The sequence below is a fragment of the Anoplopoma fimbria genome, chromosome 23 (assembly GCF_027596085.1).
Source record: "Anoplopoma fimbria isolate UVic2021 breed Golden Eagle Sablefish chromosome 23, Afim_UVic_2022, whole genome shotgun sequence".
NCBI classification, from domain to species: domain Eukaryota; kingdom Metazoa; phylum Chordata; class Actinopteri; order Perciformes; family Anoplopomatidae; genus Anoplopoma; species Anoplopoma fimbria.
Genome location: NC_072471.1, coordinates 11,555,547 through 11,626,120, shown reverse-complemented (window position 1 = coordinate 11,626,120; position 70,574 = coordinate 11,555,547). Strand labels below are relative to the sequence as shown.

General features: G+C 39.4%; 7 protein-coding genes across 9 annotated transcripts; 3 read left to right on the top strand and 4 right to left on the bottom strand.

The window, feature by feature from the left end:
- The first annotated feature begins 17,527 nt into the window (after positions 1-17,527).
- On the top strand, positions 17,528-23,189 carry akr1b1.2 (aldo-keto reductase family 1, member B1 (aldose reductase), tandem duplicate 2). Its single transcript, XM_054625021.1, has 10 exons — positions 17,528-17,679; positions 18,617-18,784; positions 18,947-19,063; positions 19,195-19,272; positions 19,691-19,813; positions 20,743-20,849; positions 21,338-21,419; positions 21,605-21,688; positions 21,792-21,874; positions 21,976-23,189. Exons 1-10 carry the CDS (start codon positions 17,533-17,535, stop codon positions 22,016-22,018), a joined length of 1,032 nt encoding a protein of 343 aa, XP_054480996.1. The 5' UTR covers positions 17,528-17,532; the 3' UTR covers positions 22,019-23,189.
- Positions 23,190-23,668: 479 nt separating this feature from the next.
- On the bottom strand, positions 23,669-27,956 carry LOC129112793 (aldo-keto reductase family 1 member B1-like). Its single transcript, XM_054625022.1, has 10 exons — positions 27,772-27,956; positions 26,396-26,563; positions 26,136-26,252; positions 25,774-25,851; positions 25,505-25,627; positions 25,319-25,425; positions 25,151-25,232; positions 24,621-24,704; positions 24,451-24,530; positions 23,669-24,307 (listed from the first exon to the last, which is right to left on the bottom strand). The coding sequence occupies exons 1-10, from the start codon at positions 27,835-27,837 to the stop codon at positions 24,265-24,267; spliced, it is 948 nt and encodes a 315-aa protein (XP_054480997.1). The 5' UTR covers positions 27,838-27,956; the 3' UTR covers positions 23,669-24,264.
- Positions 27,957-31,058: 3,102 nt separating this feature from the next.
- Positions 31,059-33,736, bottom strand: LOC129112574 (dnaJ homolog subfamily B member 9-like). The gene is made up of 4 exons (XM_054624729.1): positions 33,635-33,736; positions 33,263-33,505; positions 32,486-32,595; positions 31,059-32,438 (listed from the first exon to the last, which is right to left on the bottom strand). Exons 2-4 carry the CDS (start codon positions 33,477-33,479, stop codon positions 32,082-32,084), a joined length of 684 nt encoding a protein of 227 aa, XP_054480704.1. The 5' UTR covers positions 33,480-33,505; positions 33,635-33,736; the 3' UTR covers positions 31,059-32,081.
- Positions 33,737-34,085: 349 nt separating this feature from the next.
- LOC129112591 (THAP domain-containing protein 5-like) lies at positions 34,086-38,654 on the top strand. 3 transcript variants are annotated; one of them, XM_054624753.1, is made up of 5 exons: positions 34,086-34,104; positions 34,233-34,328; positions 34,415-34,513; positions 35,103-35,289; positions 35,590-38,654. In XM_054624753.1, exons 2-5 carry the CDS (start codon positions 34,306-34,308, stop codon positions 36,346-36,348), a joined length of 1,068 nt encoding a protein of 355 aa, XP_054480728.1. In that variant the 5' UTR covers positions 34,086-34,104; positions 34,233-34,305; the 3' UTR covers positions 36,349-38,654. The 3 variants fall into 3 exon arrangements, with proteins under 3 accessions (XP_054480728.1, XP_054480729.1, XP_054480727.1); XM_054624754.1 differs by lacking the exon at positions 34,086-34,104 and having other exon boundaries at positions 34,147-34,328; positions 34,426-34,513; XM_054624752.1 differs by lacking the exon at positions 34,086-34,104 and having other exon boundaries at positions 34,147-34,328.
- Positions 38,655-38,890: 236 nt separating this feature from the next.
- Positions 38,891-40,279, bottom strand: avpr2l (arginine vasopressin receptor 2, like). Its single transcript, XM_054625077.1, has 2 exons — positions 39,457-40,279; positions 38,891-39,098 (listed from the first exon to the last, which is right to left on the bottom strand). The coding sequence occupies exons 1-2, from the start codon at positions 40,277-40,279 to the stop codon at positions 38,986-38,988; spliced, it is 936 nt and encodes a 311-aa protein (XP_054481052.1). The 3' UTR covers positions 38,891-38,985.
- Positions 40,280-43,027: 2,748 nt separating this feature from the next.
- pnpla8 (patatin-like phospholipase domain containing 8) lies at positions 43,028-53,469 on the top strand. Its single transcript, XM_054624545.1, has 10 exons — positions 43,028-43,112; positions 44,845-45,989; positions 46,134-46,283; positions 46,408-46,559; positions 46,947-47,041; positions 47,183-47,354; positions 47,499-47,556; positions 47,740-47,934; positions 51,787-51,982; positions 52,194-53,469. The coding sequence occupies exons 2-10, from the start codon at positions 45,006-45,008 to the stop codon at positions 52,466-52,468; spliced, it is 2,277 nt and encodes a 758-aa protein (XP_054480520.1). The 5' UTR covers positions 43,028-43,112; positions 44,845-45,005; the 3' UTR covers positions 52,469-53,469.
- akap14 (A-kinase anchoring protein 14) lies at positions 43,450-43,962 on the bottom strand. Its single transcript, XM_054625076.1, has one exon. It carries the CDS (start codon positions 43,960-43,962, stop codon positions 43,450-43,452), a length of 513 nt encoding a protein of 170 aa, XP_054481051.1.
- Positions 53,470-70,574: the final 17,105 nt, after the last annotated feature.

Here is a 70,574-nt window from a genome sequence, read left to right as displayed (position 1 = left end):
CATCCCGGAGGAGCAGTGGGCTGCAATGAAGCGCCCGGGGAGCAATTTTTGGGGTTAGGTGTCTCGCTTTAGGACACCTCGACATGTTGCCTGTAGAGGGGTTCGAACCACCAACCTTTCTGGTTGTGGGTCAAGCGCTCTACCTCATGTGCCACAGCCGGAGTTGTAGTGTTGCTTGCAATACTGCAGTTTCAGAACACACCAGATTTTAAAATACTACTGGCCAGACCACCACACTGTTTGTGCGATTTGATATAGTAGACTCAGAATAATGTATAACAAGCAGTTTGTGTCATAAAGTACATAGATTCTAATTGTGCTGTGAATTTCCTGAAAAAACAGGCTTCTATATATATTTAAACAAGGGGATTTTGATGACCACATAGACGGGTTTCTGAGCAATACCAGGCTTCTGTGGAAATCATATTATGCTCATAATTTTTTAGAAGAAAAATGTTGTTTCATGTTCCTGGTTTATAATACTTGTTAAATCCTGTATTGCATCAGGATTTTAATCCTGTTTTGCCTTTTTCATGAAATCCTGCACAACTGGAACTCGTGTGGCACGTATTAACCGTCTTTATTACGCTATTATCCAGAATAAGGTGGCTTTAAATCTCTGCTGCTCATTGATGTTTTGGGACACTTGCAGTCAATTTCACACTACCTGTGGAACTGACTTCATATAGTATTGGGTAGCACTATCATTGCTATAGCTGCTGTTTCTCTCTGGTCTGTGTCATTTTAGCTAGCCCGAGCTGACAGGCGAGTTTGGAAAATTGTAAGCCAATTGCTACATACAAATTTATCCATAGACTTAATTTGACTGGTTTCCAACAAGTTGTTGTCATAAATGAACCTAGCATGGCATTTTTGCAACATTTGTTCTTGCCCCATGCTATGCGTACATTAGGAAATAATTGTACACAGGAAATATTTGGTCAAATATGATCTAAATGTACATTTTCAGAAATTGAAGGATAAAGTTTAATGTTCACCATTTGTGTCCTGGGAAGTTCCTGGTATTACTAGTTCCAGACTGTGAAAAACAGCTACATTTTAGCAAATTATCAACAAAGTAGATCGGTTGTTTTTTTTTATAGCATCATGCAGGCATTGCTGTTCTTTTCATTTGGGGAATGAATCTTTCCCCTCTTCACCTTTACCTGCACCTCTCTTCCTCAAATATTGAAGGGGAAATTTGTGCCTTGAGGCCAGTAGCATCTCACAAACACACAAATGCATTTGGTCATGCACACAAACACACACATCACACACCAGAGCAACTTTAGCACATGAAAGGCCTCCTGCTGAAGAGAGAAAACACACTGCAATGATGCTTTGAAGTCTATCAGTCATAAATCTAATGTAGGGATGTTTCCTGTTCCTCCTCCTCTGATAGTCTGATTCATATCTCCCTTCCAGGAATTCCCTCCCTTATGCCTAAGAGACAACTATAACCGATATGGGAGTCATTTGGCTGCTTTCACAATAGCCCAGACCTATCCTAAACATCCAAAATTCAGTCTCACTTTTGCATCAAAGCAGGAAAATAGATCTGATTTCTTTATGTCTCAAATGAGGTCTGCAATCTTGTGCAATATAAAAGAAATGTGCATATATGCAGGAGCACATGAATACACACAGTACGCATGCACCAAATGGACTACAGTAATTGCAGTAGCCAGTTATGGCCCAGTGATCTTTCAGCACATTGTGTGGGTTTTTCAGTTGCCTAGACAATGGTCCTACAATCCCCAGAGATTGAATTCCAAAGAAATGCCGCATAAAACACAGAGTTCATTCAAATGTTTCGCAATATGTGTGAACAACAGCAATATAGTCACATTCAGGCTCGTATGAATCAACCACAGATTGTTATACACAAGTGTATTGACTCTAGAGGCAATATTTGGGGAGACTTGTGTCAATGACAAAGGTAGCCTTTCTACAGTGATCTTCCCTGTAACAGACTTGTTTCATGAACCTTTTAAATCAAAGGCCTCTAAACGGCTGTGATGATTAGAGAACAATGTGTAATTGATGTTGTTTGCATATAGTAGGCAAGAGAAGGCTCGCCTGTGGAGTCCCGCTGTGTTTATTACCTAGTTGGGTTTCATTTTTATGACAGCTGATGCATTTGATGGAGCTCTGTAATTATACATGACATTTGTTTAACCTGACGGTTTAGTAATTATACACCTGTGGTGATATATGGGCTATTAAGGGACATGTGTGAATAAGAAAAACTCTAATTGATGGTGGATCTTTTAAACCCAACTGTTTGCATTGTGATCACAGTTATTTTTTGGACTTCATATGAATGCAGTGCATTGAAATGTAAAGAGATTGGGAGGAACAAAGGGAGAGTAATGCACATAAAGAAAACAAATCCACGGGTGATAAATAGCAGCTATTTAGAGATCAGTCTAAGTATAGAGAATGACAAGATAAGGGTACATACTGGTCTTTATAACAGTGGAAGTTGATCATTACTGTACTTTTTAAAGTCTTGGACACATTAATATTAATATGAAATTATATGTGAATAAAATGCAAATGTCCTATATATTTTATATTCATTTATATATTTGAATATGTACAGTATATAAGTGAGGGTATGAAATGCATGTTCTGCACACTAAGATAATTAATTAATTAAATACATTCATCCTTCAAACATAAATCAGCCAAATATATCACTGTAATTTTGTTTTTTTTAGCCATGCTAGCCACATGGCTCTTTGGATATCAGTGTTAGTCTGTCGGTCCAGACTTTGTTATATACAGGCTATGGACCAGACTGAAATATTTCAACAACTATTTGATGGATTAAAATTCAATGTTCACGTCTCCCTTAGGTTTTCATGACTTTTCATCTTGTGCTATCATTATGTCCAAATTTTAATTTTGGTGTTTACTTTGGTCTGGTTGGTTTAGGACAAAATACCTGGAAAACTGATGAAAGTCTCATCATTACAACACTAGCTGTGCTTTCTGTTTAGTGGAAATTAGCAAATATTAGCAAGTTAACATGCTAAAATGTTAAATAAAGTAAACATTACATATTAACATTGTCATTGTGAGCATGTGAGCATGATGACTTAGTATTTAGCTCAGAGCACTTCTGCACAGCATCACCAAGCTGCTAGCATGGCTGTAGACTCTTTGTCATGTTGATACATAACTGAGTCAGAAGGTTTGATTCTCATTCATACAGTGTAATCTTAACATTCTGTTGTGGCTACCTACCTTCCATGTTTTTTGCGATTGGCACCAAGCAGGGATTTGCGCTTTTGTGAAGGATCGACCATAGGGATGCTGAGAGCGGGAATGATGAACAGTGCCGCTGGGCCGAGGGGGGCAGAACTGAGGCCAGCTATGGGGATGTGGTCCAGGATCGTAAAAACCCTGTCCGTCATCTCTCTGACTGATCACCCACTGGTTGTCGGGGCCTGAGCACGACTGGAACATTTCTGACAGTCCGGAACAGTCCGGAACTGGGCAACAAAAACAAAATAAATATCAATTAGTCAATAAATTAACCAATAATGGAATGACAAAGTTATCCTCGGAAATGCAGTGGTGGATGTGGTTACTTGTGTGTCCTTTTTGAAAGCTGGACCGTCTCTTATAAGTCTTTAAAGCAACACCAACCACAACCATCAACCACATTCGCACATATTAGTCACAGGGTTGGAAGGCGGTCATGTCCACACTATGTACTTATGTTCTCTGTAGCCATAGCAGAATCCTTTACTTGCCTTCAACTGATATATTCATCATCAGTGGATTCCTAAAGAAATACATTGACTATGTTGACTTTCTTTCAATATCTTCAAGATTTTTGTTACTTTCAGCCAGAGGGCCGCGATATCTGCTTTCAGATTTGAACACTGTATTTCTGATAGTTGTATTTCCTTTCAGCTATTTAAGTGTCCTGGAAGTTATCCAATTTAATTTCTCTCAAATATATTCAGTCCAGTGACAATAGTATTTCTGCTGCGTTCATTCGTGAAATGAATACATGACTACTCATTGGATTTAAGTATATCATATTTTACTATTTCAGTCATTGAGTGAAGGAATGGACAACATTGACTGTTTGTGTGGCTGAAGTAACAACATGCAGCCTGCCCAAGATCAAAACAACTTGGAGACTGTGACTGACAGAATCAGCTGATATGGAATCAAAGGCCAAATTGATTGGAAAAATATTACTGCCAACTAATTTCATGTAAACTGTTAATAATATCATCCATTCAGCTAAAATAGTATTTTTTTTTTCTCTCAAAACAGAATATATTCATCAAATTAGTAATAGTTCCAGTTTTCTTGTGACATTAATGTACTTTTTCTTCATATTTGGCAATACAATAATTTGCAAAAGAGGCTCAAGTCCGAGATGGAAAATAAGAATGGAAAATAGATACAGATGTAACATTTTTATTGCACGTATCACATGCAGTGCTTTGCTGGGTGCTTTTAATTAAATCTAGAAATTCATCTTTCAGTACTTTTTTTCTAGCCTACAAAAGATGCATGAAACTGTCTTGCTTTGAGCATCACTGGTGCCAGGATACAAATTAAAATATACCACTTAATCTCTTTTTTCTTTTTGAAATAAAGGTGATGGGCCATAGCTCGATCACACTGGAGAAACTTGCCCAGATGTGGTTAAGATGAGAAGAATACTCAAATAGCTGATGGTCCCAGTGGGAGCCAAGGGCCCAAGTGTGAAAGAAAGTAAGTACTTCATATCTAAATTACAATATCTGAGTGCAAATTAGCTGTCAGTGCCACCAGAGTACTAATAGAGAATACATGCAAAATAGGGGACTCATACATTTGCTACAATGCAGAACTTATTGAACACAAAGAGAATGTGTGTGGTTATAATCTCAGAGTCTAGATTCTCTTCTCCCTCCTTATGTGGGAGGTTAATTGGCAAGGCATACGGCCTGGCTGTCCAAGCGCAGTGCGAACTATGTTTAATTGCCTTTATTCTGTCGCCAACATTGCAGAATACCTTGCTGCAGAACTTGCCAGGTTGTTCTAGGCACTGTGTAAAAAAGTGTAGATGACGTGGGGCATGAGACAATAGTTTTTCTAAATGTAGAGAAAGGGTTTTGTCCATCTAGCTGCATTCCTTCAAGAATGGTCATTTGGAACAAGTGGATGGTTTGTGTGGGTTTGGCCTGGGTCTATGTCTGTGGTTTGTGTGCTCCTCTGTCAGCCCATGAGCAAGGCATCTTTCTTAAATAACAATAAACTGGCTTAACACATGAAAAGTGTTGTATGGGTATGGGAATGCCAATCAACTGGGCTTTTGTCACACAGTTATTCCCGCTCCAATGCTTACCCATAAAGTCTGGTTTTAGGTCAAACAGCTCAGGGTCAGAGATGTTCCCTTAAGGGGTTATATTTAAATGTCATACATTTGAATTTGCCAGCCCATTAGGAACTGAAACATTGCCTTTAAATTATTATTTCATTTAATGCATTAATGCAGTATTTCATCTTCTGACATCAGGGGCTCAAAGTAGAATGTATTGCTGAATACATTTTAGGTGTAATTTCAATGCCAGTTACCCAAATTAAAATCAAGTTTTCTAATTTTTCAGAGACATATAGCATCTTGGCATAAGGGACTTAGATAGCAATGAGACCACTTTGTTGACATATGGCTTAATGTTTGACTAAGTCTGTGTTTAAGATCTGTGTGAGCTTTTTTATGAACAGTGAAGGCAAGTTTTTTTAAATTGATGTTTAACCACTTACTCGTCATCATTCATCAACTGCATTGTAACACATTGCAGTTTCCCTTGAGTTAACGCTTACAGCCACAAACGTATTAACCCAAAACCAACAGTCTGGTATGAAAGGTTAAATGCAGAGCTCAAATTGAACCTGTTTTCATTATCTCACGTCATACACAGATTCTGTGTGTGAAAGTGTTAAAAGTGAGGAATGCTAATCTGCTGTTGGCACCATTGGAAGAAGCAGCTGCCTTTCAGTCTTCGCTCAGCAAATAAAAATCCTTTGTGGCTCGATGTGTGTCAAATATTACAAAAGAAATGTATAGAATTTATCAGTGGAATTTGAAATTGTGTCTTGTTGTAGGTAATCTTAATGAATTTATAGTGGAACTCCAAAGTCAATAAATATTTTGAATTTGTCTGGCTATTTGTTGAATAGGGAGGTTTGCAATTTGCATTTCGCAAGTTTATTTAATTTATTGCTTGAATACCAAATGTTATCTCCCACGCCATTCTTTAGAAAAAATATTATTATTGAAAAACTTCCACTTTGTGTGGCATCATTTTCTTAATTTTTAACATATTGTTGCATTCCAATGCAGTCCAATAATAATGTTTGACTGTCGGTCTGTGTTGCACACTTACACAAATCCTCACCCTCCCACGTGGAGACAGGAAGTTTGGAGTATCACTGCTGAGGATTTTCAGAGTGTCTGTGTCACAGATGAGAAAACACACCCACACACACACACACACACACCGCCGTTTGCCTCATTAAAACCTTTCCCATAGATGTACCACTTTGTGCAGCTCTCCACTCATCATCACCTCCAATCCGCTCAACCCTGGCATCGCTTTGAGCTCCGTTATTTATTTTCATCAGGCCTCTCTCTCTCACCCTTCTTTCTCTCTGACTCTCTCGCTCTCCCTCTCATCTACAGTGGGCTTTGTTGCTGGGCTGTCATGTATTGAATCACCTATTTATTTGCTTTTTTTCACCGCTAATTCTCCCTTATTGTCCCTCCCGGCGTCCCATTGCGTTGGGAACAAGGCCGCCGCGAGAGTTTTGTTCCCTGTGCTCAGGATATGAGTCAGCGAGCCAAGATAATGATGAAGAGCTCAGACACACAGGAGATCCAGCCTCTATCACTGATCACACCGGCAAAGTCTTCTTAACATACACCCCTCACACAAGGTCATTATTACAGTGTGTATTCAGTTTGTGCGGATAGCTGAGGTCACCATTTAGAGTTGTGTTTTCAACCTGTGTGGTTTAGCTGTTCCTCGAATATTTGTTCTCACTCCAATCACTTAAATGCAGCTTTGATGTGATCTCACTTGTTAATGAAGCCATGCAAAATTTGTATGGGTAGAAAAACTATTTACATTTTTTTATATATCTCTTTAGATGTCACTAGAACGTGTTGTTTTAATTCAAGAAAAATGTAAAATGCTGCACTGGAGTGGCTCATCATCACTGTATATAGGATTACACATATTATAATGCATATTCACAAGCTTCAAACTCTGGCTTACCTCTCAACTGTGGCCTCTGCACAACTATTACTTCATTAAACTTGTTATTTTGAGTTCATGAATGGAGGAATAAACAGAAATAAAACTCATAACTAACATTGCCTCTAGTTAACCTTTCTGGTAATTATATTATAGCAGCTAATCTTATAAATTAGATGATCTTTGAGGCCTAAACTGAATTTTGATTAGGACGACCGACTGCTTCTGAGTCACTGGAAATAGGACAGCAGGCATGACTGGAAAGAATTCCTATCCAAACCCTACCAACTAGAGGGGAGTCAAAAAATATTTAGTATACCTGCATATATTATTAATATTGACCTGCATGATATATTCCTTTACGAAAAAAAACAAATGTTGTGGATTCTTAACATATTTAACACAAACAAATAACAGAAATACATATTTTTACATTTTAAATTCCTTAAACTTTGTTATTTATATCTAATGTAGATGCTCACAAGGCAAACTTCCATGTTAATTATTAGCATTTTTTAGGCTGTAGCTTGCTAGATATATTGAGTATCCCGTCTGGATGCAAGTTTTTATATGACATTTACAATATTTTATACATTATGGGTTCTAACACAAAGGTTATTTTCCTCACCCTATGCGGTGAGTAAGCTTGCTGCAAAACATATAATTTAAATTGCAAGATACAAGTCTGTATGACCAATACATTCACCCCTCTGCTGTCACATAACTGAGCAGGCTACTTAAAATACTAGCATGGCCAATCATACGGGAGCTGTAATATGCTTCTATAAAATTAAATTATGCTAAAAACTGTGGACACAGGCAGCACGTGCATGTGCATTGTCAAATATAATTCTATTCTATTGTGTACGTCTATGTGTCTACTTCATAAGTCAATCAGATCCATTTTGTGACTTCAAAGAGTGGTTTCAGGAAGAGGCTGTAGACCGTGGATGAACATTCACTTTTGCTTCTCGTCGGTCAAGGGTGTGCACCACCGCTGAGAGGAGGTTGCTATGGTCTCACTTTGAAGTCAGCCCTCAGAGCGGACAATATTTACGTTCTTCCAGAACGTTAGTCCCTCCAGCCCACCTCTTTTTCTTTCACACTTCTCTCCATCACACTGTTCAAATGCTAAATAGAGTTTACCTTAAAATATTGATATAATTAATAATATTATCATAATGTAAATTATTAAAATCATTATTAGCATTATTATTGTTGTGATAATTACCATAGGTATTATTATAATTATGAAAATAATAATAAAAATGTATTGTTGTCGTTTCTTTTACTATCAATATTGTCATCATTATTATTATTATTAATGATAATAATAATAATTATAATAATAATAATAATGATAATAACAATAATAATAATAGTAATACTAATAATAGTAATAATAGTAATAATAGTTTAGTTAATGGTTTTATTAATTTTATTTTGGGATATTGTTTAGGGTTTAAATAGACCAGGTAATTAGTTTTATACAAGCTTAGATAAGGTTGTATAAAACTAAGCTTATACAATCATGGAAAAATGCACTAATGCACTTCTTAAGAAATGTGAACAAAATCCATGTTGTCATTTCCACATTGACCACAAGATGGTGTTGTATGCATCTGTTCAACTTCTCAAAGAACATTGTTCAGACTAGTATTTCCCTCTTGAAACTGCAACTTAAGTCCCCTGCAAACTAAAATAAAAAAAACATTTGAGGAGGTGTGTCTGTGTCATAAATTGTCTGTTTCCATGTGACATTACTGGCAAGTCATGACTCAGACTAGAGTGGCCTCTACTATTGCAAAACTCAAGTAGTACCTTGTGCATAAACCTAAATATCAAAGTAACACTGCACACTTCCATTATGATGCACACTTCGCAAAGTTTGCACCCCATCCTCTGAACATACACCAGCTATGTGGCACTGCACACATCTATATCTGCTATTGCACACTACACAACTGCACAGCACTGACACAAATTCTTTCACCTGGGCTTATCTTTGATTAAAAGAAAAAAAAAAAAAACCTGTTTGAAGTTTTAATAAACCTTTGAAGTCCTTTGTCCCAAAATTAATCAGATCCAATACTTAAATCTTTTTATGCTTCCTGAGGATTATGTGCGACAGACATTTTATTCAAGATTCTTTCAGAAAAGTTACTACTTAGTCATCTTGGATATGCTTTACCATATAGCTCATTCCCGCCACACGTTTTTTCCCCTCCCCAGCCTAGCCCACGCAACCTCTCAAAGCAACATTCCCATGATGCAAGACTAGACTAGAGAAGTTCATTGTTTTTCCTTTATAAATTGTAAACAATATCAGGTGACTAGAAATGAGGAAGTGACCCATGAGGAACTTTAAAGATTTTCCTGCTTTGTCATTCTGATGTCTCAAAAGCTGAGCTAGAAAAAAAACAGGCCCACACAAGGACAAGATGCCAAAGTGCCACCAAGAAAAAACAGATGCATCAAGACAAGGCAATTTGTATTGAATATTTTTTTACAATGGTGGAGAGTACATAACGACATCTACTTATGTTCTGTACTAAAGTACAATTTTGGATAACTATTGTTTACTTTAGTTTATGTATTTTCTGCTTCTTTATGCTTCTACCGCACAACGTTTAAGAGGTAAATATTATATGTTTTACTCCATTACACTTATATATTACTTGTAAAGCTAATTTGCACATTCCGACTTATAATACAAAATACAATCAATAAATATATGATGGTGTATTATAATGGCTAAAGATAGGACATTGTTGATTCGAGGCGGGGAGACTTACAAGCTACCCAACAGCGTATATAGTAAAAAATAAGCCAAAGTGCAACATTTAAGTGATGCACACATGAATGCATCAATAATTATAAATTTAGTGATGTAGTATATATGATGCATTATACATTACTTTAAGTTCATTTTAATGCCAATACTTTTGTACTTTTACTCAAGTAAAATTTTGAATGAAGGCTTTTACTTGTGACGGAGTATTTCTACACTGTGGTATTGCTTGTTTTATTTTAGTAAAGAATCTGAATACTTCATCCACCACATTTTTTTTCATCTAAAATAATTTGACAACAGTGCATAAATTAGTATAATTAAATAGCATTGATTTCTAAAACTACTTGAAAAAAATGAATGTTGACAAAGAATAATAATGTAGCTACAAAAAAATAATATTGATTTTGGATGTCTGGGATTATATATAGTATCTAAATGAGAGATCCACTTTTATTTTTGGTATGAATATAAGTAGTTGGCGGGTTATGATAGTAAACATTAAATTTCACCTGAAAAGGTTTGTGTTAATATAGAATTTATATTGCCAAATATTTAAAGATGAGCATGCCAGTAATCTAGGAACTGCTTTGACTCATTCTCACAACCCTGGTTGTTGTTAAAGTTAAATTTTTTATGTATTTTTAAAAATCTGCCTTCTTATCTTCACAAATTATATACATTCTTGATTTGTTATTATATCTACATAATAATGAACAGGAAATATATGAATTTAAGAGTCAAAGATGTGTTCCTGATAAAAAATAACATTCCAACCTGCCACTATCAGGCTTCCTGTTACACTGTGGAGAAGTGAAGGTGATGGGTTTCTCTCCCCCTCACTATAAACAAATATCAGCAATGGCAGCTACATATGAAGTCTCATTACAGTCACCTCAAATTGCAGGACAATATTATTTGCATTGGCAATGAATGGAATCTCAAATTAATTACCTTTTGACTTGAAGGCTATGGAAGACAGGTCCCCTTGGTATATTCTATGTCTGCTTATCTACCTCCAACTTCAAATTACCAAAATGAACTTGCTTGTTGGTCTACCCCCTATTGATGTTTAATCATTCCTGGAAGCACGGACTAGTGAAAGGGCCCCCACTTTAAACCAAATTTTGTTTCCTCTTTACTGCCACCCAGAAGTTGGGTGCAAAGGGAAGTCCTTATACTGCCCGAAATCCTAGACTAGATAATAATCACAGATTCTGTCAAGTCATCGTGTTACATAATCCTGGTCGCTCATAAATTAATCAAATAGAGTTAATCACCTAAAAACCTAAAAATACAAAAAGTCTTACAATGCTGTCTGTTGTATATAACTTTGTTCTGATGTTTGTCTGGAAATTCTGAACCCAAATCATGGTACTTACCTGGTAAATTACAGCAGATACTTCAGCTGATAATGCAGCAAGCACACTCTGATATTGTTGTCAAGGTCGATACAAAAAAATAAAGGCTTGACTTTCAAGTGTAGACTGAATGCTGTTAATTTCATATTCTTGAGACAGTTTGTCCATATCTGATCAGCGCTGCTCGACTTGAAAGAACAAAACACACAAGTGTTTTGGTCCGCTTTATGGAACGGTGTCATTTCGTTCCAGAGGAAAAGGGCCTCGATATTGCTTTCACGGTCACACTGTAATCTGCATAATGACAATGATGAACAGCCCATCAGGGACGATTTGAGAGAAAAAGCCTCCAAATTCCCCTTCAGATGCATGTTGATTGTGTTTATTCATGGCAGTTAGGTTGATGAGGGAGCAATATGGAGGAGGTTGGATGGACACTTGTTACGCGTTACCGTTAAAATAGCAGACATCTCTTGACGGAGAACAAACAGCAAAGGCAGACTGAAATCAAGGCGTCTGTGAAAGCTCTCGGGAATGCAAATTCAAAAGCACTTCATTACTTGCTTTTTCCCTGCAATCTTGTGTCTGAGAGACTGAACTAAGTGGTTAATCAAGCCAAAAACCAAACTGTGTCTGAGGGGCCAGAGAGGAGACACCTCTGCTCAAAGACAAGGCTGAGGCTGTGTATGGAAGTGTGAACTACACAATATGTGCGTGGTTTGGATCCATACCAGATTAGAAAGATCTAGATAGCTAAAAGATAACTTCCCATGTACAATTTATTATTATGAAATACTCCTTTGTTAGTCTACTTTGAAATCATTTTTGGGGTTAATCGCAGTATGGTTTCACTAGAGCAGGAAGCTTAAGATACAAAGTCGCATTGCTCCAAATGGAAACATAACAAACCCCGATGTTACTATAAGCAGGGAGAAATAAAAAATTAACTAGAGCCAGGTTTTTATACACCAATGAAAACATAGTTATAAATAATTATTCCATTTCTGCAAATAGATCTCGAAATGTTACACAAATGGTCCTTTAAAAGTTTTTCTTGATGGTGGTGCTATGAAAAGTAAAAGAATAGCCAGAGTTAATACAACTCATCCAATTACAACAGATATATAAACATGAACCGCATGGTGGCGCTCGAGTAACAGTTAGGGGATCATCAAAGTCATTAGGATTCATCCTTTGAAAATCATGAATGTCTGCACAAACTTTCATGGCAATCCATCAAACAGTCTGGACCAAAGTGTCGGACGGACAACCCACCACTAGCATGTATACAAATATACCATGACTTTAGATAATATTAGAGGCGTCTGCCAGAAGTTTTGTTGTATCTTTCATAACTTAGCACTGACATTATCAAAATAAGCATAATTGACAATTTTCAAATGATCTCTCTTCCCTGTATGGTAATGATACTAGCAGTAGGACCTCAGGAGCAGTGTGACAGCTGAAATGAAACAGAAGAGATTATGTCTGTATTTTCTGCTTTTATCATTTCCACATCATCCTCATCAGAATAAGAAATGCACCCAATATCTTAATTCCTCTGTGGTTATATGAGGACACGGTTATGTGGTTATAGGAGGTTCTGTCTGTCACATGCAATTGGAGACAACAGACAAGCCATGGCCAGATACTTCTACCAGCTACGAGAAGCATTTAAAGAATATAAGGCTTGATTCTATGTAGCTGTTCTTTAAATGCAAGGAGTAGCTTGATGTAGTGCAAATAAAACAACAACAACAGAAATACGGAACTGTAAGACAGGAATGCGAAGTGTTAAAAGCATCAAGGGAATCTAGGGAATTAGCAAAAACTCCAAATATGCTGATGGCTAACGAGAGTATAGAGGCTCTTTCACACATAAATTCTGTAACATTAACAGAATAAATCGTCTGAACTATTCATGTAGAGGCAGCAGCTTCTCTTGTTCACATAACCAGGCCTTAACACGATTTGAATGCTATGTGACCGTTCACGCACCAACTTCTGTGACATTAGAGTCCTCTGCTGTCTGAAATTGCATGTGATTTACTTCAGAGAGTGCTAGTGTTGTCCATGCTTGTAGTGGTAACGCTTGACTTCACAAAATATGCCACATTTTTCCAGATCATATTTTGTAAGATACTTTGGTAATTATTCTGGTATTTTTTTAGCTATACAGATAATTAATTAGGTCCTGCAACTAACCATTATTTTTATGCTTGATTAATCAATAAATTTTTTTGGTGTATAAAATGTAAAAATAAATGTGCAGACCATCTTCTCAGAACCCAAGGTGACGCCTTCAAATTGCTCGTTTTGTTCGACCAACAGACCAAATCCCCAAATTATTATATTTACTGAAACCCAAATATTCGCATATTTTTAGTCATATTTTGGTTGAGCGATTTAAAAAATTGTTGCTGATACTTTTTCTGACATCGACCAATTAATCAACTACTTGTTTCGGGCATCAATGTTATACTATCTACCTAATATAGATATAAGTGGAATTATCTTCTTCTTTTTTTTTTAAAGAATGATTTCGCATGATGTCATCAGGGCTCAAATCAGCCTCAGTAATCTCAAGTTTATCCCCCAAAAAAGTAATGCGCTTGACACATTACCATGATTTACTTATGACATAGTGATTTCTCTACCTGATCTTGTTATTGTTCGATGGAGAGAATGTGCGGAATGCGAGTGTGTGAGTGGACTCAGCAGGAGCTGACACTCGCCATTAGATTTATGAGTGAAGATTATGACCCAGGGCACTCTGGCAGAAACCGAGAGAAAGAAAGACAGCAAAGCCAATGCCAGTGAGAGAGACAAGAGGTGGAGGGAATGGAGCAAAGGCCATGAAATGAAATTATGTGTTTGATCTCCCCAGGACAGGTCAGGTCTTACTGGTGGAGTGTCTAATCTGGTGAAGAGCCTATAGGAATGGACACCTGCAGCTGCACTGAGGATTCATTATGGCCGCACAAAATGGAAAAGGAGACATTTGCTCATTGTGATCTATATATTTGCTCATCATGCTACCATTCTGCCTCCATTCCATCACCGAATGAATGTTTCCAATCTTTTCTCTTCACATTCTTTGAGGAACACACTCTGAAATCTCACCTAAGTCTACACTCTTTGTCCAAAAGTTTCCTTAAGAGGGCACTTAGTTTTACTCTGGGCCTCTGTTGTATCTTCAAATGCCTGTTTTCCTTTATTCTAATCGATGCACTCAGTACAGTGGAAAGGTATCCGCCCGCAGACACAAAATAAGAGCCTCTGAAATGAAAACTTTCCCCCCTCTTTCAGATACCAATTGTATGTGGCTGTGTCTTTGTATGGTTTACCTGTGGTTCTTTGATCATGACGGCATGCGACAGTGTTTGATTCCTGGGGTACTTTGACAGTTTGCAGGCTGGCATAAGGCCCTCCAGTGTCTGAAGTTAGATCAGAGGAGACGGGCCCTGAAAAGCAGGCGTCCAGCTGGGAGAAGATCAATAGAGACACAAACTTTAGCGAGAGCCATTGTGAGGTACACAGCGGCTGCTGGCTGCCTTAACTTTTCCTTTTGTATGTTTTTTCATGTTGCTCTCTTCTCCCTGTCTTATCTTCTGCTCAGAGTCTTGAATGGCTCAGTTAAAGGTCCATCAGGTTTTATCTGATTCTGACAATAAAGACATCTTGTATTTGTTCCTTTTTTCAGGTGTCTCTTGGGGTTTAAGGCTGGTTTGTGTTTGGGCACTTTCACAATGGTGCACATCTTCTTAACAGTATCAGCATAATGCCATGAAGAAGTGGTAGTCAAAAATAATAAAGAGTAATTAAAAATAATATAATCTCCTACATTACATGCTGGACAATGAATTTACCCAAGGCTTGATCCAAAAGCATTTTTTTCTATGGATTAAGTTAATTCAGAAATTGGATGTGTGTATGATTTTTTTTTTTTAGAGCCTTAAGTGAAATGAACAGTACTGATCAATCATTTCAGTCAATGGAATTACTGGTCATATTAGCTAATGTATGAGATGATGTGATTATTTTACTTAGGAGCCTCAGTTGTCTCATTTAAGGAGATGGGCTCCCAATTGGTAAGTGTGGGAATGGTGCCCTCTAGTGGCTCAATAACAGAATTAACAAAAAACAGTAAAAATATGCTAATGGCAGTGTTATTTTTTTTTAATCTCAGGCCTGGTTACTGGTAGGAAAATTTCAGGGGTCCCCAATAAATAAATGCCACCCTACAAGACTTATAGCAGAGTTTAAAAATGGCTTAATCATGCACGCCGCATGTATGAAATGCATTAAAGCTTATGATTATTATTATTTACTTGTATTATTATTTTATTGTACTGTAATATGTGAGTTACATACATTTGTTATATAGTCCAGGGAAACCCTGGTAAAAGATACCATCCCTAATATGCTTTCGTGCTGCTGTAGAAATGGTTTCGAACATGCTTTGTCAAGGTCTTAAAAAAGTCTTAAAGAGCATTGCATTAGTTACTTATCACTGTCTGGTCCAAAGGATTGCATCGATGGCAGGATCCCAAAAACAGTGGTACATGGAGAGTATCTAATTACATTTAACTTACCCATGCTTTGCGCATCTGTTCCATTCAGATAGTATTTTTTTTTAATATTGTGATTTTGTGTAAAATTTTACACAAAACATATGTTTAACAAATATAATGCAATGCATTATTATTGAATGAACCAGCTATAAATGAAGTTATTAAAACGAGTTACACCTGAACAAAGCTTCAACTGAAGCACAATTAATTGCGGTATTGTAGTACTTAAATAAGAGATCAGTGTTACTTAGTATACTACTGCTGATACCTCAAATCACTAAATACCCCCAGTGTAGATGAATATGTTTAGATTGTGCTGACCACTAAAAACTGATTGACAGGAGAGTGTTGCTCTTTCACGCTGTGGCCTCCTCCCTTGAATGAATTAAAAGGCTGAACAAGACATTTGCATGCAATCAAAATGTTACAATTAACCCCCATGACCTAAAAAACACCAGATGAAATTTCTAAAACGAAAACATGAAAAATTCAGACAGGACAACTGTGGTAGCAACCTGTCAATCACAAGGTACAGTACCAGTCAAAAGTTTGGACACACCTTCTCATTCAACTACTTTGAAGAATCTAAAATATAAAACATATTCTGGTTTGTTGATCATTTGTTTGTTTACCACATAATTCCATATGTGTTCCTTCATAGTTTGGATGTCTTCAATATTAATCTACAATGTAGAAAAAAATTAAAATAAAGAAAAACCATTGAATGAGAAGGTGTGTCCAAACTTTTGACTGGTACTGTATTCACACTCCCCAAATCATACCCTGCTTTATCATCTATCTTACTCTAAATGGGACGATAATTTACCAAATGAACATCATGAACATACTTGAACATCATGTAACTCACATATTAAATACAAGTAAATAATAATAATCATAAGCTTCAATGCATTTCATACCTGCAGCGTGCATGATTAAGCCATTTTTAAACTCTGCTATAAGTCTTGTAGGGTGGTTATTATTTATTGGGGACCCCTGAAATTTCCTACCAGTAACCAGGCCTGAGATAAAAAAAAAAAAATAACACCATCATGCTTACATAAAGTCATTTTCTCTTTTAAATCACTTCTTAAAACACATTTTTCGGAATGGCTTTTATGTGATGTCGTCGTTTTAATGTTTCATTTTCATTTGGTCTTAGTATTTTATCTTATAATCATTTACTATATTTGACCTATTTCACTTGATTTTATTTATTTTGTTGGTTTATTTGATTGTCACTTGTTATTTCATTTTGTTTCTTTGTTTAGTTTTATCCTAACGATTGTTCTTAATGTTTCTTCTATTGCACTGTTTTGCTGGCTTTTCTGTCGAAGCACTTGGTGGTGCTATATAAATAAAGTTATTATTATTATTATTATTATTATTATTATTATTATTATTATTATTATTATTATTATTATTTTAAGTTCTGTCTTCTTTACAATCAGTGGAGTCGCCCCCTGCTGGTAATTAGAAATAATGCAAGTTGAAGTCACTTCCGCATTAGATTCTCCTTCCAGAACCGCCGGATGCGGTCTGGATCTGCAGGATCTGCGCTCCACATTCTGCTCCCTCTCTCTGCACTCACGGTCTGCTCGTCCTCTGGAGAAATGGCAACAACCGTGACACTAAACACCGGTGCAAAAATGCCCATTGTGGGACTGGGCACATGGAAGGTGCGTTTGTTTTTTTTTTTTTATTCATATGCAACGTTTTATTATGTGGTGTTAGTTGAACGAGTGGTCAAAACTACCGCTGACGTTTCTCGAAATAGCAGCCGATATATCAACGTTAGTTCGGCAGTAAGTGCATGCTATTTAACGAGTAACTGGTGTAACAGTAGCAGGTTCATGAAAACACGAGCGTCGTGTGCAAAGCTGCTGGTTGAAGTTACTCTGTGCAGACTGGGAGCTAACGTTAGCCTGATCCATTGCATGAGTTACTTGTGTTCAGTGTAACCGAGATTAGTCACAATTACACTAATGCAAGTGCAGTTATAGACACCAACAATTATGTAACCTAATCCTTGAAGTGCTTTGCTTTTCTGCAAGGGTAGCCCGATGCTTTCTGTGCTTAGATCTCAGCCACATTATTATCTGTAATTATCTGAGATGGCTGCTGTTTTTCTTCCATGCAATATCTAATAATAGTTGCAATCAGCATTGGCCAGAAAAATAGATGGTGTGTAAATGCAGACCCTGTTGTCCTGCAAAGAGAAGATTGATTTACTGTACATAGGTTTCCTACCACCATGTAAGACATGCATTTCAGGTATTATGATTATTCCAAAATAAGAAATTGAGTTGGTCCAAGATGGCTCCTGAATAGGAAAAAGAAGGATCAAACACAGAGGACAACAAAGATCAGTATTATAGTGTAACGTTACAAATCTTTTGGCCCTTTTTTAATCAGATAGATAGATAGATAGATAGATAAGAGACAACGGCGTTTTTGAGCAATTTCTATTCGGGTTATACTGAAGCGAAATAATGCAAAACACAAAACGTTCATATACTGTATACTGACACCATATTAAAAAAAAGTATTGACTTTGATGTTATTTTGGCAGAGTATGTCTGGACCACAGTAAGTAACCATCCCTGTCTTCTACAGTCTCCCCCTGGCAAAGTCACAGAGGCGGTGAAAGCAGCCATCTCAGCAGGTTACCGGCACATTGATGGAGCGTATGTCTACCAGAACGAGGCGGAGGTGGGAGAGGGGGTTCAGGCCATGGTCAAGGACGGCGTAGTCAAGCGAGAGGATCTCTTCATTGTTAGCAAGGTGAGTTGTGGGTTCATAATGCACATATGCATGTCCTTATTATTTCTTCCACAAAAAGGCTATGGAACTGATGTTGCCTGTTTATTTGCTGTATGTAAGCTGTGTGTTTATACTGAACATGCATGCCAACTCATTGACTTCCCAGTCCTTTCCTTTTTCTAGCTGTGGTGCACTTTTCACGAGAAGTCTCTGGTGAAGCAAGCCTGTGAGAAGACGCTTAGTGATCTTAAACTGGACTACCTAGACCTCTATCTAGTGCACTGGCCCATGGGTTTCAAGGTAGGCACAGTCCTGTGAGCAATGTGTGAAAATATGTGCCTATGATTAGGCTGGAATCTGCCTCCATATTACCAATGTCATAGTAACGTGGTGTAAACCTGAGGGCTATTGATCCTTTTGTCATGTTACAGGCTGGTAGTGAGCTTTTTCCTTTGGACGGCGCAGGAGAGACGATCAGTGACAATACTCACTTCCTGGAGACATGGGAGGTGAGTTAAACAGAAAACCACTTTTCTTGTATCAGACTTACCATTTAAACAGGTAAAATTGAAATAACACAGCTATGCGTGTCCCATGTTATGATTTTAAGACCAGAATCATTGAATTTAAAGCTTATATTTGTCAATGTCATAATGTCATCTGTTAATTGTTTAACAGCAACATTATTGAGGAATTCAAAAAAAGGGGAGCTTTGAAATACACTGAAAGTTGCAGGTATGTTAAGATTAGTGCAAGCTTAAAATGTGATGGCTGAAGTCCTCGAGATCAGAGAGGAGCTAGCACGTGAGGCAAGACACATCAGAGCTACGGATTGTTTTCAGAGGCACAAATAGGATTTAGTATGAGCTACAGTTTCTAAACCAAAGCTCAGCCAAGTATGTTTTTTTCTTTGGTCCATTTTCTCAGGGAATGGAAGAGCTGGTGGATGCTGGTTTGGTGAAAGCAATCGGCGTCTCTAACTTCAACAAGGCACAGATTGAAGCCATTCTCAACAAGCCAGGCCTCAAATACAAGCCTGCCAGCAACCAGGTACTCTAAAACATACTAACAAGACAAACACATTCTTTATACAGCCAGCTGCTGTATAAAAATTATTAGGCAGCAAGTTTGAGCCAAGGTTACTGAGCAGTAAGGCTACAACAACTAATCGATCAAAATCTATAGTATAAATAAACAAATTTAGGTATCAATAAGTTGGATCTCTGTTAGGATGCCCGTCACACACTGTGGCAATGTCTCTGGTGCGGTAAGCCAGTCAGCTGTTTTTGAAGCTATATACAGTATATTTAACTACGTGTGTGTGTGTGTGTGTGTGATACATTTTCCTTTTATTCTCAGTGCATTGCTGCATCCCCAATGTGTAGAAATATAGCATTGTACAAGAACATGAGGGATACCTTTTTATTAATTAACAAATGCCCAAAATAACAAACATTCTGTATAGGATTAATAAGTTATAATCGACTGATTAATCGATTATCAAATTCCTGTTAGTTGCAGCCCCTCAGAGCCGCAAGAAAACAGATACATTCAAGATTGCTGTTCTAAAAGAGTAAGGGGCCGTAATGGCATCATCCATCTCCTCGTATCAGGTCTGAGAAATAAATGTCTTGTTAATTCCTAATGGGCCACAGCAGTTTCCCCTCAGGCTGCACCAATTAGCTGAGGTGACCTTATATTTTTGCTGTTTTTTCAGAACCATCCTTCCCCTTCGATGTCCTGCTTTGTCAGCTCTTGTCTGTTTATTCGATTAGAGCACCATTCTCAGAACGAAGGACGCTCTTATATTGAATACGAGCAAATGTATCCCTAAAAAAAACATGTCAAATAAGTACAGTAGGCCATTTGAAGCCAGCCACATGTGTAAGAAAGTCAAAGGCAGTTACATATACAAAGTCGGTTTACTGTTAGTGTCACTCCCATTGTTTCTCCCAATAGTAGTGTGTTTGTCTCACCAGGTGGAGTGTCACCCGTACCTGACTCAGGAGAAGCTGGTCAACTTCTGCCACTCTCAGGGCATCTCCGTGACGGCCTACAGCCCCCTGGGCTCCCCCGACAGACCCTGGTCAGTTGTGTCAAAATAACACGAGACAGGACTTGTAACATTATGCCTAACTATCACCGCATTGCTAGAACATCATGGTCATAGTTACCGGAATGCTGATTCAGTAATGTGTCTTTCATATCCCTTTGGTTGGTTTCAACTTGTGACTGTTGTTCCTCTTTGTTTATGTGGTTTGTATTTGGCACATTTTGTCCTGATTTAGACGTTATTTAATGACCTTGTTTGTTTTTGGTTTTGACAGGTTTTCTTTGTTTTGTTTTTAATTGCAGAGAAAACTTGCAAAGGTCTCTTATTCGTTTGAATTTGCTTTGAAAAATCACATATAAATGTGTTAATGGTTTAACTTTTTTTGATTCTAGTTTAGTTAATATAGAGTAAGCCTTTTTCTGAGGTATCTCCATTATTTTGTTCACCTTTTGATTGTCAGCAAAATAATGCAATGTGTGCAGGTCCTCTTTATAATACCGGATGATGCATTGATATTACAGGGCTAAACCTGAAGACCCCTCACTGCTGGAAGATCCAAACATTAAAGCCATTGCTGAGAAGCACAAGAAGACACCCGCTCAGGTACAACACTGGACTAAACAGAGCTTTATATGAATTTTGTGCTCAAACAAAACTCATGCTTGTTCCTCTTTTCTCTTTAATAAGAATGTCCAAATACCATGCACATGGCCATCATTGTTGTTCTACTTATCGTGATGACCTTTGATCACGCTCACATGTTAATACCCTTTCTCCTTCACTGCCAGGTCCTGATCCGCTTCCACATCCAGAGGAACGTGATCGTGATCCCCAAGTCGATCACTCCTCAGCGCATTCAGGAGAATTTCCAGGTAATTAGCTGAGGAAATTTTTCAGATGTTTTCTAGGATTAGCACTCAATTAAGCCTCACTTAATTGGCTCCTGCATGCTGACTGTTGTTTAAATCTCTGCAGGTGTTTGACTTTGAACTAACTGAGGAGGAAATTAAGACTATAGTTGGATTTAACAGGAACTGGAGAGTCTGTCCCATGCAATGGTGAGGTCATAGATCCTTGTTTTATTTTTATTTTTGTAAAAAGGTGTCGTGAGTTGGGCAACAATTTTTTAATTTCCCTTTCTGTTTTTTTCTCTCCATAGGAGCCTGAAGCACAAGGACTATCCATTCAATGCTGAATACTGAAATGACATTTTTTTCCACAGGTTAACAGTGGGTAGTGGAGTTGGCATCTCCACCCACTGAGCTGCTCTCTTTCCTATTCTTAAGTGCAGTTTGCAAAATAAGTGCGGCCTTGAATCATTTTTTTTATTTTCATGTTACATTTCCCAGGAGAAATATTGACTTCTTTGGTAATCCATTTTGTCTCAAGGAAAACCAGTTTATGCACATGCATAATACTCCTTTAAATCACAATTTGAGATGCTCATCTGACACAAATTATGACCATTGAGTATGAGTTTTGCAATAGTATAATTGAGTATTCATGTCTTTTCTCTACAAAGTCATTTATTGTTCTACCAGCCAGCAGGCACAAGTTTCTTAGCTCGCTTGATTTTCTAGTTTATTTTACTGTCTTGCTGAGTCATGGTGTAGAGTAAATTCTACTTTATTACTTTGCTGTCAGTGGGAAATTTTAAGTAACTGAAGAACATAAATGTGTGCCACATTCAGTACAGATTCACACATTTTAAAGTGTGTAACTTTAAGTTAATTCTGATAACAGAATTATCATGGACTTCAGTTATTGTTTTATTTGTAGTTGTCACGTTTGTAGTAGCACATGTATGAAGAAATGTTTTCTCTGAAAAGGTCAATTCTGTATTTAAGTTGAAACACATTTTTCAAAGCACTCCTCATTTAACTAAACATGTTTTTCCTTCATATCAGGACTTATGCATATTGCATATAAGGTAATTGCAAAATAAAAGCACTGTTGACATCATAAGACAAGTCAAGGCAGTATGTTCTGCTTTTTACAAAGTATTTCCCACATTTACTTGTGAGTCATAGATAGCACTTTAAGATCATGTGTATTATCCCTGTTATGAAACAACTTCACTTCCTCTTCCTGTGGGAGCTGTTCTGTTGAGCACCAAAATAAAGTCCTGTGGGAGAAAATAAAACAAAACAGTGCAACATTCCTATAAAGCAGTGAAGACACCATTGAGGCTAAAAATAGTCTGCGCCTCTTGGTGACATTGGGGTTCAGAAAACCCTAATGGACCTTTCACACAGGACACGCTGGACATAATGGGTTTCAGAGCACAGTGGCACCGTTACCACTTTCTGTGTGAAAGGGCCCACTGGGGAACTGGGGGAGTGAATTGAATGAGCTGCTGTAGCATTCAAAGGTGTCTATATACACATACATAGCCATTATTAAATGTATTGTCATATGCCATGTTCCTTCTTTTTTTTTAAAGGAAAAACTGTAGCTTTGATTATCATACAAGCCAGTGTTTAAAATCGAGGGTATGACAGATTTGATAAGTAACAGATGACGGAAGTTATAACTTTGGTTTCAGGGTTTCCTCAACTGACCCTGTCATATATTAAAGTGATTTCAGGTGAGGTTATCACATGTCAAGGAGAAAGCGTAATCTGCAATTAGTTTGTATTACCCTCCTGTCACGACGGAGGTTAATGCTGCCGACAAAGACAACAGTCTCTGGTGCGAGTCAGCAGAAGGACAAAGTTAGTGTGTTCAGTTCTGGGAGGGCAGGAGTTAACTTGGAGAAAGGTCAAACAGAAAATGTTGATAGTGTATCAAGTCAAATAGTTATCACATACTGTGGTGTAGTTTTGGTTGACACAAACAGGATATAACAGGAAGGGTATTTACATAGCAAATTTAATGCAGAAAAATACTTCACGATTAAAAACATAAAGAAATGCAGCAGAAGTATAGGGGATAGCCGTACAAATGCATCATGAAAAGGGACTAGGGAATAACTAAATCAGAAATTACGAGCTCTGCATTAATACTGGATTTTGAGTTTGCTAACCCCACCCACCCCATTTTTCCTGGTTTATATTTTATTGTCTGGTTGGTACAACGGGCATCATGTTGGGCCATATTCCCGAATATTTCTATAATGCTTATTTATTTTTACCGTAGAGAAAAAGTACAAAATTGGTTCTTGCATATTTATTATTTTCTTGGTTCTAACCTTCTTTGTATTCTTATTTTATTACAACTTCTTCAGTAACTACATTGCATTAATAATGGGCACTTTCAACGTCTACCTTAACAGTTTGCAAAAAGATACTTTTATTCCACACAATCCCCCAAAAATGTAATAGCGACATTATACAAAAAGTGATTCTGTAGAATCTTATCAAGACAATAATTCGTAGCTTGTTTATTTTGAATAGAAAGGCTCAGTAGTTGATAGTTGTAGACGCGGTGCAGCATGTTGTCTGATGAGCTAATATTCTGCATTCAGAGGGAAGTCTTTGTGTGTTGAGGCCCTGTACATAAAAAGAAGAGGAACATGCTTTATTTGAGATAATGGTAATGGGTCCAGTAACCTGGTTCATAGCCCAAAATAATTCAGTGACAGAGACAAACAAATAAAAAGATAACAGGCATAAGCTGATCCGCCTCTACTCACCACAGTAGCGGGAATGCTCTCTTCTCTTCGAAGCTCATCATGGTCTTCATGTCGTTTTCACTCAACTCGAAGTCAAACAGCTGAAAGAGAAACAACAATGAGGTGATTCTTCACAACAAAATAGATTGACAGTGTGTTGTCAATTGTTGTAATTATTTAGATTAGTAAACCTGAAAATTTTCCCTGATCCGATGGGGTGTTACTGACTTGGCCACGACGATCACGTTCCTCTGGATGTGGAACCTGAGGAGAACCTGGTGGGAAATCGGCATTATAAGAATAAATCAGGCATCTTACTAAACATCTTTGCACGGCTACAATTTTGATGGATCACAGCACAACTCACTACTGTTTAATTTCCCACCCACCACATGACAGCTTCCTGGCTGACTTGTGTTATTTAACTTTTGATCAGGAGCGTTATCATTTTTGACAAAGCAGTTATGTCCATTTTGGGGGGTTCCCTCTGCTATCAGTGTCAACCCTCTGACCAAAACACATGCAAATATCACTACAATACCATATAAATTACTTCAGTATATGCATGTGATCATTTTTAAATAGTGTGCCTTAGTTATGAGAATAAAATACAATAATAAAGGTCATTTTGAGTTTTAAGAAACATTACATAATCGAAATGTTTTAAGAAGAAGAAAGGGAAACTTTTTAAGCATTTTTGTTTTCTCCTTTTTTTTTTTACCTGTGCTGGAGTCTTGTTGTACTTGTCAGCAATAGCCTTGATCCTTGGTTCCTCCAGCAGAGAGGGATCATCAGATGAAGCCCTTTTGTAAATAAGAACAGAAAAGAATAAATGACACTCAACACTTTCCTGTGAGCTCTGTTTTTGATAGGTGGCGCTGCCTCTCACCAGGGTCTGTCAGGGGAGCCCAGCGGGCTGTAAGCCGTCACTGAGATGCCTTTTGAGTGGCAGTAGTTGATCAGCTTCTCCTGGGTCAGGAATGGGTGGCACTCGATCTGGATGAAAACCCGAATGCATTAGTTTTTATTGTCTTCCTTCTACATTATGTTGCAGGATGACAGTCCTGCTTCGTACCTGGTGGTTGGCAGGCTTGTACTTGAGGCCTGGCTTGTTGAGAATGGCTTCAATCTGGTCTTTGTTGAAGTTGGAAATGCCGATAGCCTTGACCAATCCAGCATCCACCAGCTCTTCCATTGCCTTTGAGACACATTGCAAACTGGTGTAAGTGAGGTATCTTGCAACCTATTTATGTGTCAATATTTAATTTGATTTATGTTGCCAGCAAGTCAGTTGGACTATCAGTCGGTCAGTCTTTGCTTTACTTAATAAATCACTCAAATTACCTCCCAAGTGTCCAAGAAGTTGCTGCCATCAGTAAGTAGCTGTTTGTTCTCATCAAATGGAAAAATGTCATCCCCTGGCTGCAGTAGCAAAAAGTAAAATGGACAAGTCAAAACATGAAGTTGGATGAAATGTATTTTGTTTTTATTTTTGATAATTCTACTTATCACCTCACTAAAGAACCCTATTAATCTGGAAACATTAAGAAAGGCTGTGACTTTAACTGTTGCCTTATTCTCTGATGGTAGGTTTGCTTAGAGAGGAGAAATAGGCTAACTTTTGGGCTTGACCAGAACCCTTTGATGCTGTAGTTTTACCAACAGACAGGCTGTTGTTTTCTATGACAGGACAGTGGTATCCAAACCTTGGCCCCCATAGGGAAATGCATGAGGTAAAGGTCCACATAGTCCAGTTTCAGGTCACTGAGCGTCTTCTCACAGGCTCCCCTCACCAGAGATGGAACGTGGAAGGTGCACCACAACTATGAAAAAATATATACTGTACTGTAATATACTGTAAAAAAAACCCAGCAATTTTTACATGTGTTCATGTCTTTGGACAAATTAGACTTGACACATTGACAGCATTTAAATGCGTCTATTGACTTTTGCCATAATGCCTTACCTTACTGACAATAAATAGATCCTCCCTCTTAACCACTCCTTCGTCAATCATGGCACGAACTCCAGCCCCAACATCTTCCTCATTCTGGTACACGTAAGCACCATCGATGTGCCTGTAACCAGCTCTTATCGCCACCTTAACAACCTCACTGGCCTTTCCCGGGGCTGTCTACAGAGGAAGGGTGGTACAAAAACAAGGAAATTGCAGATAAGCATCAATATATTGAGTAAAACGTATGTTGGCTTGGATTGTCTTGTGTGTCTGGCTTTGTATCAGTGGATGACGGGAAAATATGAAATAATAAGAAAAGAATGTGAAGAGCAGTTTGTCATTGCTGGTAACAATAATACTACCAGATGTGTTCAGGCAGAGGTCTGTGCAGTACAATGTCAATATTTAAGCTTTGTCAAACCCTCTGTAAATAACTGACTTGGGTTTATCGCATTATTTTGCTGCAATTACACTTCTTCTCTGATGCCCTGGACTCCCTGTTATTTTTTTACTTAGTTTGCAGTAGATGGCAGTCAATTAATAACATGAAAACTAGAGACAATCTAAATTAGGCCATGGGCGCTTACTATGGGGAGTGCAATGACCCATTCCCCAGTTGATCTGACCACACCATGGATGTATAAAGAGAACTGAATACAGCGTTGGAGCAGCGCCCGGTTAATTCCTATTCAAGTTGCTCAGTGGCTCAATCGCCCTAGTTTGTCCTTTAATCCCACCTCCCAGCCCTCGGTCCATTCTTGTTATACAGCTCTTTCACATAAATGGAGTAAACAAAACTTACTCTGGATTTGAGTATTAGTGAATTTTACAACATTGAGGACCTAATGATTTCAACAAGATATTCAAGTGTTGGGAGAGGTTGAGAAGTTGATTTACCTCATAAAATTATCCTCTGAGTTAAAGAAGTCTCTTTTCCAATGTAAGTCCTTCTAGGGGCCCCATTGTATCACTTGCCAGACCTGAAAAGTGTAGTTCCTCCTTTTCGCCACAATGTAACATTTACTTCCAAGCCTGGGCGCTCTTGTTGATGGTTCGGACCACGTCCATATTCAAACTCCACCTTCATTTTAATCTCAAATACACATCTGTCCAATTACCTGACTGAGTCTTGCATTGTTGAGACGCTATCGCTGTTACAGATATCTGTCCACAGGCACCCACAAACAAAGACAGGCCCCCTTGCTCGGACGATGCCCATCTTTAGAATTCAATCTTAATTTTCTTTTAAAACATTTATCTGGTAAATAACACAGAACCCCTGAAAGGTAGTGGGGTACTGTGAGAAAAAGGAGTAAAAAAGCAAAGTACCAAGTCCATCCTGCTCAACACTGCTTCTATAGTAACTATAGAAAGTTCAGCCTTACCCTCCAGGTTCCTAAACCCACAATAGGCATCTTTGCTCCATTGTTGAGTGTAACTGAAGACATCATGTTGAATCTTGTGTTGCAGTTCTTGCAGGATCAATCAACAAGCAGCCTTTTTCGTGCATGCAGGCTTGCACTATTCTGCAACAGAAGAAGTGTCAGCCTCTTGTTGACCAGTCAGTGAGAAAGCGAGAGGGAGAGAGAGATAAAGAAAGGGGGCGGGGGTAAATGAGCAGTAAAAGTGCATCTGGGTTTCATTAGTCTTGGCATGGATCCAGATTATGTAAACCTGCCATTGGCAGACATAGAGGCAACAGAGGGGAGAATGATAGTTTTTTCAATTAAAATAACATGAGTTAAATCCTATTGATGTGCATGACTTGATCTAATTCCTGACTGCTCGGGCTATAATGTGTTTTCTTGACTCTAGAAACAGTCTCAGTAGAGAATTTTATTTGGGAGTCCAGTTTTTATTTGAAGCAAGACAATATTGAGAATGGTCAGTGGTTATTTAAGCCACTAGGATCACCGCCTTTATCTTCTAGGATAACCTGTGCGGACTTACATAGTTTCAGAATTTTACCTGATGCAAATGACAAGATGCTGCAACTTAAACAGCACTGAGGCAAAGAAGCGGAGAATCTAAATTATCTTCCCCCTTAGATTTTGTTAGGGTTGAAACTGACTAGTTTTTCTGTAAATGTCACTTTGGCTTAATGACCTAAAAACATAATTCAGTGCCTGAGTGGAAAATATTCTGTGAAGAACGTGCAGTTTACTACAACTGCACGTATTGCAGTTGTAGTAAACTGAAAGAAATGACATGGTGATTAAAAGCTTCACACATATTGGATTAGGTTGTTATGATTTGGTTTTATGAACAGTTTTTTGGGGGGAAGGCCGGAGAGTTTTGGAGGACTTGATAATTGTCCAAAACTATTGCCAGGGGTGTTTTTCGTAAGCCAGAACAATAAGGAGTCAGTTTTGCCTTTCCCAATACGTCTGAGGCAGTTATTCCGTTGATGCCTGGAATTCTGCCAGTTGGTCAGATGATTTGTGGTTTTGGCTCTCTTCCAAGCTGCATCCCTGAAAATAAGAGCTTTGAAAATGTTTGTGGAGGATCAAGGACAAGAACATTGTTTACTTTAAAACTTTTACAGAGATGTTTTTTGAGTAGATTGTTAAAAGTTAAAAAGGATTAAAAGCTAGGTCAGAGTTGGAAATGATTTCAAGATTGAAATTAGTTTTATTTGCTCAATAAAATGTTTAAAATGACTTCTCTTTACTATGCAAGAATTAGTGCTTTTTATTATTGATTAAATATGCAAATGGACAATGGTCAATGCCGTCATAAGCAATGGCTGCACTAGCAAAGCACTTAAATGTTTTGTTTTTTTAAATAAAATATATTTTTATGGTTGACTTAAAATGATTGGATTTGTTTGATCGCGTAGGACTAGAAATCCACTGATGTAAATTAAGCACTAAGAATAATTTTTGTTATCTGGCAGTTTTTTTTGGAGCCAATCTAAATTCAAATTACCCCAAAAAAGTATCATGGGACGATATTAATTTGGCACTTTCTTCAAGGCCCTTACAATTTGCGCATGTTAGACGTTAGATTCCAAAAACTGTGAAATAATCATTACCCACAGACGGGTGTCCAGAATGATATATACAAAACCCTTTGTTAGCGGGAAAGCAGCAACACGACAAGGCCAGTAAAACGTCCGTAGCTACTTTCCTTCTGCATTACAATCTGACTCAGTGTGGGAGGTGCACAAAATTGGGCAAATGGTGATGGCTATTGGCCCTTTAGTCAGGTGTTTTAAATTGGTTTGTAAATGGACTCAATTGGTGTCAGAGTTGTCATTCTTGCTTGTGACTGTCATGTAAAATGGTATGTGGTATAAAATCATAGCATGCAGAAAGAAGTTTGCCACAGATATCCATATAAAGTTAGCCAGGAAGAATTAGATAGTAGTGGCCACCTTTTTAACATGTTTTTTAAAAGTCTAAAAATTGCATGGTCTTAGTCTTAGTTAAAGTGTCTGGTGTCTTGGTTGCTATTTCTTTATTACATTGAATATGTTAGTCTGACCACATACCAGACTTTGAACAGGTTAATGTGTTTGTTTTTGTTGGATCTTGACCCAGCAATGGTCAAGCATGTCCGGTTTAATGTTTTCTAAGCAAACAGAGTCATAATGTCATTGTGCATTTCTTGCCTGCATGGGGCTCCCATGTGGTTTCTACAATTGGTCAGGACTCCCTTGTAAAGGATTTCTTTCTAGTTTTCCTGGAAATTTAAAAGTTAAATAAAATAATATTAAATATAAACTCTACATTTTGATTTATCTGTTTGGGGTCAGATCTCGTGGACATTCAGCTGATTGCTTAAGGGCAAAAAAAATATTCCACTTTGTCATGTGCTGTTCCTAAAAATTGATTTGTGTGATGAGTCAAACTCAAAAAATGAAAATGCTAAGCATAGTATAATTGATAATAATTGTTATATTTACCCTTTCATATTGATATGGATATGCAAAGGAAGCAATTAAGAGGGCCTCAACTACTACGTCTACTACTATGTTGTAGAAACAAAGCAAGCTTTTTACCAAATATTCATCTTCATTCAAATAAAAAAATAAAATAACAATAAAACACAACTTAAATGTACTTTCATGGGTTTTTACAACATTAGTTATTACTTTCATCCACTCTGTGTGCAACATTTGTACATCCTCTGTATAATATACTATATGTGTAAAATGTGTTATCAGCTCATATATATATATTTTCTCTGATCAGGTTTCAGCTTGAAACATCGAAAGTGGCTCTTTTTTGCTATGGTTCCTACCAATGTGCTTTCTATTCCCTAGTATAACTTGTCTAGAAGTTCATTTTATCACCTTTCTGTAATACACAATGTCTTTGTTTTTGTCAGGTTGCTTTCTTCTCCATCAGCTGCCATTCCCCACACAGGCTGTTGTGGATAGTATTCTCAATCCTGTCTTCCTGTGTGATGACAGTACGCTCCCTGCTGGAGTGCAGCTTGAACAACAGTTGGATGGACAATAGTAAGTTTAGTCTGAAAAGCTTGATCAAATGTAATGCACAGGAACCATAGTAACTAATCATTTTGTGCAAATTTTGCATTAGTGTTTGGCCCAGAGGCAAATGTAACAATATTTATGTTGAGATTAAAGTTAGAAAACATTAAGTCATATTTATAAGACCAATTACTGACTTGAACACCTTTCCTCTCCCAATACAAAACACAGACATTTGCTCTTGAAACTTTTTATTCATTCTCCAAACATTATGCAACCAAACAAATTCAGACACACACACACACACACGCACAAACAAACAAACGCACGCACATACACACAAAGTGCGAACATAAGACAATGATATTAACATAGCACTGTCTATATAACATAGGCAACATGAAAAGCAAAAGATGCTAAATATTGCACATTATAATCAGTTCTTCACTGGTAGATGACCCTAAGCTTCTGGAACCATCAATACAACTGGTTACAAAACAGCTGAGAGAGTACACAAACTTAAGTTCACCAGCAGTTTTCATGGGACTGATGGTAATTTCCTGGCCTGACTGAGTGAAGGTTGATGCAACTCTGTAGGAAGAAACTAAAACGAGGTAACAGTTGATGATGGCCAACTTGCACACATCTCAGGATGGGAAGTTCAATTTTCACAGAAATATTTGATGCACGCTATGAATTCAAATTTGAGACTTAAAACGTTCTTTGCAATCCTTAAGATAATTAATAAAAACAAAGAAAAGTCACACTTTCTGAGTACACTATGCTTGAATGAGCCTGGTTTTACATTAGCAAACAGTTTTATGTTACACAGAGCACAATAATAGTATTGCCTGAATAGCTGTAGAACAAATGCTTCTGTGGTGTTTTAATAACCCTATTTGCCTTATTGCTCTCAAAAGAAAAATTTACATTTTAAATCATCTTTTAACCTTAGGCTATACCTGAGTCTATAGATTGTACCATCATAAGTAAACAAAATGAACCTGGAAAGCTAAATAATGGACTGTGCTATGAGCAATAATGTGAGCGAGTTATTGCTTGGAAGAAGCCCTTTATCAGGTCCGCTTGGATATTTGTTCCTAAGGAAATTACATACAGAATATTTCAAAAGCCACACGACACCATTCTCTATTCCACCAAGTGATAAATTAGCATTCAATTCCAAAAACCACGACTTAAAAACCCAGCAGTGTCCCAAGTGGCTGCGCTCTGTGGAGCACCGCTTTTCCGCCCGTCTCAGGAGCAGTCAGTGAAGGTGGTCACCATGTTGCCCCGACGCTCGGTCACTGTCCTGCAGTGCTGCTTCCCTGAGCCCTGGAATTTGTTGTCAGTCCTGGAGCCTTGCGTGTTAAAGGAGAACATCTTCTCCATGTCAGCAAACATGTTATCAAAGAGTCCTCCACCGAAGGCCCCCTGCTGAAACTGTCTCTTATGTCTGTCCATAGCCTCTTTGTGGGCCTGAAAGTGGCTGTCAACGTGTCTCTTATGGTGGGCTTGATTTTGGGAGTGGGTGTTAAAGTGGTGTTGATGATGTTGTTGACCAAAAGTGTCAAAGTCCTTGAAAATGTCATCAAAGTTGAAGGACTGGTAGTGCTGGTGGAAGTTGTAGTTGCCGCCGCCGCCGCCGCCGCCGCCGCCACCTCCTCCTCCTCCTCCTCCTCCTCCTCCTCCTGGCCTTCTCCTGGTGACGGGCCGTGTCCGAACTGGTCGTACTCTCGCCTCCTCTTATCGTCTGATAACGTCTCGTATGCTGGTAGAGACACAGACACAGTACATCACTCATTGTGTTGGTTGCTATGACACTGCTTCTCAAAAGTTTCCAAACATTTTTTTTTTAAAAGGTTCAATCTTGAGTAATGTAGTGATATGTTTTTCATCCATCTATTGTATAACAAGAGAGAATGTTGTCTTATTGGAGATGACCTCCATGTATAATTTAAAAATACCGTTGACCTTACTAACGCTTGTTATGCACCTGTAGTTGTCATTATATTGAATGGTTGACCTATTTCCCCATTTTCAGGGAAAACATGAAAGTCATTTATTTTGAAGATCCACTGCATCATGAGAAACTTATACGCTATCTAACCTATAGGCCATTTTCAATAGGACTGTTGACATTTTCTCAGCTAACCTACAGTACCAGTCAAAAGTTTGGAGACACCTTCTCATTCAATGGTTTTTCTTTATTTATTTTTTTCTACATTGTAGATTAATATTGAAGACATCCAAACTATGAAGGAACACATATGGAAGTATGTGGTAAACAAACAAACCAGAATATGTTTTATATTTTAGATTCTTCAAAGTAGTTGAATGAGAAGGTGTGTCCAAACTTTTGGCTGGTACTATATACCTATTATATGAATGTATTCTTATGTATTTACACCATGGCCCTGGTATGGTGGCTCACTTACCCTCTGCTATCTCCCTGAACTTAGCCTCGGCGTCTGGGCCCTTGTTCCGGTCAGGATGGTACTTCAGGGCCAGCTTATGGAAAGCCTTTTTGACCATGCGTTCAGTGGCATCCTTGGGCACCCCCAGTATGTCGTAGTAGTCCCTCTTGGCCAGGATGAACTCTGAGATCAGCAAGATGTGCACGGCCAGCAGCAACGCCAACTGTGCAGTGGCCATACTGTTGGTTCACGCAGCTTTGCGGGCTGTAAAGAGAGAGGACGGAAACTTGAAAGCAGCTCCGCCTTCAATACGTTGTTGTTTGTTCTCAGTTGCAGATAAACTACACATAATAATAATAATAATAATAATGCATATTGGAAAAGAGAGATTACCTGGAGACGAGGTTATTAACACACCGCCCGAGGACACTGCTATCAGCCGCCGACAGCTCCAGCTGATGCGAAACGAAAGCTAGCGATTGTTGACCAGCTGCATTCCTGAGCAATAACACCACGACTCGCAACGCTATTGGTCCGTTTCTTTTACGCGATGACTCACAGCTCTGTGATTGGTGGAAATTGTGCGCCCGTGGAGAATGGGGAGTGTCTGCGAAGAATACAAGCAAAGCGAGAGGGTGAACTGCATCCACTTCCGTTTCCGCTTTGCTCTATTATTTTGACATTATAGAGGCAGGTGTGACAGCTAAACTTATTTACAGCCCCGTAATTTATATAATTTAGTTTATATGTTTACTTCTTTGATGTTTTTCTTTTGTATAATATAGGTGATGGACGCTTAAATTGGACACGTTCGTGTTATTAATTCCTCTTTGTAGTTGTCCAACTGTTTGTCATGTTAGATGGTAATTGACTAACTGTATTATCATTTAATTATTATGTTTGCTTTCTTTTTTCTTTTTTTTTGCAGAAAATAGCAGTTGAACGCTTAAATTAGACATATAAATAACTTAAAATGATTTATTCTTTGTAGTTATGCAACCGTTCGTCATCACAGATTGTAGGGGAACTATCTCAATATTACTGGAGCAAACGTCATTTCCGGTATGAACCACGACAACCCGGAAGTGTGAGTTTACGAGCTGGTTTGTGTTTACAAAAAAAATAAAAAACTATCAACAAACGTGTCTTTGTGAAGCGTGTTCATGTGACTAGTTTCACTGCAGGTATGCCACGGTACTGCGCTGTGAGAGTCTGCAGAAACCGCGGGGGGACTGCATCCAGACACGACAACAAGAGGATCAGCTTCTACCCGTGAGTTGTCTGGTTTCTTTTTTATGTACTCCGAGTTTAAGTGTTGTTTGGTTCAGCTGCAATTACTTCTTCATCTGTTATTATTATTATATCTTCAGACAAATACAGTTTTAGTTCTAGAGGCAGTGAGAGGTTGGCAATAATGCAACGGTGCAAGGGGAGATAAGATAATATAAGATGAAATAAAATAATCCTTTATTAGTCCTGCAGCGGGGAAATGTACAGGATTACAGCAGCATAGAGGATAGTGCAAACAAGAGACATTGTAAAAAAAAAAAAAAAAATCAAAAATAAGTATTATAAATGAGCAATAAAAAAAACAGTAAAGAATCCACAGTAACTGAAATATTATATATATACAGACAAACTATTATAACTATTGTATTGCACAGTGTATTTGTATTGCAGAGGTTTTTAGTGTCATAAATATTTTAGTCTCATGTGGTCACTGAGACAGTTAGAGTGAATGTGGAGGAGTGATAACGTTTGAGGTAATGCCACATCCAAGTGGCAACTGATATAGAAACCATGAATAGTTTCTGTTTTCAAACCAGCCCTTTATTTTCTTTTTCCCCTCTCTCGCCCAAAGGTTTCCATTGCAAGACAAATCCAGGCTTCAGAGATGGGTGGACAACATGAACCGGGAGGAGTGGACCCCGAGTCGACATCAGTACCTGTGCAGCGAACATTTTACAGAGGACTGCTTCGATATTCGATGGGGCATCCGCTACCTGAAGAACACAGCCATCCCGACCGTGTTTCCCTCCACTGAGGATGTATGTATTTGTCTCTATTCCCTGTCTCAACACCCGTCAGAATTCAAATAAAGTAAAGGCTTGCTGCACATCACAAACTTGGCTCTGGACCAACTCCCTAGTATTTAAATAACCATTTTCAGACAGACAAAGAGCACAAGTAGAATGCCGACAAGTGGAAGAACACATTTTCACTTTCAGAAAATTCCAAGAAGCTTAAGACTCATGGAGAGTGTTTGGTCAGCAACAAGCCTGAACTTCATTTTGTGTTATTTTGCATTGCCTGTGATTGACTACATTCATTTTTTTTTTTCATTTCAGGGTGGTGAGAAAAAAAGTACAAGCATTAAAAGAAGCCCTAAGGCCAAACAAATGACTTTTGACATTGAGCCGACAGAATTTGACTCTCCTCTCAGCAAGAGGCCGCACATTTTGAGCAGAACATGTAAAAAGGTCCAGCCAGGCACAACAAACAGCGCTGTTGCAAAAGACACAGGGATGATATTTGAACTACCTTTGGTGTCGGACACTGGGATCTCCTGTCATTCAGATCTCTCAGAGATACGGACTGCTCCATGTGAGTTACCGGTTGAAAGTGGAAGGCCAACAGGGTCCTGCATCGCACTCTCGCCATGCAACGAGCCCCATCCAAAGGAGCAGGCGGACTCGATTGGGACTGTGTGGTGCTGTGAGGCACTGGGCCCTTTCTCGGATGGAGAGGAAAACAAGGATGCAGCAGCTCTCCAAGCAGCGCTGGGCCAGACTTATAGCTTTGTCCCTGTGGAAATAGTCAAGGGCGAACCCACCGCCTGCTTTTTGGAGGAGAGGGGACCCTGCGAGGGAGAACACATTTCTGTTTACGAGCACTCGTACTGCAGATCGGACACGGACAAAGATCAGCTTTGGCGTAAGATCTTGAGTTTGCATGCAAAGATCTTAGAACTGGATCGCAGAGAGGAGAGCACCTTTGCCAAAATCCGTGCTCTGGAGACTGAGGTAGCCCTCCTGAAGGGAAATGGTGCCGTATTTAAAGAGAAGCAGAACATTTTGGAAGATTATATATCGTCGATGTTGCTCTGATTTTTCACGCTACGGACTCTGAAATGAGATTGTGACATTGAATCCCTTGCTGGAGTGTGACACATGCTCCTATACATAAAGCACAGCAGTACAAACAGAGTCTTATAAAACTCTAATGAACGCTTTGTTCTGCAACAATGCTCTCATATCCATGTGACAATAAGCCTTTTTTCACAGCAAACATTTGACATGTTACAGCAGGAAAAGCACAGGTGTATTGTTATTAGTCAGACCTGTGTTTTCCCTGCTATGTCAAGTCAAAATGTCTGCCAAGAGAAAATTTAGAAATTACCAGTTTTTGTCCACATGGTGGCACTGTATGACCATCTTCACAGGAAGCTTTTCAAAACCTTCATTGAAGCATTGATTTATAGCAGCTTGTTGCTGTGCATCACTGATACGTGTTTACAGTTGACATGACATGTTTACATGATTGGATCTCATTTGTGATGAACACATTATCCTGCCTTATTAATGACTCACCGTGAATTAGGTTTGAAACCGTTTTAATACCTTGATAAACAACTGGCAAAAAAATATTTCCTCATAAGCTCTGATATATACTTGACTGGAACAGCAACGGCTTGCTGTGTTGAATCACATCAAAAAAACAACATCGTTTAGACATTTAATGACTTCAGTGTTCACTCGCAATCATGTCCACGTAAGCAGAGGCTCATTATATTTCTGTGCGGGCCTTGATTGCCAATACCCCCCCCCATCTCATTCTGTGAGATCTCCTGCCAGTCCGACAATATTCTGCCTCACAGAAGAATCATTGATGGATTTACATTTAAGTAGAATAAAGTGTATCGTACATGTGTTTCTTAAAGCGTGTGCTTCTCAGGGGGCTGTGTTTGTGTCCCCCATGTCCCTGGTGATTGTTTTAAACCCCCAGAATGACATGAACATGAACCAGTTGCAGGATTTATTTCCCACTTTTCAACCCTTGGGCTCTGAATTAGTCATGATAGTATTTTGGCCAAGCAAGGTACCTAATCCTATTTGAAGCAGTTTTCCAGAATAAAATGCGCCATCGGCTGTCTCTGCACTGTAGCAGGCCTGGTTACAGAGTCTGTGGAACAGTGAAGGGTGGATGTGACCATGTTAAGACATTGTATTTTTGAATCATTCTTTTTTTAAATCATTTATAATACAGGCTAAAAAGGCAGTATAACTTCATGATGATGGCATGATGGGGTTTCTGCTTGTGAGGGCAAATGCAGTGATCTGAAATGTGACTGAGAGGCAGTGGAGAGGGTGAAATGGTTTCAAATCAATTTAAAGGTAATTGATTACACGTGTGAGATGATTTGTGAGGTGCAATTTTAAAATGACTCCACGGTTTTGCATCCTATGAACATGATACAAGTCGACATTTCTCTGCATGGCAATGAAATGGAATTGTAAAACTCAACATGAAATGACATGTGATGCACTGTGATGACAATCAATACTTTCACTTAGCTCTATACAATTTGTTTTTTTTTGCCAAGAACGGCGGAGTAATAATACTTTGTTCAGAAATGTGCAATATTAAGAAAGTTACAAAGGCATTCACAGACGGGGTAAAGGTAAAAGATCAATAAAAAAGGATTATGTAATAAATGTTCATTATAAAATGGCATAGCAATCAATACATAGGACTGAACAATAAGAATAAAATGAGCAAAAGTAAAAGATGACATAGCTAGAAGGCCTTATGATAGACTGTAGTCCATTTAAAATTTGTTTTGAAAGACAAAACCTCATTATGGTCCTTTTCCCTTTTAGGAAGGTAAATGACAAATTCCAACAGGTGTTTCACATCTATGGTAAATAAAAAATTAGGATTCCTCGGTTTAGTGCAGGCAAAATTAAATGGGTGCCAATGCTGTAAATAATAAATAAATGATCATTTACACTTTATATTTAGAACTGTATTTTTTTAAGTTTACTTAAGATCAGACAAAAAGGGATAGGTAGTACAAGCAGATAGATGCAAATAAATGTGCAGTTTACATTTTAATAACATAAACATTTACAAAAAATATGGCAAACATGTCGTGGATGATGTATAACCTGGTATTACGTTTCTCTGTATATGTGTAGAAAGAAAATTCAGATTTTATTTCTTGACTGCTTTTTCTAATGCAGGTTTACTTTGAAAATCCTTTTTCCTCTAGCACCGAATAGAATAAGGTTTTGCACTCAGTACGAGGTTTATCTCTCGGGAAAAGATGCCGGCATATTTCAGTATGCATCAAGCAGCATTTCTAAGCTTGTTCCCTGGCAAACTATTCTGCTAAACATATAAAACAGATGCTTTTCTTTCATGCATGATGGGTGTTTTCTTTATTCAATTCAATTCAATTCAGTTTATTTTGTATAGCCCAGAATCACAAATTACAAATTTGCCTCAGAGGGCTTTACAATCTGTACACATGAGACATCCTCTGTCCCGGGACCCTCACATCAGCACAGGAAAAACTCTGAACACTGAAACATTAACTGACAAAATTCTGCAAAATACCAACAGAAATTCAAGCCAATACTCATGTACAGCACTAATCCAGTTAGATCCATGCACAACAACAACAACAACAACAACAACACAGATTTAAAACACAGGATCCATGGATGGATTTTCATCTGGAGTTAGTCACGTCCTGGATTGTATCTCTTTGTTTTTTTAGTGTAATAGAGATATATCCAAGGGTTGGTGCAGCTGTTGAGGCTGGCCAGCAGCATGATGATGGCAAACACTGGACCTGTAAGAGAAAGAGAGATGGAACATTTGAGATATACCTGGTGGATCGTAGTAGTTTGTAGCACTTACTATATTCGGATTAGTCTGTTGCAATTATTGTTTTCGTAGTAATCTGCCTCTGCACTATACTTTTGCTCTGGCTTATGCTTTGAGATGCTTGTTTAAGAAAGGAGATGCACTTATGACTTCTGGTGACTAGTAGTTCTCTTGAATACCTATGTTGAATACACTTCCTGTAAGTCGCTTTGGATAAAAGCGTCTGCTAAATGACTGTAATGTAATGTAAATGTAATGTAATCTACACCATAGTGACATTAAATATGATGTAAGAGGCCTATTTGGTCCTCACTTAGACCAACCTTGACTAGGTGCACTGCCGGGGCTCCATGCAGACCACAACTGGACAACAAAGAATGGGCTCCAACACACTGTGTATGTCATTATAATAACGAATGTCATTTTCACAGTCTTCAGCATGGCGTTGGACACCCCCTTCGTGCCTGCTCGCCCTACCTGCAGCGCCTTTCTCTTCATGTTGAAGTAGATTGTTGTGCATATTCTTATTTGGCAAAAGAGCACAATGACTGAAGGCAGGACAAACACTGACAGAGTGATCCAGGTGATGTAGATCCTGCTCCCCCACGGCTCAATAAATGTAGCCCAGCAGTCGTTCAGGTTCTCCTCCACCTCCTTGAGAGAGAAGATGGAGATCTGAGGAGTGCTGAAGGCGAGAGAGATCAGCCACGCTGCGCCTATGGAGAGGTGTCTGCTGAAGGAGCCCTTCAAGAAGGAAACCATCGGCTTACACACCGCGTGGTACCGGTCTATGGTCATGGCGACTATCATGTACGTGGAGGCAAACATCCCCACCACCTGCAAGTATTTCACGGACCGGCACAGGAAGTCTGTGCCTCGGAACCTGTGCGTAATTTCCATGAGAAACTGCGGTAGGACTTGAAAAAAAGCGACCACCAGATCTGCCAAGCACAGGTGCAACAGGAACAGCTGGGTCTTTGTGTTTCTTTTTCGCCTCTTCCAAAGTGTGCCCAAGAAGAACAGATTGCCACATGTTGCAAGCACAAAAACCAAACCCAAAACCCCAGATCTGATGAGCGCAAAACGTCCATGCACTGTCCCACCCTCAACTGTTGCCTTTTCTGAACTGTTACTGAAGGAACCCATTTCATTCCTGGTGTTTCCAGTTTTTCCCGTAACTACTGGGTTCAAAATGACGTTTCTGTACAGTGAATCTCAGCATCTTCCATCTTTGCGCGCATGTTGCAAGTGACTGTGGCTCAGAGAAAGGAGGGGTGAGGGGGGTTCAGTCTACTCAGTGATGACTGATCATCAGACTTATGACATACAAAAACAGACATATTAAACAGGACTAGAATGTACCCCAATGGTAAAAGACCAGATCTGATTCACCTGTCTTATTGCAATAATCAAACCTATAACTTCAAAATGCACAACGAACCTTTGATTATTATTGTGACTCATCATCAAAATGAGTTACTGCTCTTTAACAATATATGCATCCTGTTATGGATTGCACATAATGTCTACTTACCACATCTAGCACACAGGACACAGATGCTTTACTAATTACTAAGTTACTAATTTCTGTATTAGACAACAAAGTGCTCATGCTCATTTAGTATTCAAATGTGTTCTATAGTAGAGTTAAAAATATCCATGTTTTTTTCCTCAGAGCTCCTTTGAAAATGATCAGCAACTGTTCTTCACAGTTGATTCCACATCGCTAATGGTTCTGAAAGAGCAACTGAGTGAACAACAACTGAATAATGAAAACCAAATATCACACAGTACTTCACTGCTGTTAGGGACATGCACATGCTTCATTATTGCACAATAATAAATGTAGGCTGAGAGCTGAAGGGAAAGTGTGATTACAGCTGTCTTACCGTCCCACTCAAAATATCATCTTAACGATGCTTTAAATCCGAGGATGCGACTTTTTGGAGTGTGAAGGTCATGCATTTCAAAATTTATAAATATGAATGAAAGGGGTAGTCAAGTGATAAAAGTGTAGGAGATGCAAGAGACATGTTAAAAAAGCAGCAGAGGCCAAAATATCCTGCAATTCCCATAATGCAACTCAATTGCTTCTGTCATTGTATTCTGGTCTGATGGTCTGTTCAATGCCCCCAGTTTATAGCTATATATATATATACGGTATATAATTTTCTCAGACCTTTGAAAGCTCAGAGAACACAATACCGCCTTCTTCACCGGCTGAGTAGTGTTCCTGTTAAATGCATGCACCACACAGAACATGTCCACTTCTGTCAATTGTATCTTTATTTTTTCTCTCTCTATACTTCATCAAAGTGTGCATTATATTGTAGCATAATGGACAGAGCTGTGTAGGCAGCAGTTACAAGTAGATGCTATGGATGTACAGTACAATCAGCGGACTGGAGCAGTGACAACAAAAGGAGAGACTAATAATAATAATACTGATGCCACCACTTCAGCCATGACAAATTTAATATAAGACTTCCTAGGTCATGACAGAAGGTTTACTAAAAAAAGGTGTAGTGTGTGTGTGAAGCAGAAACAATATGACATTGTAAAAGTTGATATTGTACTTGAAAGAGCTCCAGGTATTGCTTCCCAAGCAAGTGCAGTAGTTGACCAACTTTCTATTTGTTTATCACATTATTTCTGTGCCTGTATGCTGCAAAACAATAAATAAATATAATAGTATGTATAAGGCATCCGTAATTTGTTGCACTGGTCTTAGTGTGACCAATTTTCAATCTTACCATTTGAGTATAACCGTTTTACTTGATTACAACCCGGTGAGAAAAAAATGATTTAGCCGCCAGTGCACCTCCTTAAAGAAGTGATTTTCCTGTGAACAGCTGGACAAAGGCGGTTTCATTCCTCACAATGGGACTGAGATTTATTTGAAAAGGCACCTCCACATGCATTAACCTTTACCAGTGCAGCCAGTGGCCTATATCTGACGGATATATGTAATGTAATGATATATAATTATCATTACCAGTATTTTTAAACAAAATAAATGTGCACTGACTCACACGTTGTGTCACCCTGCTGATTCAAAAGCCATTATGTGTGTGTGTGTGTGTGTGTGTGTGTGTGTGTGTGTGTGTGTGTGTGTGTGTGTGTGTGTGTGTGTGTGTGTGTGTGTGTGTGTGTACATGTAAATTTTATTCAAGAAAGAGCTAATATGACTTTTCACAGCAGGAGAAGCCCAGCTGTAATCGAACAATGATGGCTGAATTCCATTTAGCTGCTTTCATTGCATGGTCCAGGTATCCTGCATGGTGGTTCACTGTCACTCCAACACCTGCTTTCAATAGAGCCATCATTAATGTTACTGGTAACACCTGTGCACTTGTTAGTATGAAAAGCCAACATGTCTGCTGTGCGATAAGGCCTACTGTGCAGCATTGCATTGGGTATTGATCGGACTTGGTATTGAACATGGGTTTCATTAACGCTCATACTATTTCTGTCAAGAAAGCGTTTTCAACATGAGATGCTATTGTTCTTTATGTCTCAAACGATGAATTACTTGTGGTCTTGAAAGCATTAACATGCTGGGCTTGCTGTGCTGTAGACTTTTGGTATCTTTGAATTACACTTGCTCCTTTGTTTTTGTTATTTATCCAGCACATTGCACTGCACCTTCTTTTGCACTTCTGGTTAGATGCTGAAACTGCATTTCGTTGTACTAGTACTTGTACTCTGTGCAATGACAATAAAGTTGAATATAATCTAATTTAATCATCTAATCTTTTTGTTGTTGCAGTGAAATATATTTTTTATTTATTATTTCAAATATGTTTGTCGACATCTAGTGGCACAACTAAAGCACTGCACTGTTACAGAGCCAAACATCGTCACATCCTCTCTTCTTCCTGTTTGTTTTTTCGTAGCAGCCGTTAGCACCCATACGTAGGCTGCACCGGTCCAGCACCACATTGAATGGAAAGCTTTGCCAGCACATTCTCTTCGTATGGTAAGAAGAGTTTTTACATTTGTATCCTAGCAACTCAGCTTTCAAACATCCGAGGTGTTATTTCAAACCATATACTCCAACACTAACGGCTACGATGGAGTGTAGCCGTTTGAATTAGCTCTCAGCCAACGGTTAACGGCACAGTCACTAAACGGTTAGACGTTAACGTAACCGCTACTAGCGTTTAACGTTTATTTTTTATTATTGAAGTTAGATAACATTACTTTTACATTTTTATATCGAAGTGACACTCTATAGAGCAACAATAAATTGAAAGACATTCAGTCAAATTTAATTCTGCCAACACTTTGAATGCATTTCTTCCAGTGGTTCGTCGTCACAGGTCCACCTGTCTCCGGAGCAACGTCTTGCTCTCAATCACGTCCGCCAGCCACTTCTCCCTGAACCTCGTCCTGCCGGGCGCGTGCACGAGCCTGTTTGACTCCACCACGAAGTGCACGTCCACGGGCAGAGTCCGGGGTTTGACGTTAGATATGCCCACGACGAAGTAGACGCTGGCTGTCCCCTGAATGGGTTTGCGGGAGGTCGGCGTACTAAAGCGGGCCCTGTAGTGGTAGAAGGTGTGGTGCTCCTCCTCGGTTGAGCAGAGGAAGGTCAGACTGTAGAGCCAGCAGGGCGGTATCTCCCAGGTGTGAATGTACTCCCCAATCTGCCTTTCCCCCACGTCGACTGTAAAGTCTTCGCACGCAACCCAGTTAATAGTAGTCATCTTCCTTTCCGGAGAGTCATCCACCTGCTCCATGACAGTGTGGGGGTGTCTCTCCAGCAACGCTTTCACAAGTTGAGCTGACTCTGTCGTCAAGTTCGGACTCAATGAGTCCTCTTCCATCCTCTCTTTGTAACAGTGGACAGCTTACAGGGCGTTCTGTTGCTGTGACCGGTTTCCATGGTTACCAGGATGCGCAGGGGTGGTTAAACGGAGCCCTCTGTTGGTCCACTTTCCATTTGCAGTATATGATACCCTGGTGATGACTGATTATCAGACTTATGACATACAAAAACAGACATATTAAACAGGACTAGAATGTACCCCAATGGTAAAAGACAAGATCTGATTCACCTGTCGTATTGCAATAATCAAACCCATTTCATTCCTGGTGTTTCCAGTTTTCCCCGTAACTACTGGGTTCAAAATGACGTTTCTGTACAGTGTCTAGTGTTGGCGCGGAGGAATCTCAGCATCTTCTATCTTTGCGCGCATGTTGCAAGTGACTGTGGTGGCTCAGAGAAAGGAGGGGTGAGGGGGGTTCAGTCTACTCCAGTGATGACTGATTATCAGACTTATGACATACAAAAACAGACATATTAAACAGGACTAGAATGTACCCCAATGGTAAAAGACAAGATCTGATTCACCTGTCGTATTGCAATAATCAAACCCATAACTTCGAAATGCACAACGAACCTTTGATTATTATTGTGACTCATCATCAAAATGAGTTACGGCTCTTTAACAATATATGCATCCTGTTATGGATTGCACATAATGTCTACTTACCACATCTAGCACACAGGACACAGATGCTCTTGCCTATTACTAATTTCTGTATTAGACAACAAAGTGCTCATGCTCATTTAGTATTCAAATGTGTTCTATAGTAGAGTTAAAAATATCCATGTTTTGTCCTCCGATCTCCTTTGAAAATGATCAGCAACTGTTCTTCACAGTTGATTCCAATTCATTGTTTTCTATGTTTTTTTTTTTTTTCAGGAAAGCAGCAAGATGACCCTCTTAAATGGCATTTCTACCATAGCCTGCTGATGGCAGAGAGTCGGCCAGAATGCTGCATCGTTTTTACACAGACGTTAATCATCCCATCGGCCGATAAACTTCAAGTTCTCCACTGCTGTTCCGAGTGAGCCAGCAAACGCATGTCGCGAATCAGGAGCACACTGGACAGTGTCACCAAGGCAGTAGGCAGCACTGACCTCATCTCCAAGTTCTCCCGCCTAAAGCCTGGCAGCGCCGCAGTCGACAGCACCCATGCGGAAAAGGTTCTGGTCAAAAACGAGACTTTAACCTCTGACAACACAGCTACGGCCTCGCCGGCTAAAACCACCATGAAGGAAGAAGAAGACGGCGAGAGGAACACAGCGGAGGAAGAGTCACACAAGCTACGGCAGCAAGATACAGAACATCCTTTTGTCGCCACTAAGAAGTCCACATCAGGTTTGGCCTCAGCAGCAAATGCATCTGCATCAAGCTCTTCCTCGACTACGGCAAAACAATCTATGCCGCTATTTCACCCAGCGGCTCTGTCTACCAACATGGACGAGACCTACACAACGCTTGCTCAGCACATCAATAGTTACTTTGGCACCAGCACACAAGAGGAAGAAGGAGAAAACGGTCTTCCACAGCTGCAGCACAGAGAAGTGGGTAATCCCGTTTCTGAGCCCACTCTGAGTGCTGTCGCTCGGACGAGGGACAGCATTCCTACTATGTCTTTAGTGGCAGAGGCTAAAAGTGTTGAAGCAACCACTACCTCTCCTCCTACTGCCTCTTCACCTCCTTCAAAAGAGCTCAGCTCTCCAGCAGGGATGCCCTCCTCTGATATCCCTGTGACTGAAAGTGCAGCTCAGTCCATCCCTGCGCCTGCCACCTCATCCAAAAAAGGCTTCACCCATTATCTTTCCTACCCTCGGCCCAGCGTTCAAGCGTTTGTCGGCAGCTACATCACACCCCTGGTCCCCAAATTCAGAAGTAATTCCAAAAGCATTGCAGCTGAAAGAGACACGTCTTCAAGAGTTGCTGCGGAAGAGCCCACTGTGGACAAGGCGAGACAGAAAGCAGACAGTGAAGAGGAGAAAGCGGATAAAGTGAAGCAACAACAACTGTTGACTCAGAGGGAGAAGGTAAGGCGCTCAGTATAGTTATAATAAAAGTTGAACGCTTTTGTTTCAGAAGAAATTGAGACATTTTAAAGTGAAAAGTGTTGGATGGCTTATATTCATCAGATTGTCCTAATGTTTATTACATGGTGTATATTTGTCATGCAGATAATAGCCAGGGTGAGTGTAGACAACAGGACAAGAGCCCTGGTGAAAGGCCTGCAGAGAGTCACTGATGTCAAGCTCCTCACCAGTCGAGTGGAGGAGCTCAGCTTTCACATCCTGGAGTTCCCCGAGACGCGAGGTGTAGCTATCAAGGTTAGTGTCAGAATTTCTTATGAACTCTGCAGTTCAGTGTAATGTCAGCTGTATTGCATAGTCACTAAATGTTTAAGAGGAAAGTCTCAGTCAAGTATATTTGTGTATAATTGTGACCTTTTAGGAGAGTGTTCTGCCCTCCCTGCTGCGATTGCGCCAGGCCAGAGACCTGCCTCTCCAGGCTGCTGTGAGGGAAGCACTGGCCCTGGTTGGCTACAATGAACCAGTAAAAGGAAGAGGAATTCGGGTCCTGGCCATAGATGGAGGCGGAACAAGGTAAATCTATATCGGGTAAAAAAATAAAAGTCACAAGGAAAGTGTAATTTATTAGATTTTCCTGTTCTATAAGCAATATATGAGCAGTAGTAACATGTGTGCCTAAAGAAATGAGTGCCACTTCCAGAATTTTAAAATATACCAACAGAAAATATAGAGAAAACAAAGTTACAGTGCTTTGTAACAGTTTGAATACTAATACTGTGACTACTAATAAGTCACAAATGATATAAACTAATTTGGTTCTATTACACAGAGAAATACATAGTTAGATATCATTGCAGGCCTACTGTAAAAGACCACTTCTATATGTTTGTCGTAGTGGATCAAATATAACCGCTGCATATTCGTCAGTCTAGGTTTGTAAACATTGTGCCTCTGTTACAGGGGACTGCTGGCCCTCCAAACTCTCCAGAAACTGGAGAACATGACTGGCAAACGAATCCACCAGCTGTTTGACTACATCTGTGGAGTCAGCACGGGTATATTGTCATTGATGTTTATTGTTTGTAAAACATTTTCTTCCCTTTTACTCTTTTTTTTTTACCCCACATAGGAATGTACGTGAACTTGTGATACTCCCTTCCTCACTGGCACATCACAGTTGTTTCCCTCTGCTTTAGGTGCTATTTTGGCCTTCATGCTGGGAATTTTTCAAATCCCCTTAGAGGAGTGCGAGGAGATGTACAGGAAGCTTGGCTCGGATGTCTTCAAACAGAATGTCATCGTTGGAACCGTTAAGATGGGCTGGAGCCATGGTTTCTATAACAGTGAAATATGGGAAAACATCCTCAAGTTAGTCTGCAGGGCTCTTTCATCCTTTTTTTTCTTTGTATTTACATTCTTTTACAACTTTCTTTCATCCTGTATTTCAAAGACACTTGGGAAGTCTATATATAGCATTTATAGTTGGCTGTGTCTTTAATCTGTTCTCTCTAGGGAACGCTTGGGTGAGGGGCGTATGATTGAGAGTGCCAGGGACCCACACTGCCCTAAAGTAATCCAATTTACTTTTTAGCCCTCTTCTGTCTGGTTAAACACTTTTCTATGTTCATGAGTTCATGTTATTTGAGGATGTTTATTTGCAGTATAACCATACAGAGAGACACACAAGTGCTATTGTTTAAGATAAATTACTTGGCATGTCCCTCTCTAAATATGTCCTTTGTGTGTCCACAAGGTGTCAGCAGTGAGCACCATTGTGAACAGGGGTTTACCTCTGAAGGCCTACACGTTTAGGAACTACAGACTCATGCCAGGAGTGAGATCTCACTACATTGGAGACTGCAACCACAAAATGTGGCAGGCTATCAGGGCCTCTTCTGCCGCCCCAGGCTACTTCCAGGAATTTGTGCTTGGAAAAGACTTGCATCAGGTACGATACGGAACTGAGAGAAGTTGGGGATGTCTTTGATAAGTTTAGTCATCTGATTTTGAATATTGAAGTTTGAAGTTGAAGAAAAAGGAGGTTTATAATAACACAGGTTGCAGAGTAGATGATGCGTTTGGGAACTGGAAGATTGCAGCAACATTATCAATTATGTTTGGTCATTGTCCTTGGAGGAGATTTTCCCCTTTTAAATTTTCATTAGCAGTGGCACGGATCGCCATAGTGATCTAAGAAGTTACAATTCCCTGAGCGCGAGTTTAGTGTGAGAGGGTAATTTCCTGGAATCATACCAATCGATACACTTCCACTGTGGCACTGCGTTGCCTAGAGGCAAGGACAAAAGCACCAAGGTTTTACTGCACTCTGTATTCCTGTGTGTGTGTGTGTGTGTGTGTGTGTGTGTGTGTGTGTGTGTGTGTGTGTGTGTGTGTGTGTGTGTGTGTGTGTGTGTGTGTGTGTGTGTGTGTGTGTGTGTGTGTGTGTGTGTGAAGGTTTGTTTCACTTTTTCCAAACCCATAAACTTGAAGTCAGTCCCTTAATTGTTAAACAGAATAGAGTGCTGACATATTCTTGTCGGCCAACCCCAGAAGTTAGCATCGCCTTGATTCACTTGACAAAAAGCCTATGGGATTATTCCATTCCGAATGTTGTTCCGCAAGATAATCTTTACAAATGAACACTACTTTTATTGTTTTTGAAGCGTGAATGCAATGCAATGTAAAGTAAAAAGCTACAGACTTTTTGTGAGTTTCCAAAACAAGTCTGTGAAGGCGGATTATTTGTCTTCATGACGTTTTGTAGTCTCATTTAGCTACTTGTTAGCAATCGCCTTTTAAAGGCCGGTAAAAGCTTCAAAATTCATAAGAGGGGTATTTACTGACAAGACAAGGGAACCGGGAGTGCAAACATACAAACTCATTTCCGGGTTTTAGGACTTATTCCTGCAGCACTCTATGGGATGGAGGTCCTTGGACACGGCCTGTGTGCCCCCCAAACATCAAGGTTCTCTGCTTCTTATGACTTAGCCATCTTGCAGAGAAATGAAAATCTTCTGATTTGAATCCACATAAAAGAAAATATCCATAGGGATTCCTGTCTGTCAAATCAACACATTTGAAAAGCATTTTTCAGGTGATTCAAAAAAAAAAAAATAATACAAAGTAATAATTGATATGTTTGGATACAGTAGTGTCTCACTGTCCTGCTTAAGTATGTTTGAGGAAGACATAACTGCTTCTCCTGGCTACCTAATAAATCATTAGGTTCAGTAATGGTAGATTTTAGGCTTAAGTTTATTGAATGACAAGCAGACTGCTGAGCCATCTGATAAATTACTATAAAGTTTATAGCATCAATGTATTTTGCTTTCTAACACTTTTATAATGCTAGGGTCCATATCACAGAGTGCCTTTATTTTATGCCATTGGATTATTAGGCCAGATATCTTTAGATGGTCTTTATGGGCAGCAATTATGCTCAAGGCTTAGCTTCTTTTTGATAACCTACTTAAGCAAAATTAGCCTTGTCCCTGCTTCTAACAAGTATTTCTCTCCCCTGCCATTTCCTAATGTGAGAGTTCTGGTAGACAGCACAATGTTTTAGTCATTAACAGATCCTAATCTCCAGTCCCGTTCTGCATGTTTATTGAACTAAGCCTTGATTCTACTCTGCAGTTAGAATGAAAACAAATGACCTGTTAGTCGTTTGCCCAAGCTCAAGCTTTTCCAGCTACTAATTTAGCAAAGTGAAAAATGTAACCATAATCTCTAACCCCCAAAACTATGCTAGTTTTGCTACTAATGTATTAACAAGACAGAAATCTGATTATATTCTATAAAATAACATGCTTAATGAGCATGATCAGTCTCCAGAATTCAATGAACTAAAGATCTGTACTGCATATACTAATATGTTTATATATTTGATTTGGATAGGACTACCATCTCTAATGCAAGTTGTTTTTTTATTTCCATTTGCATGTATGATATTCTTTTGTACGTTGTATTCTGTTTGCACATTTCTGTTCCCGTTCACATGTCTGCAGGAAGTTGTTTCCCATGCACTGGGATGAGATGACAGAAGGGATGGAAAGATGGAGAATGAATGAGTTGTATGTTTGTGCGTGTGTGTGTTCTTCACATTCCCCTTGGAGCTGCATAGTCTTTCATTGACAGTTTGAGCTACCGTTGCCACCCACAGGTCTCACCACTACTCTAGTTTTCAACACTAGCAGCGGTATTTCCCAGGAGAATTCTACCATTGCAGGCCATCAGACATACAATTATACACACATAAGCAGAGTGGAGACTCCCACAGACTCGATGTATAGGTACAGTTCAAATGTTTTCCCAGAGCTGTAGTTCTTAATCATCAGCAAACAATTATTATTAGGCAATGGCAGTAATTTGCCTGCTTGAGGATGCTGCAGCATTTTGCAGCATGTCTTTAATGCGTTGTCATTAGATGCAGGCTAGATGTCATTCAGTTAGGTGAGACCCCGGGGTGGGAGGTTGAGGGTCAGAGCTGAGGAGCAGCTGTGTAATTAACCTGCTGTTTCCAAAAAATGCAAATGTTCCACTGTTATAATAGCTTGAGGGTACATGAGGGTGAACAGCTTTACAATTAGGCTAAGAATGATGTGTTTTGGGCAGTGTTGTCCCATAATAATACCAGGGCAGCAGAGTGGACCTGTCTCTCATAGACAGACATTGGAGTTCATATAATTCAATAAGTTTCCTAGAACAACATATTATACCTATTCTAGTGTTTCCTAACTAACTAAGATTACGAAAGGAAGTTGAATAAATAAAATGATGTAAATGTAACGTACTGAAAGATTTCATTGGGTATTTATCCGCATCCATGTTTATTGGGTCTGTGTGTGGGATTATTTGCTTTATCCCTGAAGAGGAAGTGGATTAAAGCCTTTTGCATTCTTTTCTACTGCCCACCCTTTGTAGAGGCGTGGAAATGACCTTTCCCCTTTCTCTGTTGGGGAGGGTCGGACCTCTTGTGTGCCACACTCACCATGTCTATTAATCCTAGCCAAAAGCCCTTCAGTTGTTGGATATAGTCCAAAACTGGACTCGGGGAAAGACTGAGAAAGAGCGTTTAGCACTAAATTGGTCCAGGCTTCCATTCAGCTTGATTGTCCTCGTTCTGTCATTGTTGGCACGATTTGAGATTAGCAACTCTTTCATGAATCCAGTTATAGTATTTATATAAAAAGCACAGAATTTGTGATTAGCTTCTAAATTAAGTCAGGAAGATTAGAATTCTCAAATGCAATAAGCTGTACCAACAAAGCTTAAATCAGGGTAATGCCGTAATTAGACACTTCATTTGACGTAATTCCAGACCAAATTACTAGAAAAGGACTTATTTTAGCTGTTGATAGCTGCTTAAAAGAGACAGCTTGTTTACTTCTGAATAAACAGGGCTGTTTGCCAGCACAGCACATCTCTGGCCAGAGAGCTTCTTTTCCTCAGGCCCAAAGCTGTACTGCTCTGGGACAGCTTGTCCACTTCACCTCATTTGTCCCCTACTGGCTGTCACAACAAATATATTACAACTAGAGGAACATTCTATACATACAAAGTGTCCTATATGTGCATTAACCTTGCATAGTACACAGCCTTGACTGATGCAGTGCTGAAGGTGACTTTACAGTTTCTAGAATCCCATCAACCAAAGTGGCCTCTGGTTTAACTTTCTGCCCTGCCTCAGTTGCCATGGAAATAAGACATTAACATGGGGGAAATTGTCGTCCTTCTTTCATTACGTTGGTGGTTCTCATTTCCTTTATCATTTCCCTTCCCATCCGTCATCTCCTTTTAGGATGGAGGACTCCTAATCAACAACCCCACAGCTTTGGCCATCCATGAGTGCAAGTGTCTGTGGCCCAACACACCACTGCAGTGCGTGTTGTCTCTGGGCACGGGACGGTACGAGACGGCAGGCAACAACAGCACGACCTACACCAGCCTCAAGACCAAGCTCAGCCACGTCATCAGCAGTGCCACGGATACCGAGGGTAGGTAACACACAAAATGTTGTTTGCATGTGTTTGACGGCCCACACACATTTATTTTTAAACCCCAGATTAGAGGCGGGTGGTCACGGGCGGTGTAATGCACTGCGATTTCTCTTTTTCAGTGCAGTCTCTTGAAATGTAAACCAAAAGAGGAAATGCCTGCAACTAGTGTCAAAACATGGATAGCTTAAGACCTCCATCCTTCTTTCAGAGGTGCACACCATGCTGGACGCGCTCCTGCCGCCTGACACATACTTCCGCTTCAACCCCTACATGAGCGAGGACATCCCGTTGAACGAGAGCCGCACGGAGAAGCTGAACTTCCTGAAGGTCGAGGGGGAGCGTTACCTGGAGCGCAACGAGGCCAAGCTGAGGAAGGCGGCTAGCGTGCTGAGCCAGGAGAAGAGCACCATCCAGAGACTGGCCGAGTGGGCCAAGCTCAAGGCTAACATGTACGAGGGCCTCCCCTTCGTCTCCAAGCTGTAGTTATTGGCCTCACAACTGTTTGACCTCAAGTGAGTTTTTAAGGTAAGAAGACATGGAGTGTAAAAATTCCTAAGACATTAAAGATCAGGGGGCAAACTGGACACATTTTTTGTTCACATTTTGATCATCTAACTACATTAAAATGACCGTTTTAGAGATGTATAATTATGTTAATTCATCAAAAAGACAAAAGTATACTGTAAATAATAGTGTGAAATTACATATGTGATGAAATTTGTTTTTTGTGGGACAGAATGTGTTTAGGATGGAGACAGAATGATATACTTTGAAAAGAATTAAGCAAGTTTTGACACTGATGAAATCAGTGAAATGGATGTGTTCATAAATTTATGAATTTTAAGATGGTTAAAAGTGTTGGCTGACTGAACGCACACTGACGGTAACATGACACTGACACATGACCGTATTATGAAAAACAATGGAAATATAACTAGTTATTTTGTAAATAACAATTAAAAAGATTTTCAATTTAAGTTACTTGAATACATTAAGATGTAATTGATACATGATTGCACAGTGAGAATATAAACATTCAACTTATTTATTAAGACCTCATGCACTTTGTAATTCTTAACCTTGAAAATGTAAATAATATTTGAAGTAATTGTCGTTTATTAGAGTGCTCTCCTTGCTAGAATTTAAGAATACCACTAAAGAAATACTGATGATTCCTAATGTCCCTTTGCTGTATTGACACATACGGACACTGAAATCTGTTTCCAATACTTATGATTAAGTGTCAGAACGCGATTATAGTTTCGCTCATGATACAAAGCATGTTCTCCATTTTGCTCCATTATTCATTCAGACGCTTCTGCTTTTAACCTCAAGCCTGAATTCCTCAGCCCTGGCTCTAGTTGTTGCACACTTTATACATTTGACACACTTTTTACATTGTGAGAATCCTAATTGCCCTGATTCCTCCCTGCTTTATTCCTTGGTGGAATCCAAAAAGAAAAAAATGTCAAGAAAAAATAAAGCTTGGGTTTTGTAACCTTGATCAAATATTCTCTTTGGACTTCTGTTTGATTTGTTTTAAATATCTGTTTATATTTTGAATGGATATAGAATAGAATATATGTCACAGTAATGTATGTCTTTTCCTTTTTTTCCTTTTACATTCTGATACCATACATACAAAGCAAACACGTCTCAAAGAGCCCAACAATAGAGTTGTCACAAAGGAATGCTAAGTGTCTTCCGATGATGAATTGCCTTTTTTCAAAATCGCACACGTTGATTTCCTGCTTTATTGTTTTGATCCCATTGAAGATCCACTCAAATTCCATAGCGTCATTCCTCCCAGTCACACTGTTGTTACCCCAATCAACGGGAACAATACGCCACGAGGAGGCATGCCTACAAACCCCCACAACAATGACGGATGTCAGAAAGATTAAGAACGATATGTCTTGACTGATGCCTCTCTCCTGGTGTCAAACGGTCAGAGTGATAACGGGCTTGACTGAGAGATTGATGGCACCTTTTTCTTCAATGCCAGTTTGAGGTCTGATTCATGGCCGTGTTCCTTACACTTGGCCTTGCTCCAGAAGGGGCTTTTCAGTGGGTAAACGAACTAGGGAGTCGACAAGAGTGAACCTCAAAAAGGTGGGTTAACATAATGTATTTCTCAATGCATAATCAATGAGGAGCACAAAAATGTTTCGTTTCTTTATAAAGAAAGCACAGAGTGGGCAGGGTCGAGCACTATTTGTCACAATTGCCAAGTTTTGAGTCAAATACTTTCTATAACATTGTTAGAACAAGACAGTTTTCATTGTTCGTGTTCTGATACAGAACTGGAATAGGTTTTTGCAGGGCTCACTCTTCAGGTGATATTTTTGTTGATTCTGAAAGCTTAATTAAAGAGCCGGTTTGGAGACTGGAGGGTCTTTGTCTTTGTTTGTCAGACAAATGAGGTGACCGTGAGATTAACACTCTCTGGCGATGTGCATCCTGTTGGAAATTTCCTTGAGGCCAAAGTACCAAGGTAAAGTGAAGTCTGCCAGGCTGTGTTTACATGAAGAAGTGGGAGAAAGAGATATATATTTAGTTCACACCACAGCACTATTAGTTGCATGTTGTGGTAGGAGTTGTCAGTCTCTCCTCCTCCTACTCCTCCTCCTCCTCCTGAAGCAGAATTAGATTGTCTGGTCTTATGGTGTTCCCTAGCAACCGTTATAGTTCCCTTCTCGTTTACAATCCTCTAAATGTATGTGTGCCCACGTTTGCCTAAAATTGTCCCTGATCTCGCAAAAATATGTTACGCAATCTCTTTTGTGCTGCCCTGGTAAGTGGGTTTTTGGCAGTTGACATCGTAAAGCACAAAAAGTTTGCCATCAATATTTCCCCTCTTGTTTTTCAAGCTCCTTCAGTTGGCATGCACTGTTTTGTTAACTTAACGTCTGCCAGGATGTGGAATCTTCTTAAACAAACAGCGCAGCATGTGAGTAAAAGTTTGTACGAGTTGTCTCACCTTGTTTTTGTCATCGCTCTGCTGTTTTTTTAATGCACTGCAGTGTGAGAGCCTCACCCAATGGGCTTTAGATGCAAATATATAAAACCGTATAAATGTAACAAGAGACCACCACTAAACATGTGATCTTAATCTAGGAGGATACAGTAGTTCAAACGATACAAATAAACCAGCAAATATGTCAAATACGAAAATTCAATTCAGTAACTTTTCCTTCCTGCTGATCCGTGTCTTCTTACCTGGGTCATCTCAGGATATGTAGCTCTCTGACCAAGTTAGGAAGGATGTTGTGTAAATGTTAACAGTAAGGGAAGCTGGTATCTGGAAGCTGTAAAAAAACAAAAAACATTGTTGTACTATAATATATCCTGGACCTGTACAAACTGGTTTTGAAGTACACAGATCTCTAGAGTAGGCTTGGCGTAGATCCTAAAAATGTTAAATGATACAACAATTTCCCTTCAGCTCACAATTAGAATGAAAATAATAAAGTGCCTTTGAGTATTTCACAGTCCACAGCGGTATGTGTGTAATGTCACACTGCTAAACAAAAAACCGCCAGTCGTCATGTCTCTTCATTGACAAGAGACGGCAGAACAGTTAACACTGCGGTGTGGATCTCCACAGATCTCTGCCAGCCGGTTAGTGCGGGGACACACCTGCACACACAAGCATCCTATTTGTCCAACAGCGCTGCATGAATGTCAAACATCACCGTCCGTGCCAACCGTTGCAATGTTTGTACGGTGTAAACTTGGATCTTCTGGCATTAAGATGCATGGAAAGATAAACTCAAGTTTTCAAAGTCACACCCATGGAGAGCAATAACACATTAACTTCAGTGAGCTTGTGCATAACGTTGTTAGATTTCTGCATATATACAGACACCCAAACACATTTTCATCCCAATACATTCTGTGAGAAGAGCTCCATTGCTTAAACTCATCTTTGTCTTGGTCCCAGCCTTCCCCCAGGACTTACCACCAAACCGTACATATATACCCTTTTTCCCCACACGGCGCTGATGACCTGAAGTGTGAATAATAGTGGCGGTAAAAGCCGTGTTCCATAAAAAATTATGTGGAAATCTGTGGTTTAAACAGATGTCAAGTAGATTATTTTCATCACTCATGTGGCTGGTAGACAAAGAGAGTGAGAGAGAGTGGACATTACTGGTATTGACGGGTGTTGATGACGGGGCCTCCATGTGTGCGAGACATGCTTGGTCTGTCCCAGGTTGGAAGTGAGTGATGTGTGAGGGGGTGGGGGGGTGTACACACACACACGCACACACGCACACACACACACACACACACACACCCCCAGCTGCCATGTTGTGCAGTTAGAAATGTGACATGGATTGGTGGGCAAGTAATGATAATGTAATGTGCAGCGGGGCGTTTGACACCAGCTCCACCGTGTCAGTGTCTGCATGAGACACCTGTCCTGTGTTGATGGCAGAGAAACACCTGTGTCTCGTATCCAACATTGGAAATATACATAACCTGCACATTTACATCTAATTTACCCACATTAAACACTCACATGCAGCATTTAAACTACCCTGTATGGACTTCCCAAGTTTTACTTATTTTGAGGGGATTTTAAAGCTTCATAGTTGAGTTGAAAGTAATAAGATTACAGGGTACATTGCCTAAGGGTACATTTCTTATACCATTTTGCACAAACATCTGCATTAGGTATTTACATCATCGAGATACCAGAGGAACCAGTGATTAATGTGCTTAATTGTAACATTTCAAACAATTTTATAAATATTAAAAGGAAAGTATTTACCTATGCTGTCAAATAAATATAAAACTCTGGCGTAAAACCTGTTAATACATATATAAGAAATAAAGATTAAAAGATAGGCCTCCTACTAGAGAACACAATAACTCCATCATGATTCCCACAGATGGACAGCGCTACATGTGACTTTTTACAGGAACACAGAGAGCTTTCATTAAATACAGTAAGGAACAACAAGGGAACTCAGCAGGGTTATTGTTTATTTCACACATATCTTCCTGCAGTACCCACTGTTGCCGCCTGTTAAAATGGGGTCGCTGTAGTTGCGATTTTTTTCTGCACCGGATTGGCACCGACCTACAGATAGTGGGTGGAAATACAGAGATATCACTCCGAAATAATCTCCATATACCAGAAATAAAGTCGAGACTGGAGTCCTCCAATGTAGCCATACATATTAGACCAAAATAAATGTAGGTCCACAGTAAGATTGCTTTCTTTTAATTCATTTACGTATTAATTTTTGTATTTATTACATATACAGAAATGTGGTGCATTGGGCATCCTTGCAAGACGTCTTATACTAGCTGCCACCATACATAATTAGCCGAATGCAATTCATCTTTGAGTAATTCTCGAAATAAAACAAAACATTTAAAAACAAAAACGTATGTGTAGACCTAAATATGTATCAACATGCCTGTTTTCCACAAGGGAAACACTGGGAATAAATGAGGCACCACGCAGACATACATAGAAACGGTCTCTAAAGTGGGCAAGGTTTTCGCTCAGAGGTGCGTCGTCCTCACAAAATCATAGACGATCTTTGTCGCTGCTGGTTTTTGACAGCGGCGGGGGAGCTGGTGAGGAGAGTGGAGGAGCCGTGTGGACCACAGCTTGCTGCTGCAGCGGCTGAGGGGGGACGGACACACACTAGACAGGCACGGTCCCTCACACACACATACACACATACATATACACACACACACACATACACCTCATCATTTTTCTACAGCATCAACACACACTCACTGCCGGGGGAGGAATCAGGAGCCGGTTTGCAGCAGACGGTGAGTTTTACCAATGCCTCTTTTTCTTTTTCTTGAAGATGGAGATTGCATTTTCCACCCCGTTGTCTTCAGTATTAACACATTTTGCTTGAGAATATTGGTGCAGTGGATGTGTCAAGACTTGCATTTTTTTTTTTTTTTTTTTCATTTGCACGGTGCTGCTTGACTAGGATGACCAGGTGCAAATATAATATAGCAATATGGACGCCGATTGTCGTGTCTTTTTTTGCTGAGCTTCAAAAAGGCAGACCAAGTGCAGCCTCAACGCACGACATGCATTGCATTTTGAAGAGGAACCATCAAAGCAACTGGAGAGAGGTGATGGCAATGTGTTGATCGGCTGCAAAGGGGGTGGTTGCAGCAGCAGCAGCATCAGCATCATCAGCATCAGCATCAGCATCAGCAGCAGCAGCAGGGTTTGTGCTCATTGTTTCTGCCGCCGGCCGGTGCAGGCAGGCCCGCAGGCTGAGGGGATTATTTGATGTCTGCCAGTGATGCTGCGAGATGTAGCTCAGCACCTCCAGCTGTCAATCCAAGGGTTTTTGACTTCAAGGCAGGCAGCACTGAGGCTTTGTTTGCAGATATAACATGTAGAGATATGAATTGTCAGCAGGTGTCTGTTGGTAATCAGTATATGGGTTGGTGGGGGGGGGGGGGGGGGCATCAGCGTCCTCTTCTTTCATTGTTGATCAATATTTTTTATCGATTCTTCCATAAAAAATACATTTGAGGGTTCCATGAAGGAAGATTGTTTGTGATATTTGTATGGTTTCTCCTCAAAATGCCGTCTAATACATCTTTCTACATGTCTCCAAATGCAAAGGCATAGAAAAGGGCAGAATGGAGTGGATAACACATGATATTTACTCTGCAGTTTGAGTTGACATTGGATTGGTTACAGTCAAAGAAGATGATTCATCTTTTGGATTTGAAAACCGAATGTGTTAAAGATTCCTTAGACAAATCATCAGCATTTGCAGGCAAGTATTAGTGCTGAAAGGATTGTTCAATAAATCGATTAATCATTTCAGGTCATTTTCAAGCATATGCCCAAACGCTCTCTGGTTTTAGCATCTTAAATGTGATGATTTGCTAGTTTTCTTTGTCATATGTGATAGAAATATGGACAGTTTGACTATTTGCATACATTTTAGAGGGTAGGCAAACTGATGAATATATTATCAGTTGCTGCCCATGTCATAGAAGCTGAATGCATGCCGATATTAATGCGACATAGAAAGGCCTATATTGTTTCCACATTGTGATTTAAGAAGAAAAAATGACATATATTCAGTGTTGTCCTGATGCTCAGTGGTAGAGAATTGCCAACAAACAGAGCAGTGGTTTATTTCCCCATTGGGGCCCACAAGGATGCTTGCAGAACATGTGTTTGTGTGAGTGATTGGTGATATATATCAATAAATCTCCGTCTGTCAGTGTGTTCTTCGCATATCTTGAGAAACGTTCCTCTGATCTACTTCACACTTTGCGGGTGTATTGTTGGGTGCCCCATTAGAATTTGGCCACTCAACACATATAATATTAATAAACTTTAAATAAACAAGTACACAGCCCTCTGTGTAGAAGCAGGGGCGGAGCCTCAGGGCTCTTTAATCCAGCATGTCGTCGGCTGCGAGCAGACGGCTCATTGCAGTTCACTTTTGCTGCTGGACGCTGGATAAAGCTGCTAAATTGATGCTGAATAACATCACAGCGGAACTTTTTCTTCCCTTTTTCTTTCAAAGTAAGAGGACACAGGAAGAAGTAGGTCACACAGCTGAGTAGCATATTTTTAGGTGATTTGGGGGCTTTTGTAAGTCATGTCAGGTTATAATGAGTTAGAATAGTAAAATAATTAAATCATTTTCATATCTAATCATCATAATAAATCTATAGATGTTTGGGGCCCTTTTAGTTGAGGCTCCAGGCCCAGGTTGCCTAGTAAAGGTAAAGTCTGGTGTCTTTTCCCGTGAACCATTCTGGAGGCCTATTTCACCATTGTTTCTGACTGTGATTAGCTGCGACTTGGGTGTGTGATGCAATTATGTCATGGCAGGTGTTTTTGCTGAAGACCCAAGGAAGCGAAGTGTTGAGTGTGAAATTGTTTGAATGAGCGGTTCTTGAAAGAGCTGCAAGCGGCAACACAACAGGCCAAGCATTTGGCCCGTTCTAACCAGGCATGTTTTCAACGGGCAATGCATAAGTATTACAGATGCTTTGAAATATTGCTTGCAGTATACGGTATGTGACCATTGTGTCACACACCTGACTACAAATCAGTCCTTAAAAAAGAATCATTGTGATGGTAATAAGAATCCCACTATCTGACTGTGTGGAGTTGAGTGGGATTATTTCTTGCTAATGTGTGCAGCTAGCATCTGCTGTTGTTGTAACACTATGTGATGTGATGACATGTTGCAGTGAGTTCATTTGACCCAATAGGTCCCTATATTATTATGTGTTAACTCCTCTTTTATATAAAAAGCTTTGCACTCAGTTGTGATCAAGCGCTGTGAATGCGAAGCCTTCTGTTGTGTTGTGCAATCCTGAAGCTGCACTCGACCGCTAACATCAGTCTGTTGACTTTCAGAAAGTTCCAGTCAGCATTTCATACTGTAGAGGCGTTAAGGAAGAGCTGAGACATGAGATGTCATATACTCTCACTGATTTCTGTCTTCTTCTCTAAAAAAAAAAAAAACATTGGATGACCTTTTGTTTGTGAATCACAAAGTTACGTTTACAGATATTAGGCTAGATTTGACACCAAAAGGCCTTTTTTCCACAGAAGACACCGTGACATGTCAGAGGGAGAAGCACAGGTGTAAACAATCAAATTAAATGAATTCCATTTAGACACATGAGCGCAGCCATCGTTAATGTTATAAGTAACAGCTGTGCTTTTCCTACTATAACGAGTCAAAATGCCAAAAGACCTAATGTTCGAGCATACTTTATCAAATTTGTTACACCTCAAATGAACCTTTCTACATTTAAAAAAATATTACATATATCATTTATTTTAAATGACCTGGGCTATTATCAATTAGTATGATAGGAAGTGCATTTCATTTTAAAAATAGATCATATGATGCAATGCTGGGGCATGGCAGGTAATGTGCGTTGGCACCACAATCCCCTTTGGCGAGCCCCCCCTCCCTCCACGAGACATCACAAGACATGACCTCCGTCTCCTGTGATAAGTCCCCAGACTTGTCAGTGCAGAGCCAGCACTGAGCCATTACTCATGGCAGATGCAGTGTCATCGTCACTCTCCCGCTCTCCCATTTATCCACGGCCCATTAGACACAAGTCAGGTGATGGAGCTTATGGTGGGTTCTCATTCTAATTCTCTCGCCTTAAGTGATGACACAATTTTCAGACGCGGGCCATGCATAATATTGTTTTCTGGCTGTTTGCAGATTAGGGTGAGAGGTCTAGTTTCTGTCATTTCATTCAGGTGAGATTGAAGCTGTAGATATTTCAAACCATGAAAATTGGGCACCGAAGTAAACTCAAAGTAAATATACATGGAAATGCTATATTGATTAATTTAATAGGATTCATTATATTTAAAGATTACATTTTAATTGAGTGGTTGTTTACCCTAAAAATGTTGCTATCTAAACAGCAGCTTGCGTAGCGTATATGTTTATATGATTTGAGAAACTGTTCTGGAATTCATTTTCTTGATTACTTAATTAATGGTTTTGTTAAAGGAGCCCAGTCTAGTACTAGTATAACTGCTTTTCATAATGTCCCAATGCCCCTAGTGATGGCTTCAAATTGCTTGGTTTTTTCCTTGTTTAATTATGATTTTTTTTTTTAAGTAGTGGAAAATGCTCATCAAAAGTACTGAAAACCCAAAGTGATGAACTTAAATGCCATGTCTGACTGGACCAAGAGTCCCAAACTAATAGATATTGAATTTGCAGTGATAAATTAAATTGTGTTAAACCAAAAAAATCCAACATTGAAAACCTGGAACCAGCAAATATTCCCCTTTTTTCTTGAATTATTTACCTTAACATAGTCACACTTGCCTGGAAAACATAAAACTGCATATAGCATCACTAAGAGTTCATATGGGTGGTATTTTGTTTTTTGGCTGTATCCTAAACCATTCCTGTTATACTGAGGAAATGCTTTGAGAGAATCTGTTTGCACATTTGCATTTTCTAGCTGCATAATATATCTTTTGTTTTGTGGGTTCATAAAACTAGATATTATGCTGCAATTATGGTTTTGGTTAGCAGTGCCCCAGGCAACGAGGAAACAATGCTTCTTCTTTAATTCATCCCAATAGTTTGCTAAGCTCACTCCCAGCAATCGCCAATGAAATATGCAGGTGCACGTGTTAATGAAGCCATCCTTTTTGTTTTTTGTCTCAGTGTAGATTTATAAACCCCTGGCTCGTGTCTGTTAGACCGCTGTGGGAGCTGCGGCCAAATGAATACAATTAGCAGCATATTCTTCTGTATGCTTTGGGTTAATAGCATCAGCACCCTGAGGCGATGATGGCGGGTGAGGGGGCGGGAGGCATATAAACGCCCCCACACCCTTGGCTCACAGCTGGACATCTTTGGGTGGTTGTTTTCATTAAGTGACCGGGACACATTAAATTAGCAGGACTGGCTGAGGATTGATGAATTGGAAAATGGGGGAAAGTTAAAGCCGGGTCTGGAGTGTGACAATTTGCTGCTGGTAGATTTCTGAGAGAGCAGATGTTGTTCTCTCTGCCTTCCATTAAGACAGATGGTTTTTTGTTGTGTTTATTTTTGGAAGATGATATTATTGCTTGGAGATGGGAGAGACCCAGTTTCGTCCCAGAAAAGGACTTGGCAGTTTTGCACATACAGGCTTGTTTTTAGCAAAAGGGTCTAAAATGTCAGGTGTACAAATATATTTTTCTGCTAATGTGATTTTTAAATACTATGCCAAAGCTGACACAATTAATTGAGTAATCAATTAGTTGATCGACAGAATATGAATCTGCATCAATTCTGACAATTTAGTAATAGTTTCAATCATTTTTCAAGGAAAAACTGCATAAAAGGATTTGCTGCGTTTCCCTGTTTCATATCATTATAAACTGAATATCTTTAGGTTGTAGACTCTTGGCCGGATAAAACATGATTCTAAATATGTCACCCTGGGAAAGTGTGATGCACAATTTTCTAACATTTTTTAAACAGTCGTATTGACAGAATAATCATTTATTGATAATGATAAAAAAGTGAGTTGCAACCAGGTTCAAACCTGACGCTAAGCGCTGTATCTCAGTATAAAAGTATACCGTTTATTATATTATGTTGTCAATTGAGGTTTATAAACCAGTAGAAGAGAAGGAGAGGAATGAAGGGAAAGGAAAGGAGAGGAGGGATTAAAAGAGAGGGGAAAAGAGAGAGCAATCGAAAGGAGAGCAGTGGATTGAAAAGGGAATAAAAGGAAGGAGAGTAGAGAAAAGGAAGCTGGAAAGAAAGGGAAAGGAAAGGAGAGGATGAGAGAGGAGAGTAGGCAAGAGGAGAGAAAAGGAAAGGGTAGAAAGAGGAGCGAAAAGTAAAAGACAGAAAATAAAAGTGAACGAGGGGAAGGAGAGAGGAGAGAGAGAAATGCACATAGGAAAAGGGTAAGAAAAATATGTGTTGAATGAAGGAGGAGATGAGCTCCAGTGAGGAGGAGTAAAGTAAAGAAGAATTGAGAGAAGAGGAGAGGAGCGACATGCTGCTGTGATCACCAGCTGTGCCAGGCTGCATCTGAAGGAGAGCAAGAGACTGGAGATTAATACAAGGAGACATAGCATGCCACGCCTGTATCACACACACACACACACACACACACACACACACACACACACACACACACACACACACACACACACACACACACACACACACACACACACACATGATATACGCTTAAAAAGGTCAATAATTTATACATTTATATATGTTTTTAGTGATCAGGTTCTTTTATATAGTACGTATCAATAGGTGTGAGTCTGCTTGTTTGACAGTTGAGTTGTTTGTGTGGATCAGGTGGGCAACAGATGGGAGAGTGGGTGGGAGCAGAGGACTTGCCAGACTGGTAGTAGCTGTCTCTTGCTGAGTGTAAAAACATATCGTCAATATCCGTCCGAACGGGTGATTTAATTTTATATACTGAGCCATATGCAGGCATTGATAATTTTTTGTTAAATCCATTCATAGTTTAAGAAAAAAGATTAGAGAGGACAATTGAGGAGAAAAAAACGATATATATGTGTATATATCCTCTTTCTTTTAAAACTAGCGCTAAGGGAAACAAAGGAGGAAATGTTCAAGTCCCAGCGGTGGGAGCTTAATTCATTGTACAGTAGGCTTAAAAATAATATTACCCCCCATCCACCAGAATCTTGTTCACAGCTCTAAAATGATTAGTGAGGATTTGGGTCAAAGAAGCCATTAAAGAGTTCTTCTTATCACACTAAACATCCAATTGGGTTAAGGCACCAGCATCACATGACGGGTGTGAGCCAACCAATCTTAACAATGATTATTAAAGATGTTTTTACACTGCATAATTGAATGTGTCAACCACGGATGATTTTTTTCTGAGGAGGACTGTATCTTCACTTATATAAAAATAGATTTTTTTTTCTTTTCTCATAGGAAGACTTCTTTTTTTTACCCCCAGCAACAAGGAGAGATTAGTTTGATGGAAAATTTATCTGATAGCCTTTACACATGATTTCTAGAGTGTGTAATTATGTATTGCTTTTTAAGGATTTCATTGGCCCCTAGCTGAAAGTCTTCATGCTACACCTACCCAGGGCCCCTAATGCTCCCTTTCGCAAGACTGGTGTCAATTTTGTTGTCATTATCCTACACCGTAAGGTGCATTTGTGTCTACAGAATATGCATATAATGGAAATATCTTTCCAATATTTAGCAAAAGTTGGTCTCAGCAGCATTTGTGGATTCTAGTCTTCTAGTGGAACTCAGAGTAGTTAGTCTGGCCTCATTTGTTCAGGGGACATTTTATATTGAGCATGCTAATTGTCAATTTGTGTAGGTGTGGGGAAAAAAGTGGCTCCAGTTCAATGGAGCTCGCATGTGTCCTCGATCATACTCGTCTGACCCCTTGGAGAAGGCCTTTCTGAGACCAGCCCGCCTTCAATGAGAGCCCTATGGTCGTACTAAAAGAATGTCTTTGTTGGAAAATGAACTGTCCAGTGAGCAGATAATGAAGACAAAGAACAGAAGTTGTTCTCAGAGGGGAAAAGCTTAAGATGTGTCTGTTAACTGATGAAGCAATTGAAGGCAGACAGATCCTCATCTTTATGGGCCTTGAAGAGAGAAAGGGAGTTGTGTAACATCTGCCTTGCTCTTCAGTTGTAAACAGCAAATAAACCCATTTTAATGAACATTCAGCATGTGTTTCCTGTCAACAGACCAAAATCCAGTCCAGACTGTATGTTGATGCTGTGTAACTTACTGTAAAACCAAATAATTTGCCTCATGCATCATTTGATGCCTCTGGATATCGGCCCATAAAAGTCAATGGTGTTTCACATCAGTGATAATGCCCCACCCTGCCACTCTGTCCTCTCTGTCACAATCTCTTTCACCCCTAAAACTGCTGAGCTGACTGTTTTTTTTTTCTTTTTTTGGGCTGCCAGATACTCCGCATTGTCCTATCACAGCCAGGCTGCTGTTGTAGCACTTTAGCTTATTACAGTTGGACGTGAGATATGAGACAACCACACATCATTTGAAGCTGTAGATACCAGCATGAAAGGAACATCCAGTGATTGTCTCTCTGAAACTCTGTGGCTGGTACTGATCAGAAGGAGGATCAGATTGTTCTCCTGGTGTCGTTTCTGTGGGGATAAGATAACCCTGATGTCCCTGCTTAGTCTGCTAAGATACACTGTGATGATACTCACACAGCCAGATTTAAATCAGAGACACCACCGGCCCAAAGGGATACAGAGATGCAGAGCCTTAGAGGATATAATGATTAAAGCTGCTACCTGTCCTTTAGAGATGTATAATTAATTGGTTTAGTTGGTACTGCAAATGCTTTTCTGGCACAAATGCCACACTATACCTGATCATGAATCAGCTCAAACTAAAAATATATTTTTATTTTGTCCCATTAAGATAAACAGCATATAGGCCTACTGTCAGTCTTTATATTTTTAGACAACATTTTGTTTGTTAAAAAGATCTGTCATATTTTGGTCAAAGATAAACTATTGATTTCACCAGGAAGCAGGAACATATTTAATTTAATTTATCTGACAAAAGAGTTAACAATATTCTGCTTCACTTTTCTGTTAATAATATATCAGTTTCCTCACAGCTTCTTGCCCTGGTCCATATAATTAACAGTTTTAAAGACTTAGCTTTGGCAAGACAGCCATATGATTTATTAATGAATGTCTGATGTCTTTTTTTTTTCACTTTCTTGTAGAAGTGTCAAACTGTTTGTGTGACACGTGCATTCATTATAATGTCCTAAATAGGTTACTTTATATTTTCTAAACTAAAATTCTTTAAACCTAGATCCATTGATTTATTCGTGCACTCAGTAACACGCTGTCAGAACAAAACGCTGACGTATGAACACTTTTATAAAGTTAATATGGCGAACATGTTAGCAAACACTGGCTAAATGCAGCATTAGCAGATTAGCTAAATCGGGTCATGTTTTTGTTGATTTGTGACCGATGCATGCGCATTTCACATAGCTATTTCATCCATTGACATAATGAATATATTGGATAGTAAAAGGATAACCTTTGTCCCTAGATATTAAACTAATTCTTCTATTATATAATTGTTTAATTGAAATGTCATGGACAGAAGGTTGTTCTCCCATAAAAAAAGACGTTATCAAATATGACATTTGAACCCATCAACCACATTCTTTAAATTATAATCACTTCCATGCCTGGGAGGGCTGCACACGGCTCTGCACTACGCCTGTTTTCCCCGCAGTATTCTTACAGCATTTTCCCACCATATACACACTGCTGGTATTGACCCTCAACCCACTCCATCTCTCCTTCACTCTCCGTTCTGATCCATGACTCACAAAGCCCATTTAACCTTTACCCAGCGCTTTGTTGCTACCCCACTGGCTGCAAGCAGCACATTTCACCTTTTTTTGTAGTTTCTGTTTGATTTGATTTAATAGTGGAATATAGCTGTCTGTCTGTGTGCTGTTGACGTTTTGTTCTTTTTCAACTAGAGGCTGTCTATGTCTGTCTTTATGACTTGACATCTTAAACTCTGACATAATTTAGTTTGGTATATACGTAAACCAGCAAAAATAGATGAGAAGAAAAAGAGGAGAAAACTGGCTCAAAGACCACTGGTATTGATAACTACAATATATCACTGTGTCCTTTCTAAAGCACAGGAAACCCCTTCACTTTGTTATATATTCATTCAAGCCGCTCATCCATCACGGCCATGTGATATATTACCTGCAAGTTATTCACTCTACAAAAGACCCATTAATAAGTGGAAGAGCAGCTACTTTTCTTAAATGGATATCACATACCGGTACTTTTCCCACGCTGGTCTCCTATGCGTAAACACTCACATAACCAGGTAGGACAAGCTATCAGGTGTCCAGGGAGTGTCCCGTAACTGTTGGATCACATGGACTGTCACTTGTTGGGTCAGATGATGCAGCTGTGTGACTTGCTGAAATAACTGTTGTCTTTAAAAGTCTCATAAATCTCTCCATTGGTTTATCAGTCCATCTACAGCTTGGAGGCTCTTTGCGGCTGCCCAACTCTTAACTCCGTATCTATTATCTATTTAATCATACATCAATCTTCATCCTCCTCTCCTCAGAGACTGATGGTTTCAGGGAGGACCTGACTGATGCCTGTCTGCCTTCCATTTGACTCTAAAACTAAGATAATATAATATAGAATACTTCTTTTTGTGCCCAGAAGTCTGTAAACATTGTAGACCACCATTTGCTTCATAAATGTTGGAGACAAATGAGAAATTCATCCTTACCTCTACTTTTTTTAAGCATGAAATGATTTCACAGAGAAACGGCTGGGAGCAGGCTAGAGTCTGATATAGTCCAATATTCCAAATTTTTACAGGTCATAGATTCTCAAATATGAATGTTTGCTGGTTTCTTAACCATCTTTAATCAATAAATTAATATATATATATATATTGTTCTACTTTCAGACGTTTTATAGAAAATGCCATCAAATGATTGATGTATATAATAAATAATAGGCAGCTCATTTAATAAGGAAAATTGTCTTCGCTCCATTCTTGACCATTATTCCTCCGTTTATTTTGTTTGGCATGCTGATGGGGATATTTGAGCATTATCATTTTGCCACATTCCCGGGCTGGACAACCTTCTGTGTGGAGTTTGCATGTTCTCCCCGTGTCAGCGTGGGTTCTCTCCGGGTTCTCCGGCTTCCTCCCACAGTCCAAAGACATGCAGCTTAGGTGCATTGAAGACTCTAAATTGCCCGTAGGTGTGGATGTGGTTGTTTGTCTCTATATGTCTGCCCTGTGACAGGTTGGCGACCTGTCCAGGGTGAACCCTGCCTTCGCCCATTGACAGCTGAGATAGGCTCCAGCACCCCTGCGACCCTTAACTGGATAAGCAGGTTACGGAAAATGGATGGATGGATGGATGGATTTAATTTGACAGTATTTAAAAAAGGATTTAGACGAATTCAGGCAGCAACTACAACTTCAAAGTCACCTTCTGTACATAATGATAATTTATAATGCCTCAGACACTGAATTAACACTTGAGCACTGCTTTTTAATCTGTTGTACTGGATTATATCATAAGGTGTTTTTTGTTCACCGTCTTCTAAGTGTGCTGCAAGGTCCCCAGGAAGACAGACTACAAGTGAAGAATTAATTTCCTCTTGCATTTGCAAAAATGTATCTTCTTGCTTAGAAGCCCTGCCACTGCTTTGGTTTATCAAAATCGGGCCACAAAATACTATGCTGAGTGATGAATTATTGAGAGCTTTGCCACTCTGATCACTTGCACTCACAATCCTACATGTAGCAGGGTCAAATTTGGGATAATTGGAGTTGTACTGTCCTTGTTTTGTCAGATAAACAGAAGAGGGAGACAGGTTTAAGATTTATTTTGTAGTTCCATCTTCTGTTGTCAATTTAGCTCACCTTTTCGTGATTTGAAATTTACTATGACACTGGATTTTCTCACCCTAAACCCACACCAGAGCATTCCCATTAACCCACATTGATTAATGATGTGTATCAGGTATCACAGATCCATAAGTGTCAGCTCATGGAGTTGTATTGACAATGAGATTATTGATTCCGGTATTAGGCATGGGGACCCTGAGGGCATCAGTGTTGCTGAAAGCAGAAGCCCCTGTTTTTAGACAGTTGTGTGATCTTTCACAAGCTCATTAACGCGGACTGGAGTGGGTTAACTCCGTTTATCTTGCTTAGCCAACGTCCCAGCAGTCAGATGGCCATTTTATTAGACGGAGACAAGCGATTTTCATGCATTAATCGTGTTTTAATGCGCAAGGGCTGCTATCCTGCTCAATACCTCCTTTCTTTCTGCTTTTTTCCACATTATCTTTAGGCAAAGCAAAGCAACACAAGAAACCAAGTGAGACAATGAAGATTTACTTAAATGAACAATTGAATGACAGTTCTATCATAATGTAAATACTCCTCAAACAAGGCTAATTAACATAATAAAGTACGCATTTGCACAGATAACTTGTGGGTAGTCCCAATGTAAACCCCAGGCTGCTTTGCTGCAAGTTACACTCATCTGCTCAGGCAGCATCTGTTATTAAAGTAGCAAAGTGCTGACTGTGGTCTTCTATGTGGAGCCTCTCTTTTACAGCTGGGTTCATGCTGTCTGGCCCTCCACAAGCTCAGCATCGCTGGCCAACAGGCCTGTACAGCCCTCTGGGCAGCAGTGAATAGCGTATGCCTGTGCAACGAGAGATTGAATGATAGCAAGCTGCAAGGCTCTGCCTTGCTTAACAAGTACATGTGAAGCTGCAGTCATTTAGGTCTGTACTGAAGCCTTAAAGATGCCTATTCATTATTTTATAGTCTACAGAAAGGACAGATCTCTTTCTACACATGAGTCACATTTACTCTGCAGGTCTGGGCCTGCTGAAATAGGGGAAACATTTTTGTTCTGTATCTATACTCTGTACTCTTCAGAACATCCATGTTGGCTTTTAGCCTTATACCATTATAGTTGTATAGCTAGAGGAATACAGACCAGTGACTCTTGCCTTTTGTGTCAATAGAACCAAACAGTATGCTTAAAAGCAGGGTGATTAAATAATATAAAACTGTTAAGTTAAGTTTCTTTAAAGTATACACTATTAGAGCTTTAATTCATTGTTATCATACATGTTTTGGAAGATCTAGTTTGCAGGCTGATTATAACTTTAGACGTTTTTATTTAAGTGATCTAAGAGACCCGCTGGTCTTGAGGCTACTCAATGAAAGAGGTGTTCATAGTTATTTGAGGAATGGTCAGAGATTGGCGATAGTGAAGGAAACCATCACTGGAAATATTGTTTTCTTCTGCTCCAAAAGCCATGTAAGGGTTTCAAATGATCAATTTAAGCATTCCCCCTCAGTTCCCAGATAAGTGTCAAATAATGAGTTTATTCGGGTCGTTTCTCAATGATTTGTCATTGTCAGATATTTTTATCCCTAAGGTTTTAATAGCAAGGCTGATATTGGCGTATTGCAAACCCACTACTCGCTAAGCCTCTCATTTAGGTGTGGCT

Bases quoted from the DNA above. Each gene is read 5' to 3' on its own strand.
- LOC129112591 (XM_054624753.1), top strand. From the start codon at position 34,306: ATGAACCACGACAACCCGGAAGT. The intron at 34,329-34,414 runs GTGAGTTTACGA...TCATGTGACTAG, and splicing joins AACCACGACAACCCGGAAGT to TTTCACTGCAGGTATGCCAC. The intron at 35,290-35,589 runs GTATGTATTTGT...TTTTCATTTCAG, and splicing joins TGTTTCCCTCCACTGAGGAT to GGTGGTGAGAAAAAAAGTAC.
- akap14 (XM_054625076.1), bottom strand. From the start codon at position 43,962: ATGGAAGAGGACTCATTGAGTCCGAACTTGACGACAGAGTCAGCTCAA.
- pnpla8 (XM_054624545.1), top strand. From the start codon at position 45,006: ATGTCGCGAATCAGGAGCACACTGGACAGTGTCACCAAGGCAGTAGGC. The intron at 45,990-46,133 runs GTAAGGCGCTCA...TTTGTCATGCAG, and splicing joins TGTTGACTCAGAGGGAGAAG to ATAATAGCCAGGGTGAGTGT. The intron at 51,983-52,193 runs GTAGGTAACACA...TCCTTCTTTCAG, and splicing joins CAGTGCCACGGATACCGAGG to AGGTGCACACCATGCTGGAC.
- LOC129112793 (XM_054625022.1), bottom strand. From the start codon at position 27,837: ATGATGTCTTCAGTTACACTCAACAATGGAGCAAAGATGCCTATTGTG. The intron at 25,628-25,773 runs GTAATTTGAGTG...TGTGTCTCAAAG, and splicing joins ACTTCTTGGACACTTGGGAG to GCAATGGAAGAGCTGGTGGA. The intron at 24,531-24,620 runs GTTTACTAATCT...TTTCTCTTTCAG, and splicing joins GGATCAGGGAAAATTTTCAG to CTGTTTGACTTCGAGTTGAG.
- LOC129112574 (XM_054624729.1), bottom strand. From the start codon at position 33,479: ATGGCCACTGCACAGTTGGCGTTGCTGCTGGCCGTGCACATCTTGCTG. The intron at 32,596-33,262 runs GTAAGTGAGCCA...TGTCTCTACCAG, and splicing joins GTTCAGGGAGATAGCAGAGG to CATACGAGACGTTATCAGAC. The intron at 32,439-32,485 runs GTGGCGGCGGCG...AACTTCCACCAG, and splicing joins AGGAGGAGGAGGAGGAGGAG to CACTACCAGTCCTTCAACTT.
- akr1b1.2 (XM_054625021.1), top strand. From the start codon at position 17,533: ATGCGGTCTGGATCTGCAGGATCTGCGCTCCACATTCTGCTCCCTCTC. The intron at 17,680-18,616 runs GTGCGTTTGTTT...TGTCTTCTACAG, and splicing joins TGGGACTGGGCACATGGAAG to TCTCCCCCTGGCAAAGTCAC. The intron at 21,420-21,604 runs GTACAACACTGG...CTTCACTGCCAG, and splicing joins ACAAGAAGACACCCGCTCAG to GTCCTGATCCGCTTCCACAT.
- avpr2l (XM_054625077.1), bottom strand. From the start codon at position 40,279: ATGGGTTCCTTCAGTAACAGTTCAGAAAAGGCAACAGTTGAGGGTGGG. The intron at 39,099-39,456 runs GTTGGTCTAAGT...TTTCTCTTACAG, and splicing joins CGGCAGTGCACCTAGTCAAG to GTCCAGTGTTTGCCATCATC.